A 72,089-nucleotide genomic window follows, 5' to 3' on the forward strand; every position below is an offset into this window, starting at 1 on the left:
CTAGCCTTAAGGAGATAGTAGCTAGGAGATAATTATAGTTCTACCTCGGTTGTATACAGTTCCTTGTTTTGATATCAATAATCTTTGTAGTCACTACCTCCTGTAATTAGAAAGGCATTTGTATCAAGTTCCTGGCCCTCACAGTAGGAAATTTCCTCCACTTCTGTATTTGAGACAAATGTCATGCCGTATTGATCTTTTACCCTGTAATTGTAATATTGGTTTCTAACCCTATATAAACCCTGGCCCTCTTGGAATAAAGTATGCATTGGTTCACTCGCCTTGCATCCCCCGTGTCCTGATTTCGACTGCAGTTACCCAGGTTCAACAACCACTCATGGTGAGATTTGGGAGCTAAGGCAGATCTGCTCTGATTATTACATAGATAACCCCTAAAATTTCAATGTCTTCCCATTTTACCTATCATTGGTTTTAAGTAGTTGTTATTATTTGATAGAGAAGCATTGCATTGATCTGGCTACCATGGAAATATATAGCAGAAGAAGTTGAAGCCTATAGGGACAGGTAATGTGGCTTAGCAGTAGAGTGCTTGCCTAGCATGCAGGAAACCCCGGGTTTAATTCCTCAGCATCACATAAACAGAAAAACTGAAGTGGCACTGTGAGCAAAAGGAATTCAGCAACAGAGGTCAGGCTCTCAGTTCAAGCCCTAGGACTGGCAAAAAAAAAAAAAAAAAAAAAAAGACCCTACAAAGACATGAAAAAAAATTTTTTTTGGTGAGTCCTGGGCCTTGAACTCAGGGTCTGGGCCCTGTCCCTGAGCTGCTTTTGTTCAAGGCTAGCACTCTTCCACTTGAGCCACAGCACCACTTCGGGCTTGTTCTGTTTATGTGGTACTGAGGAATCGAACCCAGGGCTTCATATATTTGGCAAGCACTCTACCAGTAAGCCACATTCCCAGCCAAGACATGAAAATCTTAAGGGGAACCGATGAGGAACAGTGAAGCACTGGAACTATCAACAGTTTCCACTTACAGACTTAACAAGGGTAAAGAGGGACATGACACTTGGAGCTGGGGGTCCTGTTCCTGTGGAGAGACCTCTCTGCTTTGAGCAGAAGATAGTCACTGTCACATCCCACTTCTGAAGTCAGGGACCAAATACTCTGATCACTTTGCGTGTTCACCCTGTGACCTCCTACTTGTGCCTCTCCTTGGCTAAACCCAGCAGGAAGATAGAGACACAGAAGGAATTGGTGTCATTCTCCTTGGCCTCAGAGTAGAGTAGAAAAGAGGAAGAGTGGACCTGGAAGGGAAAATGGATACTATTCATTTGTATGGTCCTGTTTTTCTCGGTCAATGACTTCAGAACCTGATAGGAGACAGGTACAGTCTAGATCCATGCTTTGATATCTATTTACCTTTCTGCTAGGATATGGGCTAGGGTCTGTGGTTGGATATGAGGTCCCCAAACACTACAACTTAACCTACATAAAGTCTTGTTTCTATCCAGACCCCTTTCTGCACAAGAGTCTAAGTCTGCTGCATTGACTTGATGTTGTTCAGTCCCTTGGTAGATGTATTTCAAATTCTCTTCCTTTGGAAATAAGATGGGCTTGTTCTCCTCTGCCCCCTTGGGGCTAGATGTGGTCATGCAACTTTCTTTTGACAAGTAGAATTGCATATGTCATAGAACTAACCAGCTGCCAGGGCAAGGCTCTCACTCTTTTCCCTTGTGTAAGTGGTGTGCTAAAACTTAACCACAGCTGCAGCAGTTTTACCTTTTTTAAAGCAAGATCTTGCTATGTATTCCAGTGTTGCCTCCAACTCTCAATCCTCCTTCCTCAGCCCTCTCAGTGTTGCCACACTTAGCCACCACTGTTTCCAAGGTTCAAGGAATGAAGGCTGTTTTTCAGTTCAGTAAATTAACCATACATCTCTAGGCACTTTCTGTGGTTATCCTCCAAGCCTAAGGCATGGCCGCCATTCATATGATCTCAGATGGTTGTATTCTAGCTCAAGATTCTAGCAAGAGATGGTGCTTACTCCTTTTAGGAGCCTGATCCAGAAGTGGCACATATTGCTTCCTTGGCTCCATTTACTGTTATGGCTATCTATTGCTGCTTAACACTCAATTCCAAAGCTGAGCAAATGAAATCAGCAAACATTCATTCAATGAAACAATTCCTGAAATAACCTAGGTAGGTGGTGTGGTTAAGGGACTGCCATTACCCTACTAGAGTAGGAGATAGGCCTCTAATCTCACTCACATGGCTGTTAGAAAATCTCAGGTCCTCCCTGGATCTTTCAAGGAGTCTCTTTCTTGCTATGTGGGTATTTCCACAGAACTGCTGAACATGACAGCTGTCTTCCCTCAGGACAAGAGCGAAAGAGGCAACGAAGCCATGGTGTCCCTTAGAAAGTGATCTGAGAAGCGACCCTCTCCATAATACCCACTGCTACTTATCACTCACACATGGCTTTGGTTTCAATATGATGTGCCTTTTCCACAGTTCAAATGCACTTTGATTGCTATTTGGAGTCATGAGGAGGTTGGGTCTTTACCAGAGGTTAATGCTTTTCCTATGGAGATGGCATTAATTCCAGATGTGCTGAATTAGTTCCTGGGAGACTGGCCTGTTACCAAGTGAGGCCACTGCTCATGTTTTGCATCTGCATGTGTCCCATCCTTTCTACTTCTGTCCCACCATGAACTAGCAGGATGCCTCACCAGATATGGCTGACCAGCTCTGCAACCATGAGTCTAAGCAAACTTCTTTTCCTTAGAAATTGCTCACTTTGGGGCATTCTGTACAATGATGAAAAATAGACTAAGATACAAACCAAGCCTGGTACACTGTGGGAGGGGGGCTGTGGGGAGATTTGAGCACCAGGAGATGTTATTGTGGGAGGCTGGATTAAAAAAAACAAAACATATAACTACAAGAGAAAGAAGAAAACTTAGTTTTCAGCTGAGCGACCATTTCTCAGATAGGACTCAGGAAGAAGGGAAGAAGAGCTAAGGAATAACCAGGATTTTTGCCTTAGTTCTCCCCTCTGACCATATATATACATCCCACACAAATATACACCTGTATCCTGAACATACTCAATGCTTCTGAATTGTTCCTATGTCCCTTACAGTCATGACCTCCAGAACTTTGCCTTCTTTGTTCGCAGTGTCAGGTCCCTGTCCACAAAGCTGTTCATGGAGGAGTGGGAAGGGGTAGCCTCCACCTGGAAGAAGAAAGAAGAAAGCCCTTCTTCATTGCTAATCTGGAATTCTACGGATGAATCACATAAACTCTGAGTTGGGCCATGGCTGCATTTCAGTAGTTGGATGAGTCATACAAGTTAAGATGTCAGTCAGTGTTTCCTGGGTTTTCTAAGTCTAAATAGCCAAGTCTTAGCAGAAGACGCACAAAAAGATGGGCACTGGTGGCTCATGCCTGTAATCCTAGCTACTCAAAAGGCTCAGATATGAGGATAGTGATTCGAAGCCAGACCTGGCAGAAAAGGCCATGAGACTCTTATTTCCAAGTAACCACTAGAACACTGGAAGTGGCACTGTGACTCAAAGTGGTAGAGCACTAGCTTTGAGCAAGAATTGCTTAGGGACAGCACCCAGGCTATGAGTTGAAGCTCTATGACTGACAAAAAAAAAAAAAAAAAAAGACACACAGAAGTACATTTCCTCAGGGACACATGCTCTAGCAGCAGCATTCAAATTATGCTCCTATGATAGAGGGGGAAGCAAGAATGTCTTCAGAAAGTGTAGCTTCTTTGTCCCTATGATTATTTACAATATGCACAATGTCTTAGTGTCATAAAAGCAAGCAGCATCATTCTCTTGCTTGGTCAGTATCAGCAATGGCTGCTGTCCTTTGTTCCTGCCTCACTTGTGCCTGGGATGCCACTGTCAGCACTTCCATATTGGGAAGAGAATGCAAACCTTCAAATTATTTTTATTACTAATCATCATTGCTAGTCACTTTGGCATTGAGCTTAGGCAGGGATACATCTGAATGAGACTGTGTGTGTGTGTGTGTGTGTGTGTGTGTGTGTTGAAATCAAGGTCTGGAAACTGTTCTTAGCTTTTTCAGTCAAGGCTAGCACTCTATCATGTGAACCACAGTTCCACTTCTGGCATTTTGGTGGTTAATTGGAGATAAATGTTTTACAGACCTTCTTGCCTGGGCTGGTTTTGAACTGTGATCTTCAGATCTCAGAGTCTTAAGTAGCTAGGATTACACAAGTTAACTACTGGCATCTGGCAGGAATGAGGTTTTTAAATACCCCTATAGGTGGCAATAAAATGTGTACAAGATTTGTAAGTGGAAATGTTCAAGGGTTATCTGTTTGCTGATGACCTCTTTGTCTAATGTACAGAAGTAATTGTATTTTCGCAAGTCCTCATTGACTAAGAAAATTCTGCTTTAGTCTGGGGCACCAGTGGCTCATGCCTATAATCCTAGCCCCTTAGGAGGTTGAGATCTGAGGATTGTGGTTCGAAACCAGCCCAAGCAGGCAGGTTCATGCGATTCTTATCTTCAGTTAACCACCTAAGAGCAAGAAGTAGAGCTGTGGCTCTTGTGGTACATTGCTAGTCTTGAGCAAAAGAACTCCAGAACAGTGCTCAGGCCCTGAATTCAAGCCCCAGGATTACCCACAACACCAATTTTCCTGGTGCTCTGCCTTAATTATTTTCAAAGTTTGCTGGCTGCTTCTCCTGGATCTTGATTATCCTAGTGGCTGATATTCTTCCACAAGCTTCTTTCTTCCTTTCTTCATCATGCCACCCCTCAGGGCTCTTTTTATTTTTATTTTTTAATTTTATTTTTTTCAGGACTCTTTTTATAAGGAGGGAAAATACACACTACGAAGAGAAGTCACCAGTTTCCAGAGCCAGTGGTACAGTAAGAACCAAGGCCACAAGACTCCCTACTCCTTCTCTGCCTGGCTTCATCCTCTCCCATTACAGAGTATCTAGGAGATGGCTCCCAACAACCCCTAGCCCCCATCCTCACCAATCTCCAAGTGCAGGAAAAATAAAGAGCTATCTTTCTAGGTCAGCTGGAAAATTCTGGAAAAGGTCAATCACTGGACCAGTTTAGGTCAGGGATTGGCATTAGTTCAGGCCCTAGCATTGCAATTGGCCAACATGTGCCTTGGGAGTGGGGAGGAGGGTCATGGATCTAGGCCACTGGCTCTAACTACCAGACCTAGACCACACGAAGTGAGAGAAACTCCCTAAATGAAAAGGATGCTTGCACCAAAGAGGGCAGGGAGAAACAGTATGAAGTTCCTGGGCCAAGATCACCAACCTCTCACTGGCTCTCTACTGGGTTAGCTGACCTACTTCTGGTGTATGTGTGTGTGTGTGTGTGTGTGTGTGTGTGTGTGTGTGTGTGTGTGTGTGAAATTCCCTTCTATATCCTCCTCTATCTCTCCTCAACTGAGATCCCAAATATCCTCTTGCCTAAGTTTCCATGTGACAAGCATTAAACTTGGGTTACCTTATTGGGCTTAGCCACTGAGTTCTGCTTTCCTTCTCCTTCTAGACCTGTATTTCACATCTTCCCAGATACATCAAAGTATTTCTTTTTCTCTGAATAATTATTTATTTATTGTCAAAGTGATGTACAGAGGTGTTACTGTTTCATACATAAGGTAGTGTACAATTTGTACAATTTGACCATCATCAAAGTATTTCTTAAACAAAGAGTCCATTTTTCCTTAGGAAGAGGTTATTTGTTTGTTGTTGGTCATGGGGCTTGAACTCAGGGCTTGATTGCTGTTCCTGAGTCCTTTCACTCAAGGCTAGCACTCTACTACTTGAGCCACACTCCACTTCTGGTTTTCTTGTGGTTAATTGGAGATAAGAGTCTCACAGACTTTCTTGCCTTGTTGACCTCAGATTTCAGCCTCTTGAGTAACTGGGATTATAGGCGTGAGCCACTAGCACTCAGCAGAAAGACTTTTTAAAAAATTCTCTCAGGGCAATGATTCAAAGCAAGTCTCTCCTCCTTGCTGTAGATATATTGTGCATAGAAACTATACTTCCCACCCCCATTGGGTGCTTGGGTAATACTAAGATTACCTCTGGGCGGTGGAATCCTAGGTAATTTTTATGGGTTTTGTGGTGGAATTTTATTGTATTCTTTCTTGTGCATCTTTACTTCTACATTTTTAATCTCATTTAGCAAATGAAACAGACTTAATACAAAAGAAAAACAAAAGGCAGGGAATATGGCTTAGCAGTAGAGTGCTTACCTTACATGCATGAAACCCTGGGTTCAATTCCTCAGCACCATATAAACAGAAAAAGCAGGAAGTGGCACTGTGGCTCAAGTGGTAGAGTGTTAGCCTTGATCAAAAAGAAGCCAGGGACAATGCTCAGGCCCTGAGTCCAAGCCCCAGAACTGGCAAAAGGAAAGGAAAGGAAAGAAAAGGAAAGGAAAGGAGAAGAAAGGAAAGGAAAGGAGGAGGAAGGAAAGGAAAGGCAAAGGAAAAGAAAAGAAAAAGGATAAGATTTGCCTCTTGTGTTCCTTTTATATAAAACTGTTCCCTCAGGCCCTTCCTTTGCACCGCCCCTCCCCTCTCCCCAAACTTTAACCTAAGGCTCATTGGCTAGACAGTATTAAGTGACTACAGCTGCCTCAAAGGAGGGTAGAAATGGAGCTTTTCTTTTTTCTAGTCGTGGAGCTTGAACTCAGGGTCTGGGGACTGTCCCCTAGCTTCTTTTGTTCAAGACTAGCACTCTACCACTTGAGCCACAGTGCTACTTCTGGCTTTTTCTGCTTAGGTGGTACTAAGGAATCAAACCCAGGGCTTCGTGCATGCTAGGCAAGCACTCTACCACTAGGCCATACTCCCAGTTCTGGAGTTTTTCTTTTTTGCCAGTGTCTACATCTGGATGGAGAAAGCAGCAAAAGGAAAGTGGCTCCAGGAATAATTCTTGAACTAGCTATCTGTAGCAACAGTGTCTGCAATGCTGAATAGCAACACCAGTCCAGTGAAGAGAAAGATGACTGTGTTCTTCCTAGCCTAGAGAGAACATGGTCTCTTTGTTCTATGACCCTGAGTCTCCAGAAGAGACTATACAAGGTACTGAGACACTGGCATCAACATAAGCCTTGGCCTGTCTTATTACTTTGTAGCAATGGCGCTGGCTGCTTATGAACATGCTTCTTTCTTAGTAGAGTATCATTATCTTCCTTTTACAATTTAAGAGCAAACTTGAGATTAGGACTGGTAACAAACTGCCATCTGAAAGATCACAAAATCCTCCTCCCCTCCCAGCAGGTGCCGTCCAAGGACTCTAGCACTTGGGCATAGGAAATTCTACCCTGTCCTGCAAGGCACACTCTGCCCACTGGTTAGCTCTTCTGGTCTTGAATCTTTACTGAATCATGGTTCAGGTGTGTTCCAAAGGCTTAGAATTGAGGACTTAGATAGGGTTTAGCGTCACCATCTCTCATGACCATGTGGTAAATCTATTCCTGCACCCTCTGCTTTGTCCATGGCCCCCTTCCTTCCAGTAAGCCAACATCTATGCCCAAATTCTGAAACTTAAAAATCCAATCTCTTATATGCAATTATTACTCATGTATCCACCTTCCTGCCTCTTCCATTGGCCCCTTCCTTATTTCCAAGAAGAAGTTAGGGTCCAGCCTGGGTGCTGGCAGAAGCTCAGACCATCAGCTTGGTTGCTGCTGTCCAGACCCTGCTTCACTATGTTTTTGTTTATAGAAAAAAATGTTTGAAGGTAAGAGAGAGGAAGCTTGAGAAGGATGTTTACAAGATTGTGTAAACAGTTGTATTTATTGTGATCTATCTATGGGATCTCCATTTTGCTTTTGTTCTTTGTGCCAGTCCTGGGGCTTGAACTCAGGGCCTGGGTGCTGTCCCCCTGAGCTTTTTTGCTTGAGGCAAGAGCTCTACCACTTGAGCCACAGCTACACTTGTGGTGTTTTGGTAGTTAATTAGAGATGAGGATCTTACCAGCTTTCCTGCTGGAGCTCTCTTTGAATGCCAACCCTCAGTTCTCAACTTCCTGGGAAGCTAGGATTACAGGTGTGAGCCACCAGCCCCAGCTGGGCTCTCCATTTTGAAGAACTGTAAAGGTTGAACCAGCAACATTGCAGGTAAGAGGTCAGAAGTATTTCCAGGCATCATTCCTGCCTGATGGACAGACACTGCTAATTGACTTCTCTAACAGCCATCCTCTCCTTTCCTACCTAGAGAACCCTAATTTTGTTCAAGGCAGCATCCTACCCGATTACAGTGCTCTCCTTCCCTGATTCCCTTACAGGTAGGGATGGCCATGTGGTCCCCTCTGCCCAATGAGATGTAGGTATAAGTTGCTAGGTGGGGGGTCCCCAGAACAAGGCAGGAAACCTTTCTAAGGGCAAAGCCTTAGGTGGTTTTTCCACCCCCTCCCTTACTAGCACATTCACTGTGGCTTCCCGATTTCAAATGCAGTTGCAGTATCTCAGCAGCCATCTTCTGTCCATGAACACAAGAGCAATGTGCTAAAGATAACAAAGTGGAAAGAACATAGTAGTACATACCTGCAATCCCAGCAACTGGGAGGGGAAAAGCAGGAGGATCATGACATGATGGTACGTACCTATTTAATCCCAGTACTTAGGAAATGAAGATCTGGAGGACTGCAGTGGAAAAAAGAGCTAACGAGGCCCTCATCTTAACGAGTAAGTCAGGTGGGATGGCTTGTGCCTGTGGTCTCGGCTAGGGACAAGGCATAAGTAGGAGGATTGAGGCTCAAGGCTGACCTGGGAAAAATTTTAGTGCAAGAACCTATTTGAAAAATAAATAACTAAAGCAAAAAGGGTGGGAGGTGTAGCTCAAGAGGGTAGAGCACTTGCCTAGTAAGAATGAGACCCTGGGTTGAAACCTCAGTATCTTCCCAAAAAAGACACTCAATGTGCTGTGTAAGTGAGTGGACACAAATGATGTGTGGGGACTTTTGGAACAATACCTTTCCCTTTCCTAAGCTTACTAACCCTGCCAAGACCTTGGTGAAAACAGACTCCATTCTAGGGTCTGAGACTCTGCACTGCTCACAAGCCCACATTGAGGCTGGTGGCTGACCCTGGGCTCTGCTTTGCACAGCCAGGGTTTAGAACAGCACAGTTGTTGCTACTCAGCTTCTAGGACAAGCTCTTCTATTCCCCTTTCACGGCTCCTTATTCAGCCACAGAGCTGCAGGAGTTTTAGTACATTTCTACCAAAGAGCAAAGGTTGGCTTAGAAGTTTAGAGACAAAATTTTATTTAACAAAATAAATTTAACAAATGCATTTTAAAAATCCCACAATTGTTTTCTAAATGACTTACTCTTCAGCCCTTGGAGTTTCTATCTTCTAGCCTAACAGGGCTATTTCCAGACTGCGACTCTCCAGCCAAGAGACTGTTTTATACAACATGAATGATTCAAGTGCACTTCCACCTTTCTACCCAGGCATCTCTGTTAAATAAAGCGTGGTAAATGTGACTCAGGGAAGTGGATAAATGTGACTCAGGGAAGCGGATTCTCCAGGAAATATCTTTGACGCTCCACCTACCAATCTTGTCAGCAGAGGCCCTGCTTGGTCTGAAATGTAGGCGCAAAAGCAAACTTACATAGTTGGTTTTCACATATCTGTCATTGACACAAGGGGAGGTAAATGTACACTGCACTCCTTTCCCGGCTAAGCCATTGTGTTAACACAGAAGTTCTGTGTGAGTTTCCTGTTAGCATGTCCTTTTCTAGTTACATACATTGAAAAAATACAACATTGTGTTAAATAGAAGGATAGCAAACAATGGAGCATACACAGTGCTGCCCTGACAAATCAAGATGGGCTGGTTAAGCTGAGGCAAGAAACAGCAGATGGTCAGCAGATGGTCTTCCTGGAGCAAGGCTACCTGAGTCCACCATCTCCCTAGTCGGTGACAGATCTACACTCCGAGGGCAGGCCTTCTGACTGCCGCCACTGGGCCAGGCGCTGCTTAAACCATTTCTGGAAGAGAAGAAAGTGTAAAATGTTCTGTCACATACTGAAACACAAAAATGCCTGTTCCATTTCTAAAGAATAGCCTTCTATGTCTCAACTGAAAAGGAGGAAAGTGAGAGGTGTAGCCTTGGGGGCCATTTTCATTGTGACCCTGAACTTTGCTGCCTCAGGACCTTCACACATGCTATTTTCTATGCTCAGAATACTCCATAAACTCTTTCCTTTTTAGGTCTTAACTTTAACAAATCCTTCTCAGTGAAGGCTTTCCTGACCACTCTATCAAAAAGAGGTTCTTCTTTGTCTATATTTTAGTATTTCATTACCCTCACAGAACTTTCAATATCTGTCATTACTTTAGTTTCTCTTTTGAATCAGCACACTACCATAGAATGTAAGATCCATGAGAGGAGATCATGTGCTCACCTTCTCACATTGTGTGTTAGCTCCTAAAATAAAGTCTCAAGAGTTAAGCTATCAGGCCAGGTGTGGTGGCACTTGGTTAAAATTCCAGTACCCTGGAGCCTGAAGCATGTGAATTGTAAGTTCAAGGTCATAGTGAGACCTTGTCTCAAAAATAAATAAGAAAGCTGTGGGCTGGGGATATGGCCTAGTGGCAAGAGAGCTTGCCTCGTATACATGAGGCCCTGGGTTCGATTCCCCAGCACCACATATACAGAAAATGGCCAGAAGTGGCCCTGTGGCTCAAGTGGCAGAGTGCTAGCCTTGAGCAAAAGGAAGCCAGGGACAGTGCTCAGGCCCTGAGTCCAAGGCCCAGGACTGGCCAAAAAAAAAAAGAAAGCTGGGCACTGGTGGGGATATAATTCTAGCTATATAGGAGGCTAAGGATTATAGTTGAAGCCAACCCAAGCAGGAACATCCATGAGACTCTTTATCTAAAATTAATCACCAAAAAGCCAGAAGTGGAGCTGTGGTTCAAGTGGTAGAAGGCCAGTCTTGAACAAAACTTAAAAAGCTAAAGGGGAGGACCCAGGTCCTGAGTTCAAGCCCAAGTACTGGCATTAAAAAAAAGTGGGCATGTTTGCCCCAGGGGCCAGGGGTTCTGCTTGGAGAACAATGTGGTGCAGGTTTCCTTAATGAGCTCTTTGGGGGTTTCAGGGTTGCCAGCACTTGATTAAATAGGATTTCCACTGGTTAGAGCTGAATAAATGCCTATATTTTAAAGATTAATTAAAATCTAAAGAAGGAAATTTTTTTTTTCCACTTTGTATCAGGACTCATTCAAGACAAAATGGTCTCATTCTTCTTCTTCTTCTTTTTTCTTTTTCCAGTCCTGGGGCTTGGACTCAGGGCCTGGACACTGTCCCTGGCTTCTCTGCCACTTGAGCCACAGGTGCCACTTCTGGCAATTTTCTATATATGTGGTGCTGGGGAACTGAACCTAGGGCTTCATGTATGGGAGGCAAGCACTCTTGCCACTAGGCCATATTCCCAGCCCAAGTCAGTCATTCAAAAGAGCCACCCACATCTTCACAGGCAGATGGACCATTCTGGAAAATAGCTCCAGCTGGGACCATATTTGTGGATCTGCAATTTGGCAGCAAAATGCTTAACAAATTGAGCTTTGGCATGGGGGATGGGAGGAGGTGCAAGAAAAGATCAACTGTTTTTGAGCTTTCAATGAAGAATATAGTATATTTTACTTATGAAGTATATCCATAGTATACTTACATAGTTTAAATGAAGTATCTACATGATAATTTAGCAGACCACTTACAATCTGACAAATACAAAAAACAAAAACAAAAATACAGCAGCATTAAATACCTCACTGACTTCTATCTCCCCTCAGCCTAATCTCAGAGCATCTCACATCAATACCAATTTTCCACCTGGCTCAATCCTTCTGTCTTTTGTGGGAGCCTTTGTTTCTCCTGGGAAAGACATTCATACTGGCTTGCTTGTAAATGAATGCCCTCATTACCCTCACCCAATGGTGGAGATTTATTTACTCTGAGAAACAGATGATAATGAGCCTCTGGGATAGGGGAGGGACTGGGGCAAAGTAACATTGTTCCAGTCCTTTTCTCTGGTGACTAACATGGCATTCTTTTCTGGGAGAGGCCTTTAGAGGTCTTTATTCCCATGATAAAGTGTCCAACTGGGTTATGGGAACCACCTCAGAATATGAAGCGGAGATTAAAAAAAATACTAGCAACTTCTCCAAGAATCAGTGCCAACTACATTGTGCTTGAAGTGTGTGTTGTGTGTGTGTGTGTGTGAGAGAGAGAGAGATAGAGAGAGAAAGAGTGAGAGAGAGAGAGAATACACACACTGGATCATTCTATCCCTCCAGAGAACTACTGAAAGCACTTTCCCAGCCCCTTTACTTTGTGTGTGTGTGTGTGTGTGTGTGTGTGTGTGTGTGTGTGTGTGTGTGCCAGTATTGGGGCTTGAACTTAGGGCCTTGCACTCTTGCTTATTTTTTGTTGTTGTTGTTGTTTGTTTTTTGTTCAAGATTGGTGCTCTACTACTTGAACCACAGTTCCATTTCCGAATTTTTGCTGGCTAATTGGAGACAAGAGTCTCACAGACTTTCCTGCCTGGGCTGGCTTCTAACTGCAGTCCTTAGATCTCAGCCTTCTGAGTAGCTAGGACTACAGCCCCTTCTAACACTGTCTTCCAAACAATGAAAGACACAGGAATCAGGATGTATCAGCTTTCATCTACCGTAAGTATAGGAGATGTTTAGATTACTGGTCATGAGAAAATCCTACTCTAGAGCCCCAGAAATGGGGTCCATTAGCTCTCCCTTCACTCACTCTGTTTCTGTTTTTCTCATAGCTGAGAACTACAGAGGACAGTTACAGAGTCTGCAGATCCTGTAGTGACTCAGAACATGATGGCTGAGTGGTCTTGATGTTGCTTGAATTGTGTACTATCCCTTTGATTGGGTTTGGGGATAAAAAGAAAGAGGCCCAGAGAGCTCCTGAGTCAGTGTTTCCCACCTATTTATCCCTCTTGCCCCTTGCCAAAGTATCAGCCATGTGAGTCTGCTGTTCCAACTTTCTCACAAGAGTACTTTGTGCTTCTTTTCTTTCTTTCTTTTTTTTTTTTTGGCCAGTCCTAGGCCGTGAACTCAGGGCCTGAGCACTGTCCCTGGCTTCTTTTTGCTTAAGGCTAGCACTCTGCAACTTGAGCCACAGCGCCACTTCTGGCCATTTTCTGTATATGTGGTGCTGAGGAATCGAACCCAGGGCCTCATGTATACGAGGCAAGCACTCTTGCCACTAGGCCACATCCCCAGCCCCTTTGTGCTTCTTTTCTTTCACTAGAGTATGACATGCTCTAAGAAAAAAAAAATTAAGAGTATGAGGCTGAGTATAGCAGTGCACAACTGCAATCCCAGCACTTGGGAGGCTGAGGCAGGAAGAGAGTTCCTGGGCAGGCTGGGCTGCATAGCAGTGGTTCTCACCGAGCAAGGCATATGGAAGTGGCAGGTGGGGGCTAGAAGGATGAGAAGATGAGTCCCAGAACAGGCAGCCTGAGGTAGCCAAAAACTGTCCTGAAACTTGGGCTACCTAGGAACGCTGGCTTCCAGATGCTTCCCTGCAGGTCTAGGCAGGAAGACACAAGGGCAAACTGAGCTGCAGCTGTTGGGAGGAAGCAGGTGCTGGCCTATGGCAGGAAAAGGAAGCCCCCCTCCCCCCTCAGGCTGACTCACTCACCCCAGCTCCTGGGCAGATGTCAGCTGGAGGGAAGGCTGAAGTGGTTCTTCCTTAATGCATGTTTTGTTTTTGTTTTTTGCAACTGAGTTTTCTGTCCTTCCCTCCCCATGCCATGCAGTGCCTACCAGCCTTCCTCTGTGGAGACAGCTTAGCCTGTTGGTAGAGTCTGAGGTTGCAGAACCAGACTGCTGGGATTCAAATCTTGGCTTGACTGCTCACTAATTGTGGTCTTAGATAACTTCCTTAACCTATCTGTGCCCAAGTTTCCATATCTCTACACTTAGACTAACAGTGCCTTCCCTCACCGAATCGTGGCAGATCCATGACTTAACACTTAGAGAGTTAAGACAATATATGGCAACAATTGGCCATTCCACAAGGTCAATGCAAAGCTGGGGATGCAGCTCAGTGATAGGGTGTGTGTATAGCATGCTCAAGCCCCCCCCCCCCCCCCACTGAATGACAAGAATCAGCACACTTACTCTGCTCTACAGATAAAATGATTGATGGTAATTTAATTGACTATGGGACAATCAGAAGCTGAGAAAGGGTTAGACCCCTCGTTTATGCCATGTCCATACTATCCCACAATCTTGTTTTTAAAGAGATACTTCTGGTCAGGCAAAGTGGTGGATGCCTGCAATCCCAGTAACTTTGGAGATGAGGAGGATGGGGGGAATGCTGACAAGACCCTATCTTAATCCACCCAGGTGTGGTGGTATAGACCTGTTATCTCAGCTACTCAGGAGGATCATGGTCCAGGCCACTATGGGCATAAATGAAAGACCCTTTCCAAATGAATGAATAAATACATACAAAAATGACTGGGGGTGTGCCTCAAGTGGTAGAATGCCCATTTAGCAATCCAGACCTTGAGTTCAAATCCTAATATTGACACACACACACACACACACACACACACACACACACACAACAGAAAGAGAGAGAGAGAAGAAGAGGAGAGGAGAGGCATCTCTGTGATCTTTCCACTTTTCTAAATATAGCATGGGATTTTATATAAAACTTCAGCAGCCTCTGGGGGGGGGGGAGTGTTCCAAGAAACATGAGCTGTTAAGACTTAGGTTACAGTAAATCACCTTCCATTAGGTTCTGGTTCTGGTTAATCTGTTCCCTTTGCCAGAAACAGATCTGTTTGCTTTTCTATATGATCTGTGAACGAGAGGAATTATGTACAGGAAATGCTCTTGGCTCAAGTAGGAAAAACCCTGTTGGACTTGAGGTCCTGGGCTTTGGTCTGGATATCTGGCCAGACACCATTACCAGGTATTAAGCTCTGACCCTGACCCAGCAAGATGAGGAAAGGATGTTCTAGTTGGCCTACAGAGTCTCTGCTTTAGAGTTGAGAGAAGCCCCTGTAGGTTTGGAGTTTCCTGGGGAGACACTAGGTCCTACTAAGTCATTTCCATGACTGAAGGGAAAAGAGAAGTCAGAGTTGAGGTGGGGTTTAACAAAAAAGAAAGAAAACTGAAGCTGGGAGCCAGGTGACTCACACCTGTCATCCTAGCTACTCAGGAGGCTGAGATCTGAGGATTGTGGTTCAAAGCCAGTCTGGACAGAAAAGTCTAAGAGACTCTTATCTCCAATTAACCCCAGAAAACCGGAAGTGGTGCTGTGGCTCAAGTGGTAGAGCTCTAGCCTTGAGCTGAAAAAGCTCAGAGAGAGCGTTCAGGCCCAGAGTTCAAGCCCCATGACAGACGACCCCCCTCCCCCCCCCCCCAAAAAAAAAATCAACTGAAGGTTCCAACACTGGAGGTGAGCAGGTTCTGCGCAGCCTTCGCTACCTCAGTTTCCATGATGATACAGGTGCTTTTCAAAGAAGACAAGTCCATACACTCAAGAGGACATCTGCTACCCCTCTCTTCTAGTTCAATATCAGATGCCTATATTTTTGGGACATTCCAGAAAAATACTCTAAACCTTACAGCCAGGAAAAAAAATTTTTTTTTAAAAAAATCTGAACCTGGCTCTGCACATCGCGATGCAGAGAGCTTGCCCAACGACACTGCACACCCTGGCCCCTGCCTTTTTCAGGGCCTCAGTTTTCCTGTTTACCAACCTCGAGGAATGAATGTACCGCTGACCGGTAAGACACTCCCGCCACTGTAACACTGCCCCGCATGTCAGCGTGGCCAGCGGGGCAGGGCTGGAGAGGGAGCAGGGGACGCGCCACCGTGAGGGGTCAGCGCAGCGCGGCGCTCCCCAGGGCTTGGGCTTCCCCAGCACCGCTGAAGGCGGGATCGCTGGCTCTCGGGGCGTGCGCGGGGCTCACCTGGGTCTCCTCCTCGGACAGGCCGGCCTCGGCCGCGATGAGGCACAGCGTGGTGGGGTCCGGGTGCTTGTTGACCTTGTTGAAGTTGTACTCCAGTATCTCCACCTGGTCCTCCGTGGGGCCGCTCCGGCTCTCCTCAGACATGGTCCGGGCGCGGCTGGCTGCTGCGGGGGGGGGGGGGGGGGGGAGGAGGGAGGAGCGAGGCGGTGAGCCGGGCCTTGGGAGTGGGGAGCGCCCCCATCCCCCCCCCCCCCGCAGCGTCCTCCCGCGGTCCCCGGAACCGGGATGTGGCGAGAGCCGGCGGCGAAGGCCCACACTCCCTCCCCGGCCGCGCCGCCGTCCCACCGCGGAGCCCAGCAGCGTGGAGCGGCCTCCGGCCTCCCAGGACTCTCGCAGCCCGGTCGCCGCACCCCTGGTTCCGAGGCGATGGGTCGATCGAAAGGCGGACGGTGACTCGGCGCCCTCCCCAGCGTGGAGGAGTGACTGCCTGGGGGGGAGGGGGAGGGAGGAGGAGGGGAAGGTCCTCTGGGGACAGGCCACAGACAAAACTGGGTTCGCGGGCCCGGACCGACTCTGCAGTGGGGGAGCCCTCAGGAGACCCCTCACGGGGCAGGGACAGGCACCCCTCGCCTCCTCAAAAGATCCTACCTACCCCACAGAAGTTGTCTCTTCAAGTCGGGGGCGTGGAAATGGCCCTTGTATCATCTTTCCATTTTACAGAGATGGAGAAATGGGTCCACAGAGGAAGCATGATTAAGAGGGCCAAACCACAGGGGGAAAAGTCACCTGCCACCCCATCCCAACTTTCTAAGGAAGAGCTGTGAGTCACCTGTCACCAGACCAGTATTCCACAGTAAATGGGCTCCAGTCCACTTCACCATATCCCACCAGGTGTGGGAGCCGTTGCTAGGAAGGAGCAGGCTCAACTACCGGATTAAGTACTATCAAAGCCCTCACCAACAACCTTGAACTAAGCTTCGATGTCTCTTGTTTGTCCTCAGCTTGGAGCCAGACATTGCCAGCACGTTCTCGGCAAAGTGCCTACTGGCTGTGTTCTCTCCTACCTACACAGGCCCCCAGTGGGGCAAAGAGCTAGGAGTGGTGCACCTCCTCCTTTCCCCACATGGGAGAGGCATAGGGCAGCTGTGGAAAGTTAGGCCATGGATATTCTTGGCTGTGGATTTGGTTCAGACTTGTCAAGACTGTTGCTGTCTGTAAAAGACAAGTAGAGAAGTGTGGGGATCACACTGGTTTGTTGTTTAAAAAATAGTTGCAAAATCAAGGCAGCCCAGTCCTGAGCAGGGTTTGATGTGGTTTGTGCGTGCAGATCAGCCACACTCTTCTAAGCTGCCAGGGGAATGCACCCTGTGCTATTATGACCTTTCCTACTGCCACTTGCACCTTCTGCTCCCTGTGCCGAGAGGACGGATCCACTGCGAGATCCCTTATAGAGACTTCAGACAGGACCAGAAGCTCTTCTGCAACTGTGTGTAAATCAGGCTCATATTCTTTTTTTTTTTTTTCTTTTTCTTTGCCAGTCCTGAAGCTTCTGGGCCTGAGCATTGTCCCTGGCTCCCTTTTGCTCAAGGCTAGCACTCTACCACTTGAGCCATGGTGCCACTTTCAGCTTTTTCTGTGTATGTGGTGCTGAAGAATCGAACCCAGGGCTTCCTGCGTGCCTGGCAAGCACTCTGCTGCTAAGCCACATTCCCAGTCCCCAGGCTCAAATTCTTGACACTCTGATATCATGTGCTATTAGGGAATACTGTGCTCTCCCACCAAAAAATCCACAGCAGCAATTCCTGTCACAGTGCTCAGCCAAAAGAGGCAGCCAAGCCAGGTCAGAAATACCTTCTCTCAGCATCCATCCGAATTTCATAGATACTTTCAGGAAGAGCTCTGGAAATCTCTCTTGATTGACTGACACCCCACCACTTACTGCCCAATGGGTGAGCAGAACCCCCAAAATGGAAACTCTTGCCCTCTATTTCAGGCCTGTGATTGGCTAGCCTGTTCTCAGTTCAGTAGAAAAAACAAAAACAAAAACAAAACACCAGAGGTTAACTGAAACCATGTAACTGTAGACTGGAGCTGTGGCTAAGTTTAAATGAGTATGGACTGTTCCAGAAGGACACCTGTCCTGTTGAAACTGCCTACTGACACCATCTACTTCTGTTCACTTTGCCTAAAAAAATAAAAAATCAGGAGGAAAGTCTGCTGCCTTTGGTTCCATTTCACCTCCTTTCTTAGAAAGCTTCTGTTAGATTCCATTTCCCATCATGAGGATGGCCCTTCCCAGAGGCTCTTTGCTGCTGCTTCCTAGAATTCTCAGTGCTTCTGAAACATTCTATTTCAAAATGGAATTTAAATTGAAGAGTTCTGTGCAGCATGCTCCCTGGGTGTAATTACAGTCATCTATAGCTCAGGGGCTGTCCATGTTCTTACGTGGAGTCCAGCACACTTTATTTGACCAGCTTTCTGTGACTTCCTGTCACAGGACTTTGTGTGAGGTTTTATGGCAAGGTCCTGGTTGACTTTAAAGGACTGGTTGGGTTATTTGGCAGAGGACCATTGGCTTTGGTTGCCTTCTAAGGAGATCTGTAGGAGGGCCCTTTGACAACACATACATCTCTAAGGAAAGCCAAACCTATACGGCTTCTAAAAAGGAAGGTGAAAGATCTCCACCATCAGATGGGTTTGTTAATCACTTTACAAAGTGCAGTTTCAAATTTCAGTTCCCTTTGGTTGACATATGTTTGTGCACTCTTTCTCCTCCCCTACTGTATAAAGCAAACTGCCCTGGTAGCCTTGGTCTTGTAAAGTTTCTCCACTGTTTCTAGTAAGGAATGTAAAGAAACAGTTGAAAAGTTTCTCTGAAGGTAGCCTAAATAATTCCAGATAAAAAGATCTAAAAATACTTTAAAGCTATTAAACATTAATCTTAATATGTTTTATTGTGGTTATGATATCTTACGAAACATTCAAAGAGCAAAGTGTCCTGTCACTGTGTTTTTCTTTTGCAGCTGGTGTGTGGAAACAGTTCCCCTTTAAAAAAAAAATGAACTCCAAAGCCTCAGTTGAGCCTGCTGTCAATCCAACAGCTTTATTCCATTTATTTACTTCTCATTTATCTTGAAATCATCTATCTAGATAAACAAACTCACAGAAAGTACTGTAAACTGGTAAGATTGTGATTTTTTTTTATTCTTTCACAGCATTTTTTGTGTGTGTGTGTGCTGGTTCTGAGGCTCAAGCTCAGGGCATAGGTGCTGTCCCTGAGCTTTTTTACCTAAAGCTGTACCATAGCCACAGCTCCACTTCCCTGACCTCTTCTTAATGCCATTAATATCAAACCAAGAAAAAAAAACACTACTCATAAACATAGGTAGGCCTGCAGTGAGCTACTCAGTGAGGGGGAAAAAGCAGGTAGATCATACTTTCGTATCTTTTCATTTTTTTTAGCCTATGCTTCACTTTGAACTTGATCACTGTGAACTTCTAGCTAGCAACGGACTCTTGAAATACTTTGTACTTTCCTGAGTGAGAAAAAAAAATGACGTGTGGCCACTTCCCTAAGAGATGGGTCTTCCCACTCATCACTTAATGAATGATTACAGAAGAAGAGACATCACTGGCGCTGACCATATCTATCAGAAACACAGAAAGGAGGACTGGAGGGCAATTAAACTGAAAAGTGCTGGCCTAGCAGGAGCAAGGCCTTGGGCTTCACTCTCTTGTATGGAAATAAAAGTGGATAGAAGAGGGGGAGGTGAGGCATCGATCTGCTTTTCCAGGCTTGCACAAAGAAAGTGCTGGTATGACTGGGGAGGAGTGATTCTCTTGAATATACTCCTGGTGTTAGTGTTTTTCTGCTGAGCACAGTGGTTATGGGGCCTAGACATCTACAGAATCACCTGTGGACATGCCTAAGCCCACCACAGACTGCCGGAGTCAGAACCACATTTTAACTGAGCCTTGCTATTTAATCCTTAAAATCAACTATGAATGTTCCCAAATTTTGTTATGGGGGAAGGAGGTGAGGGGAGTCCCAGAATTTGAACTCAGAGCCTAGGCACTGTATTGTTCAAAGCTAGTACTCTACCACTTGAGCCACAAGCTCTACTTCCAGCTTCTTGATAGTTTATTGAAGATAAGAGTCTTATAGACTAATAGACTTTCCTGCCTAGCCTGGCTTCAAACCAGGATTCTCAGATTTTAGTCTCCTGAGTAGCTAATATTATAGGCATGAACTTCCAGAGCGTGGTCATTCTTTTGCTTTTCAAATACTTCTACCACACACATACAAATCCATTAAAAACAAAACAAAATGAAAAAACGCCAGGTACCAGTGGTTCAGGCCTCTAATCCTAGCTACTCAGAAGGCTGAGATTTGAGGATGGTGGTTTGAAGCCAGCCTGGACAGGAAAGTCCAGGAGACACTTATCTTCAAAAAACTACTCAGAAGAAAGCTGGAAGTGGTGCTGTGGCTCAAATGGTAAGAGTGCTAGCCTTGAGCTAAAGAAGCTCAGGGACAGCGCCCAGGCCCAGAGTTCAAACCTCAGGACTGGCAAAACAAACAAACAAAACCCACCAAGAAGGTATTTGGATATTTTTGCTTGTTATTGACATGTATAAAAATGGCATGGTATGATACATAATTCCACAGGAAAATTGCTCCTTCCACATGGCATTTTTTTTTCTAAGATCCATCCATATTTCTGCATGTAGAAAATTAATGGTCATTGCTCAATCCCTTTTATGGATATTCCACCATGGATTGACATCTTTTCATACTAATGGATACTTGGGTTTTTGCCAGTGTTTTGCTGTTGTTTACATTGCTTGAACATTCTTGTCTATGTCCCCTTATACTCACAACTAAAGATTGAAGTCAGAATTTGGGGCTTGTTTGTCAAAGGCTCTACCAGTCCCCAGTCCTTGCCCAATCTTCTGAAAGGAGCTCTCTAGTCCATTTACTAGCACAAGTAAACCTGGTTTACAGGCAGTGGTGCTGTTTGGCTTTTACACAGATCAGCTCACTTCCTAAAGCATTTCCTTTCCCCCATATCCATATCAGCACCAGTACTGTCAATCTTCTTAAGCTTTTACCAAAGTTGTTATGCCTTCTTTTTATCCAAGAATAATAACTAAATCTTTTCTAAGCTATTTATAATTTCCAGTTTGCAAAGACCTCTTGAGATGAAAAGATTTACTTGTTTGCTATTTACTGTGTACAAGTATTTCCTGCTCTAGCCCAAACTGGGATTTGAGGTATTGGGGAGTAGCAAAGAAGCTCTCCAGGCAAGCTCAGTTATTTTTCTGGTCACCAGTAACACCACCATAGAATGTGTGGGAAAATAATCACTAGGACCTGTTGTCTGAATTGTGCTACACATTTTAGTTACCTTGCTTCTACAGTGTTTGTGGGAGTCAAAAGTTAATCTCTTAATCCTTCCCCTAAAGTAAATACTAAATCTCAGAGTGAAAACCTCAGACATGGGTTTTAAATGGCTGATGAAGAATAAAGGTGGACAGAAAGTATAAAAGAAAGCTACTAGTAGGCCATGGCTTTAACACAGAATAGACAAGTAGATGACAAATGTGCGGAAATGTTTGACTTTCAGAACTATGATCATGGTGTGCTGAGCTCCAGTTCAAAAGCAGGTTGATATTAGTCATTTGTTTTTCTCACAAGCCATTCTTAGAAATCAGAATAGGATTAATCTTGTTTTTTTTTTTGTTTGTTTGTTTGTTTTGTTTTGGCCAGTCCTGGGGCTTGGACTCAGGGCCTGAGCACTGTCCCTGGCTTCTTTTTGCTCAAGGCTAACACTATGCCACTTAAGCCACAGTGTCACTTCTGGCCATTTTCTGTATATGTGGTGCTGGGGAATCGAACCCAGGGCCTCATGTATATGAGGCAGGCACTCTTGCCACTAGGCCATATCCCCAACCCCTAATCTTGTTTTTTAATCAAGAAGGATTAACTAACTGGTCAGAGAAGGACTGAAAGTTCTACTTTTTGTTCTAGCTACAGCTTGAAAGGCAGCTCATAATTCTGTAAGCCTCAAGATTGATTTATGCCTCTGACCAAACACAGTCTCCTTTTGCCTGATGAATGGCATTAATTCCAAGCTATTGCTGAGTCACAAGCTCATTTGGATCTGTGAAGTCTAAGTTAATCATCATTTGCCACCTGTGTGAAGAACTGGGGTGGGGAGGGAGATGGGCAGCAAGCCTTTATATGGTAGGCAGAGCCATCACTTCTATGGTCTCAGCTTCCCACAATGGCACCCATACAGACTTGCATGTATGTCCAGCCTTTAGTGCTTCCTTAATATTAGAAAACAGAGATAGTGGAATCTCTCCTTTCAAACTTTGTCTGCCCCCACTTTTCAGATGAATAGCTGAAGTGAAGATTGCTTGGGGAAATGGTTCAAGTTTGACCATTATGTTCTGAGCTCTTAACCTTTAACCACTGTAGCAGATTGGAGAACAGGCAGAACCACTGGCTAATTGACAATGACAAGCAAGCAAGCATGCTGTTCTAGAACACGGCACACTGGACTTTTGAGACTGGAAGACCGCAAAGCCTATCTACTACCATCCTTGAATTTATACCACTCCAACTAAGTGCCAGTGACTAGACCATCCCAAGTGCCTCATTTGGACAAGTCTGTAAGTTAGAAGGGTCATCAGGTTTTGTTTCTGTGGGATGTCTCTCAACTTTGGTGACCACACACCTCTCGGATCCAGCCCAATAGATCATCTATACCACCAGCCAGGCTAGCACTGCTTTTTTTTTTTTTTTTTGTCAGTCCTGGGGCTTGAGCTCTGGGCTTCAGTACCATCCTTTAGCTCCCTTTAGCTCAAGGCTAACACTCTACCATTTAAGCCACAGCACAGCTTCTGGCTTTTTCTGTGATTAGTTGGAGATAGGAGTCTCAGGAACTCTCCTGCCAGGGATGGGTTTAAATCACAATCATCAGATCTCAGCTTCCTGAGTAGTTAGGATTACAGGTGTGAGCCACCAACACCCAGTTTAGCTCTCCTTCTTCGTGTGCTCTTCTTTCATTGGTGCTGAAAGTGCATGAATATTATAGTATGCAACTGAAAAAAAACCACAGCATCCAATAGATGGAATAGAGGAGACAAAAGCTGCCATCTCATCCCCAGATGTGCAGTTTTATTAAATTGATTTATGAACTTCCTCAAACAGTTGTCAGAACAAGCTTGTTAGTGATATAGACTTGTATATCCCTCCAGATAACTGGAAGATACTGTGGAAGAGAACTGTGTCTGAAAATAACTTCCAAAAGTAAGTTAGTCGATCATGAATTTTTTTTTGGCCCCTGAACATAAAACTCCTTGCATCCACACTAAGTTGTTTTCACTGCTGTCTCAACTCCTATTTTAATCTTGTGTGCATAAACACAAGGAAATGACAAAAGGCAATAAAATATTAGGCTGCTTCTTTGAGCATCTAGGAAATAAGTGGGCAAATGCAAGAAGGCAATCCATTTACTTCATCTTCTAGGATATATACATTTGAAAACCTGCCGCTTTTCCAAAGGTCCCTTTCTGTGATGATCATCAGGAAACTGGAAAATGGTTTCTATAAAAAGAATATTATAAACTATAGATAGAATCCCAGGTTAACTTCTGAAAGGTCATTACTAAAATGTTATTTGTAACTATGAAAGAAAATAATCCTATTGAAGTAATGTAATGAAATTTAATAAGTCATTTGTTTATTGGAAAGCAAATACTTAAGAAAAAAGCCACTTTAATTAAAACCTGGGTTAGGATCCAGGTGTGGGAACATACACCTGTTTTGTTTTGTTTTTGCCAGTCCTGGGGCTTGAACTTAGGGCCTGAGCACTGTCCCTGGCTTCTTTTTGCTCTTTAGCACTCTGCCACTTGAGCCACAGCACCACTTCCAGCTTTTCCTATGTATGTGGTGCTAGGGAATCGAACCCTGAGCTTCATGTATACGAGGCAAGCACTTTACCAGTAGGCCATATTCCCAGCCCAACGTATACCTGTAATTCCAGTATTTGGGGAGCTGAGGCAGGAGGATTTTGAGTTTAAGACCAATAAGATTTTGTTCCCCTACCCTCACCGCAAAAAAAAAAAAAAAAAAAAAAAATCCCTAAGCAAACTAACAAATCTGGTTTAAGGAAATAAAGTCTCAGTGTGCATATAGCTATGGGACTTTCAGGGAACTGGTTAGGATTTTAAGGGTTTACAGCACAACTCAGAAGTACGCCAAGTATCTAGAATAGTCCCTGGATCATTGAAGGTACTAGCAAACATTGAACTTTATCTTCTCTCCAAGAAGTACACATGACTTTCCTTCCTTTCAATATGGAAGCATAACAATTCTCCATAGGCAGAAAAAGGAGAGGGAAATGGGGAGAAAAGCAGGAATGTGGTCTGAGATATGATGCCAATGTGGACCAAGAAGGAAAAGCCATAGTTACTTTGCATTTTCCCCTTCTACCCAAGGTTCTTGAATGAAGAGATACTAGGTGATACATCTTGAACAAGCCACCAAGTGGCTCAAGTGCCACAAAGTCAGTATAGTGGCAGGCCAGTGCTCCTGGAAGCTGGGAAGAGAGCAACAAAAAACCTCAGGGCTTCTGAGCATGCTGCAGTGGGAATGTCAGCAGGTGTGATGGATGGGATGCATTTGAAATCCCCACCCATGAGAGAAAGCATTAGACTGGATGAATAGAAGAGCACCAGGCAGAGAGTCACAGCTGAGTTTTCATTTCTTCCCCTCCATTTAGTCCTCTATGACCTTGGCATTTAACTTATTTGAAACTTAGTTCTCTTCTCAGTAAGATGTGGCTATGGACTTCCTTCCTGCCTATTTGCTTCCAGTTGTGTGAGGTAGTGGCATTCATGAAACCACTTAGAACAGCATTAAGAAAACACTCATTTCTAGTGTCTCATTTCTTATTCTCTCCCTTCTTTCCTTCCATATTCAATCCTTCCTTTCTTCCTCCTTCCCTCCTTCCTTCCCTTTCTCCCTTTACTTCTTTTTCTTTCTCCCTTTCTTTTCTTCCTCCCTCCCTCCTCTTTCTTTCTATTCTTCCTTTCTTTCTTTCTCTTTCTTGTGCTGGTACTGTAGCTTGAACACCAGACCTGGGTGCTAGTCTTTAGCTTTTGTGCTCCAGGCTAGCACTACCATCTGAGACATATCTCCATTTCTGGCTCTTTGGTGGTTAATTGAAGATAACAGTTTCATGGACTTTTCTGCCCCAGCTGGCTTTGAACCGTGATCCTCAGATCTCAGTCTCCTAAGTAGCTAGGATTACAGGTGTGAGCCACCAGTGCCTGCCCAGCATTTTTTCTGAATCCAGACTAGCAAAGGTGCTAGGCCAAGTGACCCTGCAATAAATCTTCTTCTAAAATGATGCTCACAGAAACCTGGGTTTTGATGATCCCTTCTTCCTTTTCCACAGCCTGCTGATGTCATAGATCCAAGAAAGGGGAGGACAGAGGCCTGTCTGAGCTCTGTCCTTTCTATGCTGACTCCTGTGTGTCCAAAGGAAAACTGAGGAGCCAGTGCTTTTGGGTATTCAGTGCTTTTTAGTGTTCAAAGAAGGTAATCATGGAAAGTATACTTAAGAGTAAAATGTATGCTCTTAATGGTTTCACCATTAAGCAGGCAACCCTGTAAACCAGTAAAATTCTTTCAGAAAGTGAGTGCCTGTCAGTACACTCCTGTTGACCTAACTCATTTCTGCTGCTGTTGGGGTTAGCAAAATGCAAGTCCTGTTAAGCTCTGAGAGGACAGAATAACATATATTTAGCTGCAGTCATGAGGAGGCCGGTTTTTATTCTTATGAAAGCTTACATTGCATCTCTGTGGTTGAAGTTAAGAGGATATATCTGAGCTTCAGATTTCCTGACCTTTCAGCTTTATTGCAGTTTGGAAATGTAGGGTATCAATTTGTCTAGTAGGATAAGCAATGCTTAGGCCTGTTGTAAGACTATTAGTATGGTCATTCATATGCTTAGTAAGTGTGAATGTCCATGATATCTCATAACTGGGATCCTATTAGCAAATACAAATTGAGGATCCAGAAGTGTCCCAGATTTCTATAGAGCCCAGATACATGCTCAAGGCTTTGCAAGCCAGTTAAATAGGAGTGAACTTGGTAAACGGAATGCTCAAATCTCATTTTTGAAGATGTCTCATGACCTAACATGAGAAAATAGACAAACAGGGAATAATCTCAATATATTTCCTAAAGAAAACCACTAGAGCTGGAGAGAAATTCATATGACTAAGCTTGAAAGAAAATAAGAACAAGATAGATTTTGGTAGGATAAAGTGTGGTATGAAATTCCTGTAATCCCAGCTACATAGGAGGTGGAGGTAGGAGAATCATAGTCTGACCACTGGCTAGACAAAAACAGGAGACCCTAGCTAGAAACAAACTTGAGCAAAAAGTACCAGGCGTGTGGCTCAAGTGGTAGCACACTTTTAGCATACGCATATGCAAACATATACCTCTCTCCCTCTCTCTTCTTCCAGCTTCTCCTAGGTTGGTTTAAGATAAGAGTCTCACTGACTTGTCTGCCTAGGCTGCCTGTGAACTTGGACCCTCATATCTCAGCCTCCTGAGTAGCTAGGATTATAGGCTTGTGCCACCAGCTCAGCTTCATCCCTCTTTTTGTATGCAATCCCTACTCTACAGTCTAGATAGGTCTGGTAAATCTAATCAAAACTCTTCTAAACAAAACCTAACTAGGAAGTTAGAGGACCAAAAATTAATAACATACTCCAAAATATAAAAATATTGATTAGCTGTTCTTTTCTTTTTTTTTTTTCTTTTTACTTTCTTGGCCTATTTTTCCTCTCTACAAATAATTTAGAAAGATGGTTAAAAATTAAACTATTATTTTATTTTTATATATAGGAATTTTTCTTTTGTTTTTATTTTTGATGATATTGGAGTTGGAACTCAGGGCTTAATACTTTCTAGATATGAACTCTTGTGTGTGTGTTTTTTGGCTTGGACTCAGGGCCTGAGTACTGTCCCTGGCTTCTTTTTGCTCAAGGCTAGCACTCTGCCACTTGAGCCACAGCGCCACTTCTGGCCGTTTTCTATATATGTGGTGCTGGGGAATCAAACTCAGGCTTCATGTATGCAAGGCAAGCACTCTTGCCAATAGGCCATATTCCCAGCCCTCTTCTGTGGTTTTTAAATAAGGTCTTTTACTTTTTGCTTGGGCCTGGCTTTGGACTGGGATCATGCTTTCTGCTTAGTTGTAATGTCAGGTGCACACCACCAAGCCTGGGTTCTTTGTTGAGATGAGCCTCCCTCTCTCTCTCTTTCCCCCCCCCCCCAGGCTGGCCTCAAACTATGATCCTCTAAATCTCTGCCTCTGTAATAGATGGAATGACAGATATGACCCATCATGCGCAGCTAGCTACCTAGTCAAATCCAGATGTTAAAGCTTTGGGCTTCTTTCTGAAGCCGGTGTCACCAATGCCCAGCTAGCTGTACAACACTGTTTGTCCAAGCTCAGACTGCATGGTAAGAACCAGTGGTTCAGGACCTGTGTGACCCTGTTCCTGCCTAATCAGTAAGTGAGGCTGCCTGGTAGTGTCGTCCCTGAGGCCATTTTATCCTAATGCAAGCAGGCAGAGCTTCTGTGGTGGTTAGTACATTTCAGAAAGTCAAGAAAACAGGCTCTTGGAGAAAGAATGAGACCAACACTTTGAACACTTATAGTTCATCCAGTTTACTCAATCATTATATGACCTAACTACCCTTCTTTTTTTCCAAGTAATAATTTGTACCCATTAGTACTTTCTGTTTTCTTTTGTTGATTGTTATTAACAAGGAGTTGCACAGAGAGTTCCCAATTCTGTAAGTCAGGCAATGAGTATAGTTCTTGGACAATGTCATCCCTTCCTTTGCTTTCCTCAATTCCGCCCCCCGCCCCTACCCCTATTCATTTTTATTGAGATAGGCTCTTGCTATATGTCATAGCCCAAGCTGGCCTCAAACTCAGATGATCCTCCTGCCTCAGCTTCTTGAGTGTTGAGACTACAGGTGCAAACTACCATGTCCAATTAATCCAACTACCATTCTTATTTTATGACTATAAATTAGAGCTCCAAATTATGTCAAAGCCCAACTTCCCAAACTGCCATGATACTCCTGGGCTTATGTTTTCTCCACCTGAGCTTTTTTTAGGAAGTCATTCAGGCTACATAAACAAAAGACAGATGAGAAGCTTTACCCTACTCATGAACATCACAGAACGTTGTCAGCACAAAAACATGAAGGGAAACATGTCCTTGAGTTCTGGCTCAGGCATAACTCAGAACTTACAGTACACAATTTGTTGCAGAAATCCTGAACCCTCCTTCTAGATCTGTGCTTTCCTCTTCGCATGACTTTGAATAATACTCAACCACTTTAAGCTGCATCTTTATTCAGCCATCTTACTCCCTGGCCAACTTCTGGCCCTTCTATATTACAGCATTGTTGTTGGATTCAATGAGATGGATTGTGTTAATGAACAGTGCTATGAGCTGCAGTATGAATACTGTATGCACACTGTATCAATATGAGTCAGCTATCCCAATGACTGAAGATGTAATGCTGGGCAAAGGAGAGGTACGCCATGTTGTAATCAGTCATGAAGTGGTAAAATATTGTAGAAAGTTTACTCAACTCTAAGAGTAATATGATTTCTTAGAACTGTTCATTGGTTTTTTTCCCCCCAGATAATTATTGACCAGTATGGAAACATGAGATGCTTCTAGAATTGGCTAGCTCAAGTTTAAGAAAATGACTTTGAAAAGGAGGTATCACTCAAGAGCTCACTCTATGTTCCAGAAGACTCAGTCACTCGGTTTCTTATTCATGTAAATACTTTGGAAGACAGAGAAACTTCCAATTTTTTTTTGCTGTTGTTCTAGTCCTGGTGCTTGAATGCTGGGCCTGGGCACTGTGCCGGAGTTATGCTGCTGAAGACTAGCACTCTACCACTTGAGCCACAGCTCCACTTCTAGCTTTTTGGTAGTTAATTGGAGCTAAAAAGAGCCTCATGGACTTTCCTCCCTGGGATGGCTTTGAACCACAATTTTCAGATCTCAGCCTCCTGAATAGCTAGGATTACGGGTGTGAGCTACTGATGCCTGGACCAAATGTTTGGGATGTTAGAGCAGAACTGTGATATGATAGTGAGTTCTGGATTCCACACGGATTAAAGGAAATACATGCCATGACAGCTGGCCTTTCCCTACCCCAGTTCCCCAACATTGAGGTTAAAGGTGGTGATGCATATGGTAAGACTGATGGACTGCCTATCCTTCCCCTTCCTTCCTTCCTTCCTTCCTTCCTTCCTTCCTTCCTTCCTTCCCTCCCTCCCTCCCTCCCTCCCTCCCTCCTTCCTTCCTTCCTTCTTTCCTTCCTTCTTTCCTTCCTTCCTTCCTTCCTTCCTTCCTTCCTTCCTTCCTTCCTTCCTTCCTTCCTTCCTTCCTTCCTTCCTTCCTTCCTTCCTTCCTTCCTTCCTTCCTTCTTTTCCAGTCCTGGGGTTTGACTCAGGGCCTAGGCTCTGTCCCTGAGCCTCTCTGTGCTCAGGGCTAGCACTTTATCACTTGAGCCACAACACCACTTACCACCTTTTCTGTGTATGTGGTACTGAGGAATTGAACCCAGGGCTTCATGTATGCTAGGCAAGCACTCTACCACTAAGCTACATTCCTAGCCCATGGGTTGCCCATCTTTCTGTGCCTGTCTTATTCTGTCTGATGTAGTTCTTACATCCAAATGTGCAGCCCCTACCCTGGGCTCAGTTTCTCTCTTAAAAGAGAAGGTTAGGGCTGGGAGTATGGCCTAGTGGCAAGAGTGCTTGCCTCCTACACATGAAGCTCTTGGTTCGATTCCCCAGCACCATATATATGGAAAATGGCCAGAGGGGGTGCTGTGGCTCAAGTGGCAGAGTGCTAGCCTTGAGCAAGAAATGGCCAGGGACAGTGCTCAGGCCCTGAGTCCAAGGCCCAGGACTGGCCAAAAAAAAAAAGAGAAGGTTAGCAACTGGCCACTGGTCTGCATGTTTATCAGCAACATCATTAAATGACTTCTTAGCCTTCTCTTGTCCACGGTCAATATAGTACCAGGTACTCTAGCTGCTCCTTGTATATGCTGCTTCCTCTGACTGTACTGTTGAGTCATATAGAAACTCTTCTGAGCTAGTTTCCAGGGACTCTCCTTCCTTTGTAACTGTGGAGCCTGAACCAGGTCCAGCAAGCTAATGAAAGTGGGGAATGGCTTCCTGCCATATTCATTCTGTCCCGTGAACCCCTGTTGTAGCCACCCCTACAGGATGACAAATGAGGAATACTTAACTAAGAAGTAGGTAGTTCAATATCAAAGATTTAAAATTAAGATTTTATAAAAACAGACTAGGTGCTATGGCTCATGCCTGTAATCCTAGCTACTCAAGAGGCTAAGATCTGAGGATCACAATTCAAAGCTAGTCTAACCAGGAAAGTCCATGAGACTCTTATCTCCAATAAAATACTCAGAAAAAGCTGGAAGTGTCACTATGGCTCAAGAGGTAGAGCACTAGCTTTGAGCAAAAAGAAGCTCAAGTACAGTGAAAAACACTTTAAAAAAAAACAAACCGATTTCATTCTTGGGTACCCATTGCCTAGAAACTTGGGCAAGTCTGAGGAAGGTTGTTTATGTAAATTTCCCTAGGGAGAAGCCACACAGGAAGGAACTGGAAACACAGCAACAATGAGGGCATCTGTAAGCAGATCTGTCCTGACTTACAGAAATCCAGGAACTTTCCAATTGGACGGTCCAGTCCCAGTGGCTAGAAGACTGTCATGAGCTTCCTGGTCTATATACACACAAGATTAAGATATTGGACCAGTGTCCACTTTAGGCCTTTTGTTTGTTTGTTTTTTAACATAGAAAGGCAGAGAAGCTGATTTGTAAGGCATCTGGCAGTGGTTCCAAGCTTGGTCCTATTTTAATCAAAGTCTCCAGGAACAAATGATAAAAAGCTACAGTGGGGATAGATAAAAATCAATTCACTACTTTAGATAAGAGCTTTGATTGCCATCCAAACACAGCCTTGAGCTAAGAAGAACATGAAGCAAATATGAGAGTAACTCAACCTTGTGAGGAATAATTCCTCCAATCCCCTCTGAATTTTTTATGTGGGTCCACATAATCAACCCTGCAAAATTGTGTTGGAACTGCATGACAGGAAGCAGTTCGGGCTTAGGCCCAGCAGCACCCACCAGTGTGGACTGCTACCTAATGCCCACAGCCCAGCCCTGTCCTAGGCCTGGATCTCTGGCGCCAAGACTCAGGATAGAACTCCTCTCGCTGATTCCCTCCACCCACCCTCCCGCCCCCACACACATAGCTTTCCCAGAGAGAGGTTAAACACACAGCTACCACACACACACTCCTTCTTGGGCAGAATGAACCAAAATACTAACATCTGAGACAATCTGGCTTTCTGATGCGAGGAACATGGAATAGGTGAGGGTGGTGCTAGGACCACAGAACTGGGTCCTCAAGGAAGGAAACTCTTTGTCACTGAGATCAGGCAAGGGACTCTGCTGGGCCAGCCTTCTGCCACAGCTCCATTTCCAGCTTGTTTTGGGGTGATTAATTGGACATAGGAGTCTTCATATTTTTCTGCCCGGATTGGCTTCAAATCACAATCGTCAGATCTTAGCCCCCTGAGTAGCAAGGATTACTGGCATGAGCCACCAATGCCTGCCTTTTTTTTTTTTTCTTTAAAGACCTATGAGTAGAATTTCTTGATCTTTTGTCACCTGAAGGTGGCTCTATTTTTCAGAATGATAAATGGAAGGCAGCCTCCTCCACTGATTCTTTACCCTGTTTAAAAATTCAAATGAAAACTTCAAAGAACTCCCAGACAGTGTTACCTTGCTGGAACCCATTTAATATCCTAGCACGGGACATAATTCAATAAACATTTATTATATATTAAGACCATAACTTAATTAGCTTTCCTAAGATGGATAAGCAAAGCCAGAGAGAATGAAGCTGTCAGTGACAGGCTGGAATTGGGGACATTTAAACCAGAGCTAGGCCAGGCCTGACCTGTCGGGTAAGGTACTATGGTCCCACATCCACTGCTATACCCAGACAGTCACCCACATAGGTGCTGAGGGGGTGAGGGACATGCTTTTGTGTGGGGCTGAACTGAAAACCAAAATGAAGTGCTCTGATTTGTAGTGCCAAATCAACTCATCCCAAGCTGAGAACTCCTGTCATTTCCTGAAGAGACAACGTGGTTGTGCCCCCAGCGGAGTACCCAATGCTTTGCAACCATCACAATCCTACTTACACCACACATTAGGTAGGGCACAAAAGAAAAGTTATCTTTGTGAAACATACCATCAAGGGACACCTTCTTCACCATTCACACAGCCCTTCATAAGGCAGCTCTGCCAGAGATGCTGAGGATGTCATCTCTGCAGCTTACTGTCCTGGAGCACCTTTGGTTTCCCTCTCTAAGCCAGAGATGGCATGTGCTTTTGAGGAGCCAGGGTAGCCTCTTTCTCTGCTTCTGAGCCAGGCTGCTGTGCTCTGCCTCCCTCAGCCACACCCTGCCCTGGATTGGTGGCTGGACAGGTGCCATTCCCACCCTCTGGACCTGACATGAGTAAAGGGTTTGGATTTTGATGGTTCTTGTCAATCCAAGCATGCTAGAGTTGCCTGGAGAGCTTAAAAAACCAAGGCAAGTGCTCCCAGCCCTGCCCAGGGATTCTGATTCAATCTGTGGGGTGGAACCCAGCACAGAGGTTTTTAAAAACTGTTCTCCATTCCAGCCACCCTGGGGTAGAGATTTCCCTAAAGCCTACATAGTCTAGGAGTCCCTGTCTCATCCCTGCTCTTTATTTCTTAAACTGAATTTTTTTGTCCAAAATCACTCCTTTTATTGTCATGTTGCATAGGCTGACTTAATTATAAAAAGCATTATATTAGCCAGGCGTGGGTGGCTCCTGCCTATAATCAAGGTTATTCAGGAAGCTGAGATCTGAGGATCATGGTTCAAAGCCAGCCCAGGCAGGAAAATCTGCGAGGCTCTTATACCCAATTAATGAGAGAGAGAGAGAGAGAGAGAGAGAGAGAGAGAGAGAGAGAGAGAGACAGAGAGAGAGAGAGAGAGAGAGACAGAGACAGAGACAGAGAGACAGAGAGACAGAGACAGAGAGAAAGCTGGGAGACAGTACCAAGGCCTTGATTTTAAGATTTAAAAAAAGACTATTATTAAAGTGTTGTGTGTTGAAGTATAATTGATATTACTGCACAGGTACTAAGTATGGAATTTGCTACATTTTCACATATGATTACCAGAGATACAGGAAAAATTATGCCCACCACTCCCCAAATGTTCTTCTGCCCCCAGAAACTTCCATAAGTCTCCTCAACTATCTTCTTTCCCATGCCATTCTCTAGCAAAACTGAGGTACCTTTTTCTTCTTGATTTTATTATTTTTTATTATTATTATTATTATTATTATTGTCTTTTTCTATTCTGGTACTGGGCACCGAACCTAGTCGCTTTGCCACTGAGCTACATCCCAGCCCAGAATTATTATTATTATTTTGTCTTTTTCTATTTTGGTACTGGACACTGAACCCAGGATTCTTCTTCATTTTAAATGTGTGTGTGTGTGAGTGTGTGTGCACACACACAAACAAGCACATGCCTGTTTCCTTACCAGAGCTTGAACTGTTCCTGAGCTTTTTTGCTCAAGGCTAGCACTCCACCACTAGAGCCACAGCTCCACTTCTGGCTTTTTTGGTAGTTAATTGGAGATAAAAAGTCTCACTTTTGTGCCCAGGTGGCCTAGGAACCATCCTTAGATCTCAGCCTCCTGAGCAGCTAAGATTGCAGGCATGAACACCAGGGCCCAGCCTTCCTCCTTCACTATGCATGGATTGCAGCTTCTATAGGTGGAATTATGTAATACAGACTATTTCTTGCCTGGCTTCTTATCAATCCTTGGACTTTAGATTTCAATCTCTTTGAGACCCACTATCTGAACGCCCACTATCTATTTATTTTTAAACCTCCAGACCTCTGTCTTCATTTTGTTTTGGAGATAAGGTCTTGTTACCTTTGCTGGGACCAGTCTTAAATTTAAGATCCCTCCATCTTTGCTTCTTGATTAGCTGAGATCACAAGCATTTACCACTGTGCTCTGCTCATGTTAAGGGTTTTAACTTTTCACTATTTCTCCAGTCTTCTCAGAGGCTTTAGGGTAGTTAAAAAATTAGACATAATCTTAAAAACAGGAATGTTAGGCCGGGCACGGGCACCATGGCTCACACCTGGAATCCTAGCTACTCAGGAGACTGAGATCTGAGGATCACAGTTCCAAGCCAGCCTGGGTAGGAAAGTCTGAGAGACTCTTATCTTCAGTTAACCACCAGAAAACTGGAAGTAGTGCTGTGGCTCAAGTGGAAGCATGCTAGTCTTGAGCTGCAGAGCTCAGGGAGTGGGCTCAGGCCCAGAGTTCAAGCCCAATGACCGCCCACAAAACAAACCCCACAAAACAGAAGTGTTAACTTAGCATCTCTGGATTTCCAGAGGTCCAGAAAATGAGTCTCAGTCTGTGGTCAGGGAGAGAGAGGCTAGGGCAAATACCTAGAAAGGTCTTGGGTTTTCATCAGATTCTTAATCACTAGATTTTTGACCCATTCAGATGGATTAATGGCATGCTCTCAACTTTTAGTGCCCTATCTGCATTTTTTGAGGGGGCCAGTCTTGGGGCTTGAACTCGGGGCCTGGGTAATGTCCCTGAGCTGCTTTTGCTCAAGGCTAGCACTCTACCACTTGAGCCACACAGGCTACTTCTGGCCTTTTCTGGTTATGTGGTGCTGAGGAATCAAACTCAGGGCTTCATGCGTGCTAGGCAAGCACTCTACAGCTAAGTCACATTCCCAGTCCCCCATCTGCATTTTATGAATGTGATGTCTAGCTACAAATCGGTGCTTTATCTGCTTTTTCTTCCCTCCCATCTGCACAGGACCCTGTTTTGTTCTCTGCTTGCCCTGGTTTTACTAAAATCAGGAACCTGAATACATTATGGGGCACTGTCTACTTCATAGTAATGCATGGCCTTCCTCTTCAATTCCTTTGTATTCAATGTCTTCTCTTCTACTTGCCAGTCTACCCTGCAGTACCCATGCAGTTCAAAATTTCCAAACCTCCCCTTCTTCAAAACCCCAGAGCAAAGAATTTCTTTTTATCTCAAAACCTCATCAATTTTTTCCTTGTTATAAATACAAGAGAACAAGAAGTAACCAGAAATAATCATGCAAATTCAGAATCCAGCCACTGTTGTTTAATCCAAATACTTTGTATCTCTCCACCAAAACACATCAATTTTTAGACAATATTCTGTCTGATTTGAGCTTAAAAAGCTGAGCTGTAGAGTGGGGCTTTTAAATCAATGATAGTTACCTAAGTGCCAGTTACAATTCATCTTTTCAGAAATAATGAGAGAGCAAAAACAGACAACAAAAATCTCACCTGCTGGCCAATAGGCCAACATGGCCTGAGCCTCAAGTTTACCTGAACCCCACCTCATGCAGGCTTTTTTTTGAGGGGGAGGAAGGGGGGTCTGATACCTTATACCCAGCAGCATTTTGTGGCTCCCTGCTTGGGAGTAAGCTTTGCATTGTTATCCCTCCTTTTCCCTACCCTGTATTCCAACAGAATTCAAATACAATAACTACTGTAGCAGTTGGGACAAGTCTGCTCTGTGCATTCAAGAGTTACTTACGTGGAAGCAGCAGAAGCAAGCGCTGTGGTTGGGAATCTGGAAATGTTGATGCCAGCTTGCTTAAATAGCTGGGCTGGGCTGACGCTGCTGTTTACGCCTGGGAGGGTGGATCAAGCAAGGACCTGAAAAACCTGCAGCGTGGGCAGGACGCAGGAACGACTCAAAGTCTGCAGAGGCTCCCTCCCTCCCTGCCTCCCTCCTCCCTCCCGCCCTACCCATAGGCAGGTCAGATATTCAGGTGAATCTCATGAAACTTTCTCATCATCATCCTCCCATCCCTGTCTTCCCTCCTTAGCCACGCCAGACTCTTCCCCAAGACTGGATAGAAGACACAACTGAGAAAAAAGGGGAAGAGAGATGAGCCCTGGTCCCTCCTTGGCCTCCTGCCCTGCGAGCAGGCTGCAGGCTGCAGGCAGATGTTGCTGGATTTTCAAAACTAGATTTCCACGCGGTTGCTTTTGGTTGATTTGCCAGTTCTGCAGGTGCTATGCCAAGTGCAGTGCCTAGACTACATCCTGATTCATGAAAAGCTCCTTTCCTTCAGACACAGGATGTACAAATAAGGAAGAATTGAAGCAGAAAAAGGCCAGAGCAATTTTAGGTCCCTTTGCAAACAATATTTTCATTCCCATCTCCTCATCTGTACTTTCCCCTCCTCCTCTTCCTTTGCTAATGAAATTCTTCTGGAAGACTCAAAAGATCCCTCACATAGGGACTCCAATAAAAAGGCTATGTGTGAGCAGCTGGTGTAAGAGTGTTCAGGTGCTTGTGTGAGCACAGTGGAGGTGTTTCTGAAGATGAGAGTGTGGGTGTGAGGACCCAGAGGTTGGATGCTTATCTTGGTTTTATTAGCTAGATAGGGCAGCTTCCTCATCAGCCGCAGCGCTCTGGACAGAGTGAGTGTGACCTGGAGGGGGTTGGGGGAGGCAGGGGTATGTGAGATCATTTGTGGCAGTATCTGTGTACATTTGTCTCTATGTAGCACAACCTGTAAGCACCACACCAGCATGCATACCCCACAGGTTTTACTTCACAGGAGAAGGGCATAAGTGTAATTCTCTTGGAACAGGACTGGTAAGGGATGTAAGAGTCATAACTATTCAGAGGGTTTGTTCCATTTTGAAGGCAGGCAGGAGTGGTGAGTAATAAAACATATATATATATATATATGCGATGACACCTGGTGACAGGGATTCCTTTGATGTCCACCTAGTCCTCCTGGTCTCACTTCCATTGCCACATCTGGATTTACTGACTTCAGGATCTATGTCATAGTCTTTTTCCCCCTTTGGTGCCAGTATAGGAGCTTGAACTAAGGACCTTGTGCTCTTGCTCTGCTTTTTCACTCCAGGTTGAGCCATGCCTCCAGTTCTTACCTTTTGCCAACAAATTAGAGGAGTCTCTCAGATGTGTTTACCTGAGCTGGTTTTGAATTGTGATGCTCAGATCTCAGCCTCCTGAGTAGTTAGGGTTACAGGTGTGAGCCACCAGCACTTGAGTCACATTCACCTTTTGATACCCACAGTGCCTGGGAAGAATTGTGATGATGATGAAGATGATGATCTAGAATTTAGAGAGACTGTGTGGCAGGCTTTGTGCAGAGCACTTTCTCACTTGTTAATACTTCACAGCAACACCATAAATTAGATTCCTTTAAAAGAGTTTAAAGAGAGACCCAGAGGAAGTAGAGCTTGAGTGGTAGGATGCCAGCCTTAAGCCAAAGAGCCAAGCAAGAGTGTGAGGTTGTGAGTTCATCACCCAATACCAGCATACATGCACACACACGTGTGTGTACACACACACACACACGAGATAACTAGAAAGAAGAATAACTGTCTGAAGGCCACTATGAGTGGGGAAGACAGGATTTGAATCCAGAGATGCTTGATTTCGGAGTCTAGGACTATCTTAAACTAATACTTTAGAAAGTTGGCTAAGAATATTCTCCTGGAGGCAGAAGAAAGATGGATCTTGTTTTTTGATCCAACTTGTCAATCTATGTCATTTAATTGGAAAATTAAACCCATTAATATTGAGAGTTAGGATTGAGAGGTGATTGCTTGTTCCTTTCATTGTATCTATCTTTGTAGGGGCTGTGTCTTCCCTTTTTGCTCTACTAATCTGGAGTTTTATTTAGGGATGCTTTCCCTGTCTGGATCGTGGTCTTGGTGGTTTTTAATGTGGAGGACATCTTTGAGGATATTCTATAATGCTGGCTTGGTGGAGATATATTGGTTCAATTTGTCCTTGCTTTGGAAGATATAGATGCCCCTCAGTAGATGAGTGGATCAGGAAAATGTGATACAAATACACAATGGTACATATACACTATGCCTCCATCAGAAGAAATGACACTGCCCATTCATAAGGAAATGGAAGGATTTGGAAAAAAAATCATACTAAGTTAAGTGACCCAGACCCAAAGAAACATAAACCCTATGGTGTCCCTCTTAGGGAATAGCTAGTACATGATTAGGCTAGTCATGGTAGAAGATCAAAATAAATAGCTACATCCATATGATTACACAAGATAATGCCAAGTGAAACAAACTCCACATCATGGAAACAAGAGCTATACCACTGTTGTAATTATTTTCAACATGCCATGTGAAACCGTACCTTTTTTTTGTCTGTTTGTTTTGTTTAGTTTACCTTTTTTTTGTCTGTTTTGTTTAGTTTTGTTTCTCTTGTATTCCCTTCCTGTGGTTGTATCCCCGGTACCACTGTATCTCATCTGAGTACCCTGGATACTGTTTATATGGGTATTAAAACTGGGGAAGGGAAAGGGAATATCAAAATCGAGAGACAAAGGACAAAAAGACAAAAGCAATACTTATAAAACCATTTGGTATAAACCAACTGCACAACTCTTGGGGGGAGAGGGAAAGCGGGGGGATGAGTGAGGAGGTAACAAGTTGAACAAGAAATGTACTCACTGCCTTACATATGAATCTCTAACCCCTCTGTACCACACTTTGACAATAAACAAAAAAGTTAAAAAAAAAAAAAAAGAATATTCTCCTTATCATTGTTTACTATTTGCTTTCCAGAATGTGATTCCCATGATCACAGTGACAGTGTCTCTTTCATCCACTCTCTGTGACCCCAGCACAGAACCTGGCACATGATAGGTGCTCAGTTTCTAAATTCCTTTGGAGACCATGCAATCCAGAGGATTTGGCAACAACGGAGCCTCCTCATGGTTCAGGCACATTTCTTTTGCCCTGGTGTAATGTACTGGCTTCAAGGTATTTCTCTTTAATCAGGAGGTGAAACTAAAAGTGGATGGAACAAGAAGATGAACTGGAAAGGTATGTGATTTCTGGTCCTTCAGGGTACAATGCTGTCATCACAACCCTGAATTTTTCCTTTTCACTTTGTAGCTCACAGATCGCCAGCCTCCCCTCCCCTCACAGCTCCGTAAAACATGTCCTTAGACAAAAGTAACCAAACACAGGTGGGAAACGGGCTATGCTTTTACTTATGCAAAGTATCTCTCTTTGTGAAAACTTTTCCAGAAGCCTCATGCAGACTCCCACTTATGTCTCCTCTCTGGAAGCTGGGACAGATGGCCACATAAAACTAAATCCATGGTTTGCAAGGAGGACAAGGATCAGCTGGATCACTGTTCACATCCTGTGACCAGTGAAGGGACTAGCATTTCCCAGACAAATCAGAGTTCCTTTTAACATGGAAGGTGGACAAAGTAGCAACTAGTTCTGCCAGTCTAGGAAATTGTTGAAGTGACAGCTTCAATTACTGTAGCATTTGGACACTAGTGGGTGTTGTATTCCAAGAGCGAGAATAATCCACTGAGGCACAATTTAAGGTGGGAAGGGGTTTTATTTACAAGGGGATTTTATTTACAATCTGAAACCCAGAACCAGAGCTACCCTCCACCTCCTAATGCTTGCCTGTGACTACCTTGTCCTGGGTTAGTTACCCAGAACCCAGACCTGAGACCTATCTTGACCTGAACTCCGGAATCTCCACCTTAATTTCTAACCACCTCAGCTTCCCAGTCTCCAAATCTCCAAGCCTCCAGAGGAGCAAGCTTCCTTCCTGTAGGCCTCGCCTCTTCTCAAGTTTTAAACCTACACAAAGGCTTTAGGCCTCTCTGCCGGCCTCAGGCCTAAGACGCCTCCTCAGGCCTAAGGCTTCGGGCCCTTCCTCAGGCATCAGGCCTCAGACCTTGAACTCTCCCTCTTGCCACAGGCTCTGGTTCGGCTCTGCATGGCTCCTCCAGCCGGCCCGGTTCACCTCTCCACAACGCTCCTCAGGCCAGTTCGGTTCTCCTCTCCGCCCTGCTCCTCCGGCCGGCCTGCTTCTGCTCTCCACTCGGCTCCTCCTGCGGTCTGGCTCAGCTCCACTCCACTTTACTACCTTCCTCTCTCCTCTTGCTCTTCTCTTCCTCCAGCTCTCCACCTCTCCTTCTCTGGCAGTCTTCCCCTTTTTATCCTCGCCTCCCCCCCCCCCCCCCTGACTGTCGTGTGTGTGTGTGTGTGTGTGTGTGTGTGTGTGTGTGTGTGTGCAGGATCTCCTCTTTCTTCCGCAGTGGGGCGTGGCAATCACGCCAACGTGGGGAGGGGCTCCTGCCCCTCAGGTTATTACAGTGGGCATTGGGAACTCTTTTTCTCTGTGGTCACAGACAAAGAAAAGTCAGGTGTGGCGTTTTTGTCTATAATCCCAGCACTTAGGAGGCTGAGGCAGGAGGATCATCAAGACATTGAAGCCAACCTAACATACACTGTGAGACTGTCAAAAGAAACCCCAAACCAAACCTAAAACCAAACAAACAAAACTAGATCAAGAGAACTAAGGGAACGGACAGAATGGACTATATGTTAGGCTCCACACAAGGGAAGGATGCCAGGGAAATGGCAGACTTGCTACCTGTGTGCTGTGGACTGGTATGGCCTTTTGAATCATCATATGGGTTCAAGTCCTACCACTTTCTGCTTATCACCGATATAAAATGTAGTATTTGTCTCATGGTTTGTTATAAGGACTGAATATATTATGCATATGTATGCATTCTAAAGATTACATATATCTGTACATTTTTTTCTTCTTTCTCTGAACAGGGTCTTGCTATGTAACCAGGCTGCCTAAAGATAATCCTGACTCTGCTTCTTGAGTGCCGGGTTTACAGGTGTGTACCACCGTGCCTGATTAATATTTAAAGCACTTACCAATAAATGGTAGCTACTGCTGTTACAACTTAAAACCTATCCTTAATCATCCTTTTAAGCAGTAGAACTAGAAACCTTTGGAGCAAACTCCTAGGTAATGCATTTTCAAAATGTCCTGTCCTCAATTTTCAGGGAAATCCCAGTGCACAAGTTGACCATACTGAGAGACTTCCTGTTCACAGTTTTAAGCTTCTGAACATGGCCTTGGACTGATGTGAGAAAAGTATCTTTTCTATCTAAGGAGTTTGCTTCCTTTCTGTTACTCTTGAGAGAATTGCTTTTGCTGAAGGATTCATGCTTTAGCCAAGTGGCTTGGCCCTTGTTAATTTTAGTTACATACATCCATTTCCTGAGCACTTTAAGATATCCTGTTAGAAGCTCCTTGCAGTTTAATTACACCTGTTAATTAAGCCACATCCTTTGCAGTTCAGTTCCTGTGAGCAGAGGGGGCTGCATTAGGGATAACAAGGGAACAGCCTGCCTACTCTGTGAGCTTGCTTGCCAGATTTTTGGCTGGTGTTGCACCCTTCTGCAGAAGTGAACTTTGTCTTGCTGAGTTCCTTTTGAGTTGGTGTCTTTATTCCTACATGACACCCCAACATCACAAGCTATTTCTAGCAGTTAAATATGCTTCAAAACATTCTTGCTATCTTTTGTCCTTCAGTTGTGACCTTAAGCATGTACTCCTTAACTGAGCATGCCCAGGAATGTGCCTTCCCCTAAAGTATTTTCCTAGATGAATATGCATAGGTCCCTGAGTAAAATCCTGGTGCCTTCTTATTTTAGAAGGAGATTAAGACTTGGACATAACTCCTAGGCTCCTCTAACCTGCTGCAGATAACAAATCTTTCTCCGCTGTTTTATTCCTTAGCCCAGCTTATCTTGACTTGGTGTTCACCAAGATGTGAAATGATTGTGTTTGTTTATGATCCTTGTGGAGTCCTTGCAACAAAGCTCAACCTCAAAGCCCTCACTGCTGCTGTAGACATGGGTGTTGGGGAGCCACTGTGAAGCCAGTGATGGCTGCATATGGGGAGCAGGTATTTATTCTCTTCCTACCCAAAGCTACAGGTCATTCAAACTCACAAAGCCAGTCTAGGAGTAGGGAATGTGTGGAGTGGAACAATGGGGCAGAGGAAGAGAAGCCATTCCTGCCGGACATAAAAGCAAATTTCCAGTGAAGTACTTAACCCTCTCAAAGGGCCCCAGTGTGACTGGCATTGAAGCAAACAAGAAAGAGATAAAGCCATTAACAGAATCATTCTCCTGGGTAATGCCCCCACGTGAGGAACTTGCAGGGGGGAGACATGGGAGCTGTGTGATGATATGGAGGCTTTGGCTCACCAGGCCCTTCCTGCCTAAACTGGTTGGGATTAGAAAGCTGAAGAGAGAAGCAAATGCCAGAGGGAGGATAGCAGCTGGCTGAGGATGGAGATGTGTTCCTTGGTTCCTTCTGGAAATGAAGTTCTCAGTTCCTTGGTAAGGTAGAAACAGAAGTTCTCAGAGAATGATACTTTGTGATCTGGGAGATTGTTGTAGACATAGCAAGGACATGGTCATACTTATAATTGGCTAGCTAAGCTTCACTCCAAGAGTGGATTCCGTCATATATTTATTTTTTCCACTTGTAACTGGCTGGTTGTCTTGTGAAGTCCTAAGTCAGCTGAGGGCATATTACAGAAGCTGAGGCCATTACAGAAGGTACCTGGGTAAGAAGTGAAGGTTACTCTATCTGGGATGTTCCATAGTGATTTTGCTCTTAAAAATAAGGTAATCCATAGCTGGGCACTGGTGGCTCATGTCTGTAACCCAATCTACTCAGGAGGCTGAGACCTGAGGATCACAGTTAGGGTAGAGAAATCTATGAGACATTTATCTCCAATTACCCAGCAAAAAGCCAGAAGTGGTGGAATGGCTCCAGTGATAGAGGACCAGCTTTGTGCAAAAAAGCTAAGAAAGAGCTGAAGGCACTGGAACCAAGCCCCGATATGCCCGCACGTGCGCTTGTGCACACACACATCCTAAGCCTTGCTTTCCTTGATCATCTCATCCATGTGTTTGATTGAAGGAGGGGAATTCTTGGTAAGGGAGCAATCATCTTATATAGGAAAGAAGAGAAGAAGGGAGTCCTCTTTCTTTACCAAGAGGGCCTCTTTCCCCTCCTCAGTGCTAGAATCTCTTGGCTGCTGGCAGGAGCTGCTTGAGAAGTAGTAGCATGGTGACATTCTCAAGAGGGGTGGGGTTTGTGCCTCCATGAGTGATGATGGGTGGGTGCTGCAGGTGGGGACTGACAAGCTTGACTGCACCTTAACACACCTGCCATTGAAGTTTCTGGGCTGGGTCCTGTACCTTCAGAAAGCAACAGCTAGAGAGCTGGGGAGAAGGAAAGCAAAACCGTGTGGAGAAATGCTTGCTGGGCAGACAACCTGGGCACACTGCTTCCAGTCTGTAACCCTCACTACTGCTCTGTAGTGGCCTACAGAGCCACTTCTCACTGTGTCTCAGGGAGTCCAGAAGGGAGATGTGAAACTCTCCTCACAAGGGGTACCCCAGGCTCAGGTTTCGTCTGTTTAAGACATTTGGTGTAGGGAAATTTAGCTTAATTTTACTGGGCAACACGGAGGAAAAATAAAGGTGGATCAAGTTAGTTAAAATAGAAAGTTGGAAGACAAAACCAAAACAAAAGTGTGTTTGATAGAATGGAGAAAGAAAGGATTAAAGATTATTGGACCCAGGCCCCTGTGGTTTCACACCTTTAATCCTTCCTACTCAGGAGGATGAGGATCAAGGATTGAGGTTCAAAGCCACCCTGGCCAGGAAAGTCTGCAAAAATGTTATCTCCAGTCAACCCCTTTTTGCCAGATGTGGAACTGTGATTCAAGTCTTGAGCAAAAAGGTAATGGCAGGACCCAGGCCCTTAGTTCAAGTCCTAGTGCTGGCAAACAGAGAGAGAAAAGAGAAAAAAATTATTTGAGCTAAAATTGTGAACCAGCTGGGGGGAGAGGGGAATTCTCATTAGAAGCTACACATCACTTTTATTCTCCTTCCTTTTCTACACACTAGATAAACTGAGGTGGATGCCCATTATGATAAGAGAAACTCATTTCTGCTGCCCATATCCAGCCTTCCTCTGTATAAGGGGGAATTCATGCTAGATCATCTCTGAGGTCCTTCATTTTGATCTACTGTCCTCCAAGGGGCAGGTGAATGAGAAGAAGGTCCCAGAGCACCACAGCGGAACAACAGCTCCCTCCTTACCACCTACTTGCCTTCTTCTTTGAGACCTCTGAGAAGGAGCCATTCTCCAGCCTTCCAGTTTTCTCCCCAGTAGCCTAGCCTTCCCCCTGACACCCCATAATTCCTAGGATCCAGTCACAGAAAGTAACACCTAGTATGGGGTGTGTGTGTGTGTGTGTGTGTGGGGATAGTCAACAAGATTGACCCAGCTATGTCCTAAAACCTACTCAACCCTGGAGTTGCTCAGTGGCTGGCTTTCTCCATGTCCAGGGAGATGCTCTGAAAGAAAACCCTGTGAACAACAGAGGGAGGAAAGGAGGGAAAGAAGGAAGGAAGGAAGGAAGGAAGGAAGGAAGGAAGGAAGGAAGGAAGGAAGGAAGGACTCTTCTTGGAAAGTTTCTATTTTGACTTTAAAGACAGTTATAGGTAGATGTTGTTAATCATTTCAGTGCAGTTCTGTGTGCATTTAGATAAAATTCTGCTCCCAATGTCATCTCTGAAGTTTCTACAACCAGGTGCTGGCAGCACTATGCATGAGGATTTCTGGTTTCTTCTGTAATGTGCATGTACATTCAGTGTTCACATCTTTGGAGAGTCGGCTCCTGGACTTGTCTTTCCAGTGGGTTCTACAAAAGGGCCTGGTGTCCTGGGTTGATCTTGGGAAGCTGACACACCTGGTTCTGTCCTCTGACTCAAGAGTGGACTGAGATGCTCTATCTGTCCCCAAGATAAATCTTGGGAACAATCTAGGGTGGGATCAGGTTCTGAAAAGCTTAAGAATCAATGTAAACCTGGCTCAACCTCTAGGGTGACCCACCTTCCCCATTTTCCCTAATCCAGCTTGATTTCTACATCGTAGAAAACTCCTGGCCCTGGTAAAACCTGGGGTGATTGGTCACTGTCTTTTAGCTCCTTCTTAGTGAATAATGTAGTCACTTAATCTATTTGTGAAATGAGGGCAATCATGACAACCTTAGTGTTTGAGGAAGAAGGAAGCTATATGATTCCAAAGATAGTCCAGAAAGTAGAGAATGATTGGGTCCCAAGAATCAGGTCTTTCTGTCTTTTTTCAAAGATGCAGCTGTCTCCTCGATGTGTTTTAACTTTTCCAAATGTAGGTATGAGGACAGCCCTTGAGAATTCTGGAAGACGCTTCAGAAAGGCCAACAGAAGGGGGAATTAGGGACTCTCCCAGACCAATGATTATCTGATTAAGTATAAATGGCAGAAGGGGCTGCTCTGGCCAAAGCCACTTTTTTTTTTTTTTTTTTTGGCCAGTCCTGGGCCTTGAACTCAGGGCCTGAGCACTGTCCCTGGCTTCCTTTTGCTCAAGGCTAGCACTCTACCACTTGAGCCACAGTGCCACTTCTGGCCATTTTCTATATATGTGGTGCTGGGGAATTGAACCCAGGGCTTCATGTATACCAGGCAAGCACTCTTGCCACTAGGCCATATTCCTAGTCCCGAAGCCACTTTTTGCAGCACTTGGGAGTCACAAATAAGAGATTATGAAGCCTTTTCTGTGTCTTTGTTCCAAGGGACTGTTTTCCAATAACTACTGTTTTGTGGCTCAAAAAAGGAAGAGAAGTCAATGTTTTCTAAGGACTCCTTTGCAAGGCACTGGGAACACAAGGGCAGATTTCACAGGCGTCTTAATTCTTCCTCTATAAAACTGAGGGCTGTCTAGGAGACCAAAAGCAGCAGGCAAGAACTCCATTAACAAAAGAGAGGCCAGTGGATTATTTATTCAAATGTCCTAAGAGAAGGAAGCCTAACCAAACACAGCATAGAAAACAAGCAGCAGGCAGACAGAGTATCTGGAACAAGAGTGTGTCAGAGCCATCCAGGCTTTTTTTTTTTTTTTTTCAGAGAAGGAAACAGCTGGGGACTAGTCTTTCATAATTGAGTAGAGCTAGACGAGAGTTGTATGCCAAAGGTTGAAGGCTTATTCAAAATGCCAACATCTTTACCTTTCTGGTTCTCTCACCCCATCACAAATGAAGTAATAATTAGAATTATGGCCAGATTCTAATAGAAAACAGGAGCTTCCAAACGTGGGAGAGCTTAACGTGCGTGACTGGAATCAGTGATAATGAATGTGTTTATAGCCACAGAAGTTGATGATACATTATGCTTAGAATATCCTTGGAAATGGTGGGGGGAAAGGTACTCTCTAGTCTCTGTAAATGTACTGACATGCATAAACATTAATGTCATTAGGGTTTCCATCCTGGAGGTATCCCCCTTGATATTTACATTCCAAATGAACTGCTGGAGCAGAAAGCCAAGTTTGGGGGTGGGGGGCAAGCAACACTGACTGCTTTTAGTGGCTCACCAAATTGTCTATCAGACTTGGGAACTCAATCTACACAGTAGATGTTTCTAAGTTACCAAATCAACTTTTCTCCTTTGTTTCTTTTCACCCTTTCTGAAAGAAAATTAAATTCTATTTAAAGACATTTGATTATCAGAGCAATGCATTTAGGTATGTCCATTGATAATGTACAATGAATCATCCCAGAACCTAGTGACTTAAATGAACATTTTGTTACCTCTCCTGGTTTTAGTACCTCAGACATTCAGAGAAAGTGCAATGGGAAAACTTTTGAATGGGGTCCTTCAAGCAATTGTGGGAAGACAATGGCTGCAGCCAGAGCAGAATAAGGACCTATGCAGCAGTTCTCTTGCTGGACTTCTCTGTCATCACATAAACTCAGGTCTTTCCATGGGCTACTCCAGAACAGGTAGTTGGCTTACTTATAGTATGGTGACCTCAAGGCAGTTAAATGTTCCGAGGAAAGTACTGAATTCCCAGCACAGCAGCTGCATTAACTTTTGTGACCTGACCTTAGAAAACATGTAGCATCGGGACTTCCGGGAAGATGGCGGAGGAGCAGCAGAGCCCTAGCTGAGCTCCCTACGACATCGCAGTTTTCTCACCCCATAGACACTTTTACTCCTAGAAAGACAGCCAGAGTAAGTTCTAACAGTATAGGGATTCTGGCCAGGAAGGAAAAATCGACTTTGCTCATCTGAAAACACAGATTTGAGCTCCGGGTGGTGTTCTGCTGCCGCGCCAGTGCTGGCGCCGGCACAGCACCCAGCACAGTGACCCACATTCCACGCGGCTAAAGCACACAGCGTAGACCAGGAGAAATCCTCCAGACGGCAGCTGAGCACGGATGACCTGAAATCGCAGAGAAAGCATGAGTACCCCACGAAAGATATTCTCACTCGCGCCCACAGAGCAGCTTCTGGAAGGCAGCCCTTCCCCCACCGCCAGAGCAAAGCACCATCTTTGCCACTGGCATAGGGTCAGACCAGATTGAAACTAGAGCAGGCCTGGGGAAAGCGAGGTCAAAGGAGCCATCTTTGAAAATGGCAAGAGGGACCAACTAGTGAGAGCCAGCACCGCCCAGGAGAACGCCCCCTGCCCAGGCGGGAGGCGTGTCCTGGGCCATGGCTTAGCCAGAGGTGCCCCGCCCTGCCCGCCGGAATTTCTAAACTTAAAGAGAAAGTGGCAAGCAGCTACCAGTGGCACTGAAACATCAGATGGGGGAACAAACAGTTCCTGAGACAAATAAACGGTCCCGTCACAGAGGAAGCCCAATTCCCAGCCCGAATCAGAGCTGAATTCCATAGCCAGCTCCACCAGGCGGCTGCCCTGCCCAGGAGGGAGGAACCTCACCAAGGCAAGCAACTCTCAGTCCGGTAAACCAGGCCAGAGGCGCCCCACCCTGCTGAGTCCACAGCCTATTCAAAGGCAGGCGATAAAGGCCGTGGCCCCACAGCAGATAGAAGAGCCACGGTTCCCAAGATTGCTCACATTTCCATCTACAGAGGATGCCCAAGGCCTACCTGCAAGCTGTGCGAACCACAGAGACCCAGGATTGCACCAACAGGGGAGAAGGGTCCGAACAGATCCAGCCTGCAAACTAAAATCAAGTCAAACCCAGCCAATCAGGAAAATAGACTGCAGACCATCGCAAGGAAACCAGAGACTGGGGAAAGACTACCCAAATAAGAAGTACTCCATTTTTTTTTTCTTTTCAAACATTTTTTAAACTTAAAAAAAATTTTTTTTTTAAATTTTCACTTCTGAAATGTCGTTGATTTTTTTGTTTTCCATTTTTACCTGTTTGTTTTATCAAGTTTTATTAGTTGTCGTTGTTTTGGTTGTTCGTTTTTCTGGTTTTTTTCTTTATTAAATAATTTCTCTCTGTTTTGTGCATCTGTCTCCCAGTATTTTTACTTTGTTTCTCTCTTTGCATTTTCTTTCTTTAAAAATTACTTTCCTATGAATAACACCTCCACTCTTTTCTGCTAACTCTCCATTGTCTATCATTTTAACCTTGTTCTTTCCACTGATTCTACTCTTCTCCACATTTCCACATCACTGAAACTAAACCAAAATCACCCCCCCCAATACATTTTACTCTATTCTCTTTACTACCTCTAACTTACCCTCTTGAATTACTTCCTGGACCTCCAGGTTCCATTGACTCCTGGTTATTGGATAGAGGGTATCCCTGCTTAATCCTAGTGAATCAAAGGGGTTCATAGAGAAAGCCAGTACTAAAAGAACTTAATATAAGAACAAGAATTGCTTATAGGGTTGTAACAGTAAATAAGTAACTACTGAATACAGGGCCAAGGATCGGTTGTTATATTGAAATTGTATTCTTTAGGAATACCAAATCTAATTTTATGGACAGGTATACAAGGTATCTGTATACAATTGTGAACTTATAAGATTTACACAAGAGTGCTTGGTAAGGGCTGCTTTGGGTCTTAAACGGTGCTCACAGGTGCTGGTAGACTGGCATTCCCAATCCAAATGGGCAGAAGGAACACAAGAAAGATGGCAAACAATGAAGTCTTATCCCCTACTCAAAACAAGCAGGAAGCAGAGCAGTCAATCAAAGACATAGAAGAGAACCCCCAAAATGCTCTACAAAGTCTACTGATAAACATGATAAAAGAAAAATTTGAATCTCTTCAGTCAATAATTCTAGAGGGTGAAGAGGCAAAGCAAAAATTAATGGAGAATTTCATGGCATCCACAAATAGAAAGATAAATGAGCTTCAAGAGTCAAATGAAAAGATAGCTACCCAGCTTAAAGATTTGAGAGACAACACTGAAAACCAAAGTAATGAAGTTAATGAAGCAAAGAAGTCCATACAGGACCTAAGAAATGACATGGAAATCATCAGGAAAGACCAGTCAGAAGGAAAAGAGATTCAAAATCAAGTAGCTAGCCTACAGTCCTGATTAACTGAAGCAGAGGATCGAATCTCAGGAGCTGAAGATTCCTTAGATTCTATGGAGAAAGATCAAAAATCAATACAAATACTGTCCATTCAACAAAACAGATCGCTACAGGAGATTCAAGACACGATCAGGAAGCCCAATTTAAGGATAATAGGTATTGAGGAAAACTTGGAGAAAGAGGTTAATGGGATTGGCAACCTATTTAACAGAATATTAGCTGAGAACTTCCCAAATATCCAGAAGGAAAGGCCTATACAGACACAAGAAGCATTTAGAACCCCAAACCAACCAGACCAGAATAGGACATTCCACCGACACATTGTGATCAAAACAGGATCAGTAGAGTACAAGGAAAGAATCCTTAAAGCTGTTAGGGAGAACAAAACAATCACATATAAGGGAAAAGCAATCAGAATTACCCCAGACTTCTCAGCCGAGACCATGAAAGCCAGGAGAGCCTGTAATGAAGTATACCAAACCCTAAATAAAAATAACTACCAACCAAGAATTCTGTACCCAGCCAAACTCTCATTCATAGCCGAAGGTCAAATAAAAGTCTTCCACAGTAAGGAAAAACTGAAACAATATATCTCCACCAAACCAGCTTTACAGAAAATCCTCAAAGATGTACTATACAGGGAAAATAATCAAGATCCCAATACAGACAGAGAAATGAACCCTAAATAGTAAACATCAGATCAAGAAATGGGAAGACACAGCTTTAAACAAGATAGTGATAATGAAAGGAACAAACGATCATCTCTCAATCCTCTCAACATTAATGGACTTAATTCTCCAATCAAACGACATAGGCTCATAAGTTGGATCAAAAATCAAGATCCATCTTTCTGCTGCCTCCAAGAGACACATCTATCCAGCAAAAGTAAACGTCTTCTAAAAGTGAAAGGCTGGAATCAAATCTATCAAGCAAATGGCCCCCATAAGCAGGCTGGAGTTGCAATCCTAGTATCAGAAAAAATCGACTTCAAATTAAAAAAGGTAAGAAGAGACAAAGAAGGTTACTACAACTAGTAAAGGGATCTCTCCTACAGGAAGATATAACCATTCTAAATATCTACACACCAAATCCAGGAGCATCCAACTTCATCAAGCAAACACTACTGACTCTAAAAACACTCATAGACACAAACACATTGATAGTTGGGGACTTTAACACTCCACTATCACCTCTGGACAGATCAACATGCCAAAAACTGAACAAAGAAACCACAGAACTAAATTAATGCATAGACCAACTAGACTTAACTGACATCTACAGAATATTCCACCCAGCAACAACAGAATACACATTCTTCTCCACAGCACATGGAACATTCTCCAAAATAGATCACATCTTAGGGCACAAAGAAAATCTGTACAAATTTAGAAGTATCAAAACCATTCCCTGCATTCTCAGACCACAATAGAATAAAATTAGAGCTCAACTCAAACAGCCACCACAGAAAATCCTACAATTCATGGCGACTAAACAACACACTGCTGAACCATAAGTGGGTCATTGAAGAAATTAAAACAGAAATTCAAATGTTTGTGGAATTCAAACAAGATGAGGACACAAAGTACTAGCTCCTTTGGGACACAGCAAAGGCAGTACTCAGAGGAAAATTTATATCTCTGAGTGCATACACCAACAAACTGGAGAAACAGCAACTCAATAATTTAAGGAAGCACCTTAATTTACTTGAAAGAGAACAACAAGCCAAACCCCAAGTCAATAGACAGAAGCAGATAATTAAAATCTAATCAGAATTAAATCAATTAGAGACAAAAAAAAAAAACCATGGAAAGAATCAACAAAACAAAGAGTTGGTTCTTTGAAAAAATCAACAAGATAGACAGACCCCTGGCAAACCTGACCAAAAAACGAAGGCAGCACACTCAAATAAACAAGATAAGAGATGAAACAGGCAACATCACCACAGAAATAACTGAAATTTAGAAAATAATAAGGGACTATTTTGCAAACCTTTATGCCAACAAATTCGAGAACTTGGAAGAAATGGATGATTTCCTAGAAAAAGTTCATATCCCCAAACTTAACCATGAAGATTTAAACATTCTAAACAGACCCATTTCCAGTATTGAAATAGAATCGGCAATAAATGATCTCCCATCCAAGAAAAGCCCAGGTCCAGACAGATTCACTGCAGAATTCTACAAGGCCTTCAAAACAGAACTCACACCAATATTCTCAACCTCTTCAATGAAATTGAAAGAGAACGTTCACTACCAGACACATTCCATGAAGCCAGTATAACCCTCATCCCAAAACCAGGCAAGGACTCATCACGGAAAGAGGACTATAGACCGATCTCCCTGATGAACATAGACACAAAAATTCTCAACAAAATTTTGGCCAGTTGACTTCAACAGGTCATCAAAAAAATCATACACCACGATCAAACTGGATTCATCCCAGGCATGCAAAATTGGTTTAATATACACAAGTCAATTAATGTAATCCACCACATCAACCAGAGCAAGGTAAAGAACCACATGGTTTTATCTCTGGATGCGGAAAAAGCGTTCGATAAAAACCAGCAGCCATCTATGCTAAAAGCCCTGGAAAAACTGGGATTCCAGGGAACATTCCTGAATATAATCAAGGCAGTTTATGACAAACCAACAGCAAGCATTACTCTAAATGGTGAAAAACTAAAGCCATTCCCTTTAAAATCAGGAATAAGGCAGGGATGTCCACTCTCTCCCCTGCTCTTCAACACAGTACTAGAATTCCTAGCCAGAGCAATTAGGCAAGAAGAAAACATAAAGGGGATCCAAATAGGAAAAGATGAAGTTAAACTTTCTCTCTTTGCAGATGACATGATCCTATACCTAAAGAATCCCATAGACTCTACCCCCAAGCTACTAGAGCTGATCCAAAACTTTGGCAAAGTTGCAGGATATAAAATAAACCCTCAAAAATCAACAGCCTTTCTCTATGCTAACGACCCGAAGACTGAGGCTGAAATCAGGAAGGGAACTCCTTTTGCAATAGCCCCTCAAAACATAAAATACCTAGGAATAACCTTAACCAAAGAAGTGAAAGACCTCTTTGATGGGAACTTTAAAAGCTTGAAAAACAAAATTAAGTCAGAACTAAGGAAATGGAAAAACCTCCCATGCTCCTGGATTGGGAGGATTAATATAATCAAAATGGCAATATTGCCAAAGGCTATCTACAAATTCAATGCAATTCCCATTAATAACCCAACACCATTTTTTAATGAAATAGAGGAAGCAATCCAGAAATTCATATGGAATAATAAAAGACCCAGAATATCAAAAACAATCCTAAGCAGAAAGAACAGTGCTGGAGGAATTACAATACCCAACTTCAAGCTGTATTATAAAGCTATAGTAATAAAAACAGCTTGGTACTGGCTCCAGAACAGGCCTGGAGACCAATGGAACAGAATTGAAGACCCAGAAATGAACCCAGATAACTACGCCTACTTAATCTTTTATAAAGGAGCTAAAACAATAGTTTGGAAGAAAGATAGCCTCTTTAACAAATGGTGCTGGCAAAACTGGCTCAATACATACAACAAACTAAAACTAGATCCTTATATATCATCCTGCACCAAAATCAATTCCAAATGGATTAAAGACCTCAAAATCAAAACAGACACCCTGAAAACACTAAAGGAAGGAGTAGGAGAAACACTTGAGCTCCTTGGCTCAGGACAGAACTTCCTTAACAAAGATCCAGAAAGGCTACAAATCAAAGAAAGGTTGGACAAATGGGACTGCATCAAACTGCAAAGCTTCTGCATGGCAAAGGACATAGCTCGCAAGATAAACAGAAAGCCCACAGACTGGGAGAAGATCTTTACCGGCCATTCAAGGACAAAGGTCTCATATCCAAAATATATGTAGAACTAAAAAAATTGCCTTCCTCCAAAACAAAACCGCAAAGAACCAATAGCCCCCTCACCAAGTGGGCTGCATCCAGTTGTCTCCTGGGGAGAAGCCACAGCTCTTTGGATTTCCTGCCTTGGCTCTGAGCTTGCACTGGATATTTTCAAAATACCAACTTATCAGTAAATAGCAAGCAATTCCCCTTTTATTTTTTTATTTGTGATATGTGAGAATTCTTGCCATTTTTAGTAAAGGAAATTGAAGCAAGAAGCACCAAGTTGACCTGTGCAAACCAGGTGGCTGTCCCTTCATGACATGACTGTCCTGTGCAAGCCCATGAACAGGCTTTTCAGAACAAACACATGGATACATTTTCTCACTTCCTCAGATCCCACACTTCTGAGGTCACTTCTCCCTTACACGTGTACACATGGGCGGGCAAGGCTCCTTTCTTCTGCATGCTCCTCTCCTCTCCTTGCTTTCTCCGTGGACTTGTGGGGTGTGCCTTCAAGGAGACCATCACCCCAAGTATGTGTCATGCCCGCACAGCCCTAGTGAACAGAAGCAGCCCACAAAACCTTGGACATCACTATTGTGTTTTGCTTTATTCTATCCTCTTCTCTGGAAGACCCTTTCCTATCACCCTATGTACTTGCCTTGTCCCGCCCCCACCACCATTGGTCCCCCAGAGACTACAGAGGCTGTTGCTGCTGCTACTGGTTTTTTTTTTTTTTTTTTTTTTGGTGGGGGGGAGAGGAGGAGCAGTATTTGGGATGGAACTCAGGGCCTTGTAATTGCTGGTTTCCTGCTCTGTCATTTGAACCATATCTCTAGCCCTGTTTTTTTTTTTGGTGATTTTCTTTGAGATAGGGTCTTCCTTTCTGCCCAGGCATGCATGTAATCTTCGGTCTGCCTACTTTATCCTTCTGGCTGTTGCTGGGATTGCAGGCATGAACAACCACATCCAGCTTCCCCTTCTGTTGATGTGGAGTCTCATGGACTTTTCTACAGTGGTCTGGAGCCACCATCCTCCCATTCTCAGCCTGTAGCATGAGATGTGTTAAGGAGTCTCCTGATTTTTTTTTCTCAAACTGGTCTTGAATCTCAAGCCTTCCTATCTTCGCCTTTCAAGAAACTAGTATTACAGGCATGAGCCACTGTCCCAAGCACATCGATGCTTCTTATACCAGCCACACACTTGTCAATTGAAGCTGGATTTCTGCCATGTTCTCTACCTCTCAGTTGCAGAAGCTTCTGGTTTCCAAACTACTTTGGCCCTGGTTATTTAACTCTCATACACAAAATCCTGTGTTTTGAATGTTTTTATTCCAAACCAGACTCCTTGGTGTTTTTCCCATTTCCTTTAGAGATCAAAAGCAGGGTGTGTGTGTGTGTGTGTGTGTGTGTGTGGTGTGTTCAAATCCTTGAGGTTGCCTAAAAGCCAAGGACTTGACTGGTGCAAGTAAACAGCCATGGAATTCCTTCCTAGATTGAAAAGCCTGGTTCTAGCTGCTAATCACTGGCGCAGTGTGAGAAGGTAGGAAGTCTCACGCGTGTCCTGTGGGAAAGGACGGCAGAGTCACATGTGTGCTATGGTGAAAGCCAGAAGTGTCAAATGCGTGTATGGAAAAATGTGATACTTAGCATCACATGCCATGTGAAACCGTAGCTTCTTTTGTTGATGATCTCTTGTATCCCCTTCCTGTGGTTGTACCTGCGCTATCACTGTATCTCATCTGAGTATACTGGTTACTGTATATACAGGTATTAGAACTAGGGAAGAGAAAGGGAATATCAAAATTGAGAGACAAAGCATAAAAAGACAAATGACTCCAAAAGCAATACTTGCAAAACCATTTGGTATAAACCAACTGAACACCTCATGGGGGGCGAGGGGAAGGGAGAGGGGGAGGGGGGATGAGGGAGGAAGTAACAAACAGTACAAGAAATGTACCCAAGGCCTAACGTATGAAACTTGAACCTCTCTGTACATCACTTTGACAATAAATTAGAAAAAAATGTGATACTATTACCTGAGTGATAAAGTGCCTGGAGACCAGAGGAGCACTGCAGTGGCACCTCCATCAGTCACTTCTGTGCTTCACATCCTGTGGCCTCCTTGCTAAAGTATTAGAAATGATACAGAACACATGGGCTGAAGAAAGCAGCCAAACTAGGAGAAGATGCATTCTGTTCATTTCTCTTTGATGTTGTCTTTTTTCTAAGCCCAGATGTGTCCCGAATTAAATTATACATATTTGTTTGTTGTTTCCAGTGTAAAGGAGACTCAATACTTTATCTTTCATTTTTCTGAGCATATTTATGTTTCTCAATAGTACTAACATATTGTATGCTGTAGGGTCTTATTACCTCCTGTGTAGTCCCCTTTCACCCTCGCGCGTAAGCCGCCTGTCCCTCAGGTGGCAAAGCTGGAGTGAGGTCCACGTGATAGCCTCAGGGTGTGCGTAGTCGCAAGATGCCCCTCCTCCCCTCAAACGCTTAAAGAACGACACAGGACACATGGGCGACTCAGGGAAGACTTCTCGGAATTCCACCGGTTTTACTCAGGGGAGGGGTTTATAAGACAGTAATGGCGGCAGGAAGGGGAGGGAGCTGGAGTCACTAGTGATAGGCTGATCTGGGCTGTCCATCACAGTGATGTCACAGAACTTCCCTCAGAGGCGGACATCACAGCCCCCCTGGGCTCCGCTCGGGGCCATTATGATATCCATGTGATCCGAGACGGGAGGCGGAGCTGGTTTGGGCCGCCTTTCCGGTTTGGGGCAAGCCTCTTGGGACTGCCCCTTAAAGGTATAGCCAGAGCCCAACAGTATGCATTATTTTATAGTTTGAATCTGGTACAATTTTGGAATTTCAGGAAACAGAGTGAGTGAATTTTTGCATAAAATACTCTGTAGGTGGCAAAAGTGATTGAGTCAGTATAAAAAATAGCTATGTACACATATTCTATACTGAACAGTAGACAAAATTATAAATTTTCTTTTCACTTTGACAGCTATTTCATACTATATATTGGAATATGCAAAAACATTCTTAACTAGAAAGTGCCATTGTCCAAGTACATGGATTTGTATATTAAAATTTCTAATAACAGGACTCATTAGTGATTTCATGAAATGCTTAGTTTATATATATTCCTTAGAGTTCCCTTCTTATGGTACCAATGCTTTACATACACATATATATTCTTTTAATTCTGAAAAGACTCAAGCAAGCAAATTATAAAGAAGTAAGCTTTTTTTTTTCTTCTCCCATGCATGGAATTCTATGCTTCCATCAGAAAGAATGACATTGCACCATTCATAAAGAAATGGAAAGACTTGGGCTGGTAATATGGACTAGTGGCAAAAGTGCTTGCCTCGTATACATGAAGCCTTGGGTTCGATTCCCAAGCACCACATATATAGAGAACAGCCAGAAGTGCCACTGTGGCTCAAGTGCTAGCACTGAGTCCAAGGCCCAGGACTGGCAAAAAAAAAAAAAAAAAGGAAAGACTTGGAAAAAAATCTTTTAAGTGAAGTAATCCAGAACCAAAGAAACACAGTCTCCATGGTTTCCTTCATTTGTAATAATTAGTATATACCTAGGATAGTCCTAGCAGAGGATCACAATAACTCAATAGCTATGTATGTATGACCATACAAAATGACGCTAATTGAAATGCGCTCCAAGATTAGAAACAAGGAGCTTTTATTGTAGTTGTATGATGCTAATTGAAATGAGCTCCAAGATTAGAAACACAGAGCTTTTTTTTTTTTTTTTTGTAGTTTGTGAAGTTATTTCTATTTCTTTCATTTTTCCTCATTTGGTTTATCACCAGTTTTCACTGTTTTTTATTTATTTTTGGTGCCTTCTGTTTAATATTTATTACAAAAATTAGATAATACTGACCAAACTATCATTAAATTTATGGCTTTTATGAGTCTACTATCATAAAAGAATTGAGGTTTTAAAATTAAAATTTCTATACCAAAATTACATCAGCTCTTACCAGAAATACTCATATAAATGAAATATATCCCATAGTAATTATTAAACTAACAAGTAGCAAAATAATATAAATTATACTGAAAAGGCACTGTTGGCTCAAACTAGCTGCTCAGAAGACTGGTATCTGTAGGATTATGGTTCAAATCCAACCCAGGCAGAATAGTCTTTTATACTCCATCTTCAAAATTACCAGCAAAAAGCTAGACTGAAGGTGTGGATTAAATGGTATAAATACCACTTGTATATTAAATACTACATGCATATTTAAAAATCAGCAGTATAATTTAACTTATCTACCCAAACAAATATTTGTTAAACACAAAGAGCTAATAAAGGGGAAACAAAAACTACACATTGACAAATAGAAAACTTCTGAAATGTTTAAAAAAACAAGACTTAGAACAACTGTAACAATGACTACATTAAATGTGAATTAGAATTTCAGAGTTGTCACAATTAATTAACATTGAAAATGAAAATAAACGAAGATTTCAGCTTATATTATTTACAAATTGAGAGACACCAATAAATTAAAGATAATAATATTGCAAAATATGACATAAACATTACATGACAAGAGATGCTGAATGGCTTATTATCAGATCAAATAGACTCTCAGCCAAGAAATATTACTGAAACAAAGAATATTTGATGGTGATGATGATGATGATGATGGTAGAATGACTCATTTGGAAGAATACAGGAAAGTATAATAATTACAAAGACATAATGGCTTAATAACTTTTACTATGTGAGATATTAATATATAAAGACATAATTAAAAGTAAAAATAAACAATGCATACTTTTTTCAGTACTGCACTTCCAATAACTTTTGAACAGCTAGTAAGAAACTCATCAGGTCTATGGAAGGCTTGAACGCCATTAGACAACTTAACTGACATTTATGGAGCCTCTATCCTATAACATCAAAATACGCATAAAATTCACTTTAAGCTCTTGTCAACATTTGTTAGGAAAGGGCATGCTACATCATAAACAAATATTACAAAATGTAAGAGATTAAAAGCCGCCATTCTGGGATCAAGAAAATGTGGTACATATACACAATGGAATTCTATGCCTCTATGAGAAAGAATGACATTGTCCCATTTGTAAGGAAATGGAAGGACTTGGGAAAAAAATCATACTAAGTGAAGTGAGCCAGACCCAAAGAAACATAGACTCTATGGTTTCCCTCATTAGTAATAATTAGTACATGTGTAGGATAGTCCTAACAGATGATCACAATAGCTCAATAGCTATATACATATAAACACATAAGATGATACTAAATGAAATGAACTCCAAGTTATGGAAATAGTGGTTTATCATTGTCGTATTTTCAATGTGCCATGTGAAATTATGTCATTTTCTTTTGTCTTTCTTCCCCATGGTTTTATCCCTGATGTCACTGTAACTGACTTTGTTACCTTGGGGATTGTATGTATGTTTATCAGAACTAGGGAAGGGAAGAGGAACATCAAAATGGAGAGATAAAGGGTAAAAAGTGAACCAGTGCAACAGCAATACTTACAAAACTACATGCTGAAAACCAACTCTACAACTTGGCGGGGGTGGGGGACTGGCAGTGGGTGGGGGGAGGCGGGGGAAAAATGAGTTTGGTAAGAAATCAGATATTTCCAATAAGGCCGACATAGAAGATGTGGCCTATAACCATCCCTCACAAGTGCAGTCTCCACTCCTGTACACTAGTTACCACTGTTTTCCATGCCTCTAATTTGTCCTGCCTCATCTTCCAAAAATTACTTTGGTCCCTTGATCTTAAAGGGAAACTGATGGGTGAAGAGCATCCATCTTCTGTAACCTCTTCAGGCTGACTCAGGAGCGCTGACCCTACCTAGCCAGAAACCTTTAACCTTAAATTACTTTACCAAGGGGCTGCCAGGATCAGATGTCCATTAGGAGCTTTACTCCAAACTGGAAATTACATACAACAGTTAACTTTTTACAACTGTACAGACCTTTTTAGCACTTGGTTGCAAAAGTATTTTCCTGACTGGCGGGGGAACTGATCTCTGATGACCTAACAATGCCTACATTACTTTTGCAGGCCTTAGACAGATCTCAATAAGGACACGATCTCAGGTCTCATCTCTAGCTTCCTTTCCTGAGCAGATGTGCCAGCTCAAAATTCACTGCCTTTTAGCAGATGCAGGGGGGTGGGATTTTAAACTATCCTCCCATTTGACAACCTTAGTTTTCTTGACTACCCACTATTACAGATGACTGACAAGTTCTTGCCCAATTACTTAGTAGACAGACATGGCCTTGAGAAAGGCATACTTACAGACTATTCTCCAATGACCTCCCGGCTCTGATTAACTTCCAAAGGGCCAAACACAAGTGATTCTAGGATCTGGCACCATATCTGCTGCTCAAGCAGTGGCTTACTGCCTCTGGATGCTCTATCACTTTTGTCCCAGGAGTGACTTTTCCGTGCTAGGATAAATGCACCTTTTGCATTTATCTCCCTTGGTCGGTCACTGGACTTGAGCTCAAGGTCTGAGTGCTGTCCCTCAACTCTCCAGCTCAAGGCTAGCACTCTGCCCCTTTGAGCCTCAAAGCAACTCTGATTCCCAGCCCACTGCTGGCTGATTAGAGATGAAGACTCTCACAGGGACCTTTCTCTGCCTGGGCTGGCTTCAAAATGATTTCAGATCATGAGTCCGTACATGAGGCCACATTACTCCAATTAAATGCAACAAGGTGGTCAACACAGAAGTCATTTTTTTAAGCATGATCTTAACTGGAACTTATTAAGGGCCAAAGTTACATCTGACAAACTTGTAATTATCATCTATCCTTCTCTGTGGGCCTGCTGGAATCTGTTACAAAAAAAGTATAGGCAAACTGGAATAGCAATGATTGTTTACAATCATTTTGGCAGCCCTAATTTTCCCTTTTTCCAATTTGAACAACTTTACCTCCAAATTCATTCTTGATTTTCAAAGCCTTTTTTTTTTTTTTTTTTTTTTTTTTACTAACTTCTGCTTTAACCTTACACTTTAGCTTTCAATTCCATTTGAAGAACTCTGAAACCTAGAAGCGCTAGGCACAACCTCTTGCCTCAAGGTGGCCCATTTTAAAAGGGCATTTTTTTTTTTTTGGCAGCCTGATTTACTGCCTGGAACACCACTGAACTCAAACGACAGTTTTTCCTTAAGAATTACAAGCACCAGAATTATGAACACAAGGATCCAGACTTAGCATCTTTGCTTTAAAAAAAAAAAAAAGACATCCAAATTGCAAAATAGCATACAAATCAAATTACATCACACAGATAAACTTTAACCCTCTTTTTAAGACTTTTCCAATTTTTTAATACATCCCAAGGGGAAGTTTTAAAAACACCAAACAAATTATCACATTGCCCATTTTACCATCAGGTTTCCAATGTCTATCTGCAAGGAAAAGACAAAGATAGGCCTCTGTTGGGAGCCGAGCTAGCAGCTAAGCTCATCCTGACCTCTGGCCGTGCGGATGTCGCCAAGACATCAGGAGCCAAACTTGCAGCTAGGTTCATTATCACCTCTGGCTGTGCTATTATCACCAGGACATGCTAAATGCAAAGATATTTGTCCACAGCCACTATCCGGAATTGCTTTGTTACCTTGTGTTTACTGTAATCAAATGTTGCAAACTTCTAAGCCTCTTTGTGTTCTGGAATTTTAACAACCCTATGCTGTTCCCTGGTTCCAAAACTGCATATAAACTGGGAGTTGAGAATAAACTGGGCTGCAGTCTTGAGTTACAATCTCGAGGTGCAGACCTCCCAAACCCCATCTTTTGTCTCTTGTCTTCTTTTTTCTCTCATCTATCTTTCTTTTTCTCTAGTCCTCGCCCCCTCAATCAGGACTCCCTCTTCGTTGCCGGCTGGGTCCGGCAGGCCTCCATTGGCCCATCCTACAGAATGGGCATACCCATCTGACTTCTTAGGGTTTGATGAACTGCCTTTGTGCCAACTTACTCTTTTTCCACCACGTGTGGCCTCCCCTCGGGCCTGTCTCACCATGCATGGACCAGTTTAGCTGCACCTTTGCCAATCCACCCCTCAACCCCGAAGATAGGCACACAGGCCCATCCGTTTTCCTGTCCTTTCCTCTAGATCTCTGAATGAGAAACCCAAAGAAGTTCTTTAACAGTGATAAACATTTATATCCAATTTTCTGACATTTAGTCCCCAATTGTTAAACAGTGGAGGAAATACATTACAAATTCCCAATGCTTTTTGCTAAGCCAGATAACTTGATTACAGTGCAAACAACCTAACGCATTAAGATACCAGTATTTAAAAAAAATTTATTATCAAACTGATGTACAGACAGGTTACAGTTTCATACGTTAGGCATTGAATACATTTCTTGTTCTGTTTGTTACCTCGTCCCTCATTCCCCCCTCCCCACTCCCGCTTTCCCTTTCCCCCTCATGAATTGTTCAGTTCATTAACACCAAACGGTTTTGCAAGTATTGCTTTTGGAGTTAAGTTTGTCTTTTTTTACCCTGTGTCTCTCGATATTGGAAGATACCAGTATTTTTCAACTGCAAATTAAATAAGTCTTTTGCTTAAACTATAATTCCTTTTTAAAGCAATGCAATAATCCTTTAAAACATTTGGTAATGCCCAAACTTGATGACCTTGTTGGAGTTTAAACTGAAACTCACCCATTTTTTATACCATACTGACAATTTTAATCTTGAACATGTTCACACTCACACACATACACTCACATACATTCACACAAAAGATCTTAAAGCATGCAAAGTAAATATGGGCTGTACGTTTTCCAGTGGCAAGAGGTATTTTGCCAATCTTACTCTTGCAGATGACCAAGATTTAAGACAAAACTTTTTTAACAAATGACTTTAGCATTCTATGGCCACATTTACCAGGACTTGCTTGTGTTAGCAAGGCATTTTAGCACACCAAATACTTTTAGGTTGAAGAAAGTTGGATGGGGGTCCCCTGTAGCTAAAATGGGCCCACCCGTACTTGACTCTAGTCTTTAGCCCAATTTTGACTAGAGCATTTAAAATTTTCACTTTACCTTCAGTTGGGGAAAGAAGGTGGTTATCTGAAGCTGATCTCTTAGCTCACCAGGTGGCTTGACTGTCTTTTGCCAATTTAAGCCAGGAGCATTTTACAATTTCAATTTACTCTGAGATTAGCCAACGGTTTGAACCAGGCCCTCAGCTGCCTGTACCCTTCCAAATGCCTCCTTACAGAAGGGTCTTCCTGGTCCATTGACATGAATAAAAACATCATTATCTACTTCAATTGGACTAATGAGGCTTCTCTATCTACTGTTCTTATATTATTTTAAAATAATGTATTTTCATTTAGCTTGTCAAATTTTGGAGATTAGAAGCCCACTTTGGAACAAGTGTACTTTGAGTTAAATTGAAAAAAAAAATCAGGTTCCAGAGAAGCTGTGTTGGTTGGGAGTGTAGATTAGTGGTAGAATTAGTGCCTGTTAATCCCAAAGCCCTGATTCTTCAACACTGAAGAAAGGGAACAGCTGGAGGAGAGGGAAAAGGGGAGGGGAAGGAAAATGGTGATGGTATAGAGAGAGAAGTAGGATCAGAGAGAGACAGGAAGTCAGGGCTAGGAGTGTAGTTTAGTGGTAAAGTGCTTGCCTAGTATTCCTGAAGCCCAGGGTTCGATTCCTCAGGTAGGGCTAGGCTAGAGCTAGGATAGGCTAAGGCTAGGACAGGGAGAAAGAAGAAAGGAGAACCAGAATCCCCAAACCCTCTTTGGGGGAGGGGGCTGGGGCAAGAGAGAATGAACAAATACAGAGAGATTCTCCTTGGCTGGGAGGGTGAAAGGAGAGTTGGTTGGGGGCACATAGCTAGGAGCCCTTGTCTCAGTCACATTGCAAGAGATGTGTGAAGGTGCTGAAGGTGCCTTGTTATTTCAGACAGAGCTGAGGGCCTAGTAGGGCAGGACAGCTATCTTCCCCCATCTAGCTCATCTGGATCAATAATGAATAAGGGGCAAGCCCAGAAGAAGCAGGGAGAATGAGAGATAACCCACAGCCTCAGGACCGACCTTCCAGCCTCTCATGGAGTATGTTTCCAGAACTACAGTGGACACTGATTCAGGAGAGAATGAGTAGCCACATTTTCTCTTCTGTCAAAGTAAATCTGAGGACTGACTTTTCAATCCTGTAGTAGCTACAGGCAAAGTCTCTCTTGGGCATCTCAAACATTCCTGCTGCCAGGGCACTCCCTCAGAAGTTCTGCCCCAACCACTTCACCTGTCTCTTAAGCTGACCCCCCCCACCCCCACTTCCTGTCTCTCCTCATCTCAGTCCATTTCACAATGCCTTGGCCAGTTTAATTTTCCTAAATACCAGTGTGATCATACCATTTCTTCACTCAAAATGTCTATGTGGTTCCTTTCCTTATAAATTCCTCAGTAGTCCTCAAAGTGCCCTCTCTGTGAGCATTGTGTGAAAATTCTCCCACTGGCAAGCACGCTCCACTTTTCTGCCTCCACAGCCCCTACTCCACACAGCTCCACCAACTGCAGCCCAGTGTAATTATATCCTTCCTCCTTCTTCCATGCTCCGTGGTATCCACTCAATCATCCTGGCATGGCCTTCTCATTACAGTTTTCTGTCCATACACCACCCACTTCTTAGGGTCTATTCTTTGAAAGAAAATGTGTCATGTTCCTCAACTTTGAATTTCCCACAGTGCCCAGCAAGGAGTCTTCAACTTACGCATACCAAACACTCAACAAATAGTGGTCAATTTGAAACAGTTTGTAGAGCTAGCATCTCTCTTGTCCTAACTTTCCATCTAATTTACCTTTTTAAGTATTTTCCCTTATTTTATCACTATGACATAATCATTAACTGGTGTGTGTGTGTGTGTGTGTGTGTGTGTGTGTGTGTGTGTGTGTGTGTATTGGTACTGGAGCTTGAACTCGAGGCTTGGACACTGTCCTATAGCTTTTGTGCTCAAGGCTGGTACTCTATCATTTGAGCCACAAGTCTACTCTTAACTTTTTGCTGATGAATTGGAGAAAAAAGGTTCATGGACTTTCCTGACTAGGATGGCTTTGACTTGTAATACTCTGATCTCGGCCTCTTGAGTATCTAGGATTACAGGTATGAGCCACCAGAGCCTGTTTTATTAAATTTCTAACTGCTACATAAAAACATAAAGGTTCTATATGCGAATGAGGTACCACATCATGTTTGGTGCATAACAGTGCATATATATATTGTATAATGTGTAAACCAGGTGGAACATATTCATTTTTTCAATTACCATCTCTTGGTGGTGAAAACTTTCAAAATCCTTTCTTTTTTTTTATTTTTAAGACTTGTATAGTACATGCTCACTGTAGGCAATAGAACCTGGAGCCCCTTGATGCTATCTAACCTTACCTTAGAACCATGGATCAGCCTCTTCCCACCCCTTCCCCTCATTTCACATCTTTCACTGGAATAGGTGGAGATGGTATGTCATACATTCCTTTGAAGAGAGAAGGCATGAGGAAAAACCTTAGAGAGGCCCTTGACCTGGGCAGTCATGGTCATGTACATTCCACAGCTTGAAGTTCATCAAGCCTAAGAGCATGTAGTCTCTGGGTGTTACCTCGAGCCTTGCTTCTAACCATCCTGACCTCATGCTTTGCAACTTTGTCACCTACCACCATCAGGAGTGTGGCACAAGTCATGTCAAACAGGAAAGACAGCTCAGAATGCCTGCATTCTTTATTAGTCAAATTGGCATGTAAAAATAGGCTTTCTCAAATTTTGTCAGAGATCTGAATAAAATGTGAAAAATAAAAAACAAGAAAGACAGTGACATCCATCTGCACCTATGATGAGGAATCAGACACTCGGCAGAGGAGGTGGGATAGAGGGATGGCCAAGGCAGATACTGATGTGGTATAGGCACCTCTGGAATACAATTTGAGGAAGAGTAGTTACTGCTACTAATGATGTACTCTACCCAGCCTAGACTAAGCATCTCAGATGCAATATCTCATTCCTTGCTCCTCCTCTTCCTCCTCTTCCCCCTTCCTCCTTCTTTTCCTCTTCTTTCTTCTTCTTCTTTTCTACTCCTTTTTCTTTTTTCTTCTTCTCCTCTTCCTTCTTTCTTCTTCTGTACTGGGATTTGGTTTGGGCATTCCACCATTTGACCCACACTACTAGCCATTTTTTAACTTTAGTTATCTTTCAGGTAGGCTTTCACTTTTCTTGTCCAAACAGTTTGGACTGAAATCCTAATTTAGGGTCCCATTGTAATGGGATCCCCCCAAGGGAGGGGACCACAGTGTAATGAGGTCCGGGAGGGGGGAATCCCCCATCCCTCCAAGAGTCCACCACTCAGAGACAGTCTCAAGTAAAAAGATGGATATATTGGGGAAGTAAAAAGTATACTGACCAGTCAGGGCCACAGCCCAGACTCGGGAGCTGGGACCGTGCACACCGGGCCACACTTGGGGTCAGGTTATAAAGGCAAATAGCACATGGTCAAGCTTGCCACACGCAGGTGGCCAATGATGTTACAACACTTATAGATCATGCCAGGTCACACACAGGTGGCCAATGGAGTTACAGTCTGTCTCATAGTACCTGTTTGAACCAACTATCATTTTAGTTAGACTTGGCGCACAGATTTGGCGGGCTCACATGATGCAGGCGGATACGCCTACTCCAGGGAGGGCACAGGTTTAACCTTGAGCTTTCCACTACTTGGGTGGTCAAGCAGTTTACACAATCTCATTGCAGCGAAGGGGAACTTCTCTGGATAGGGCAGGGAAGATCTTAGTGAAGATGGAGTTGGCTTCTGCTCTCTTTAACTAATCTGAGATGGAGTCAATCTGACACCCCTCAACAGCCAATGATGGAGCTGGCCAGATCTGAACTCCATATTACACCATCATGAAGCTGGGATGAAGATGTGCCCCATCATGCCCAGTTGTTTTATTTACTTAGGGTCTTCCCCCCCCCCCCAGGCTGGCTTTGAACTGTGAGCCTCACAATCTCCACCTCCCAAGCAGCTGAGTATAACCTCTGCTCCAGCCCTGCTTCTCACTACAATCATCATTGTCACCTTCTGTTTGTAGATGGGAAAACAGAGTTTTAAGATGTTAAGCCAAGCATCAGTGGCTCACCCCTGTAATCCTAGCTACTCAAGAGGCTGAGGTCTGAGAATAGCAGTTCGAAGCTAGTCTGGGCATAAAAGTCCCTGTGAACTGGGAATGTGGCTTCGCAGTAAAGTGCTTGCTTAGCATGCATGAAGCCCTGGGTTCGATTCCTTAACACCACATAAACAAAAAAAGCCAGAAGTGGCACTGTGGCTCAAGAGGTAGTTAATATTGAGCAAAAAGAAGCCAGGGACAGTGCCATGAGCAGTTTTTCCTCTATTACCTCTGGAGAGTTCACTGTGCAGGGTGGGACCCCCCCCTGGTCCCCCCACCTTGGCTGACATAGCTGACATCCCTCTACCTATAACACTCACAGACCAGAGGCTATGTGTTTGCCCCTGTATCTTAAAACCACTCCTCCCCATTCCTTAGCCTGATATCTGACAATATGCTTTATCTTTATCTGTTCCTGCTGTGTGAGTCTTTGAAGCCTCCTTAACTCTTCTGCATATCAGGTTGTGCCAGAAGCACATGCAGCATGACTTGAAGCTAGTGTGGGCTCACAGTCACACTTGAATATTGGCAACAGGAGCTTAATATGTGAAGGTATGCAGCTCTTGGCCCTCCCCTGCTATGTGAAGAACCTTCCACTCTGATAGCATTCCCAAATTCTGCTTTCTGAAATATTCCGAACAGACTCCCTGGCTGACAGAGCTGTTTCTTGTTGGAATCCTGTGCATTGCTAGAGGAATGTATAGTTGCATGATTCCAGTGCAAATGGCATGATGGTTTCTTGATATATTAAACATAGAGTGACCATAGGATCAAGCAACTCCGGTTCTGGGTATATTAAAATCAAGGACTAGCCAATATTATAGAGACACAAGGCAGGATAGTGGTTGCTGGGGGGCAGAGAAGTATGAGAAGTTATTATCTCATGGGAATGGAATTTCAATTCAGGAAGATGATGAAGGTTCTGGAAGGCTGGGATGTAGATCAGAGATCTACTATGCACCTGCATAGCATAGTACAAGGCCCTGGGTACAACCCCAATGCTAGAGGAGGAGGAGAAAGAGAAGGAGGAAGAAAAGGAGGAAGAGGAAGAGGAGGAGGAGAAGGAAAGAAGAAGGAAGAGGAAGATTCATAGAGTGTGGTGATGGTTGTAACTGGGCTTAATGTCACCACACTGTACATATAAATGACTAAAATAGTAAATTTTATGTTACAAATATTTACCACATTAAAACGTATTTAAATTGCCCATTCCGTGAGAGAATCATGGTAAATGGCTTGTCTAAGGCACTCAGCAAAGTGAGTGATACAGTTGGGACAAGAGTTGAGGGCTCTTGGCCCTCTGGCTGTCACTGTCCCACTGGGATGAGGGTTCAAAGGAGACCCAGGGGCCCATCAGATGCTCATTGTCCAGAGTCAGGGCCATCCACAGTAGCCTTTGCTCCTACTCTGATTCATGTTGTCTTCATTCCACTTTCCTTCCTTTTCCCTCCCTAACCTAATATTCTTTGGTTTCCTTCTTTTGTTTTGTTTCACACTGGGTTTTATTCTGTAGCCCAAGCTAGCTTTGAAGCTCAAGGATTCTCCTGTCTTAGCTTCCCAAATGTTAGGATTACAGGTGGTTTGTCACCACACCACCCCTGGCTGCCAGAATGGTAAGAGGCTCTAGGGAAGCAAACACAGGTGGAATGAACTCCAGGGAAAAATGCATTCCAACCCATGTGGTTGACCATCCTTCTGTTTGTTCCTGCTTAATAACTACTGTTAAGAGCTAATAGCTCCAGCTCTTAATGACAATTGGGATTTCATTCAAAGTGGTATTTCCATCACTATGTAAGCTCCCTGCACTAAGTATTACTATTCCACCTGTGTCTCTCCTGACCTGGCTGGTTGTGTCCCAGGAATGTTTCTGAACAGAGCTTCCATTATTGGAGAGGCATGCCTTGGCAAGCTGAAGGCGGGCACACCCTTGAGAAATAGGGCTTTGCCACTCTTGCTGTGGTCTTCCCTGCCTGATGGAGAAAGGACTAATGCTGGATAGGAAAACAAACACAGGAGTCTGAAAACCATGGTGATTGCTGAAATGAACATTCCATAGTTCTTTCAGGCAGTGCCTACAGGGAAACAATTTTGTTTTCCAATGGTTATTGAGTACCTGCTATGGGAAGATACTACTAGGAGTTGGAAATATACTGGAGGGATGAGGGAAACAAGTTCTGGGCCTTCATGGAGCTTACAATCTAGTAAATTTGAAAAGAAGTAACATACGTGGTGCTGGTGGCTCATGCCTGTAATTCTAGCTACCCTAGGAGGCTGAGATCTGAGGATCTCTGTTTAAAGCCAGCCAGTCCAGTCAGAAAAGTCCAGGAGAATCTTATCTCCAATTAAGCACCAGCAAACCAGAAGTGGTACTGTGGCTCAAAGTGGCAGAGCAAAAGAGCTCAGGGACAGTGCCCAGGTCATGAGTTCAAGCCCCACAACCAACAACAGAAGGGAGGAAGGGAAGGAGGAAGAGAAGGAAGGTGGGAGGGAGGGAAGGAGGACAGGCAGGTAAGGATACAATTCACCAGACAAGCATATTCCAGGCTGAAGTACTGCAGAAGAAACCTTGAGGTGACAGGTGAGAAAGGCTAGGAGCAGAAGGCTGCTACTTTAGATAAGATAGTAACCAAAGGCCAGCTTATTGCTGAGACCTGAAAGATTATAAGAAGGCAAATACACGAGCCATTTCATACGCAAAGGCTAAATAATATAGCAAGGAATTGGCTTGGTGTGAACTCCAGGTGTGGCCTGAGCACCAAAAATAGAGAGAGGTGGGGGAGTGGGGGTCCATACAAGACCTAATTAGCTTCAACAAAGGGGTCAGGCTTTTATTATAAGGGTAGCCAGGAAGGGTGAGCAGAAATGGAAATGATTCACATTTCACCTCTTTAACTGAGACCTCGTTACTCCTATTGCAACCAGTCAATTCTCTCTACTACTGGGCCTGCTTCCTTCCTTCCTTCCTTCCTTCCTTCCTTCCTTCCTTCCTTCCTTCCTTCCTTCCTTCCTTCCTTCCTTCCTCTTTCTTTGTTTCTTTCTTTGTTTCTTTCTTTGTTTCTTTCTTTGTTTCTTTCTTTGTTTCTTTCTTTGTTTCTTTCTTTCTTTCTTTCTTTCTTTCTTTCTTTCTTTCTTTCTTCTTTCATCTGAGGCTGGGACTAACACTCAGTACCTGCTGCCTTGGCACATTGGCAAGCACTCTACCAACCCCAAGGGCCTTGTTTTAAATAATCCCCTTTGCTCTCCTACAACAGGGTAGGCATTGGGTTGTCAGAGATGTCTGATTTCTTGACTTTCCAGCCCCTCATCTGCTCTCAGGGTTGGAGCGCAGCATGAAAAGCCCCTGTCTGAGGCCTGACAAGGTAGAAGAGCAGCCAGAGCATGCATTGCTAACCTCACTGCATCTGCAGGAGGCATCAGGCCAGGGAGTCTTTAAGACATAATTCAGACTTCCTGTGCTGCCTCCTCCAGCCAGAGGTAAACAATAGCCATTGTACTGGTGAACAGCACATTTATCAGAAATCTACCTAGGTTCATCTTCTTAATTGTGCCAAAGCCACAATTAACCACCATTAAGGTCCATCCATCCACTCTCCACCTACAGATGGAACCCCAATTTACTCTCTGATGGTAACCTAGAAAAATAGAAACTGTTTCTTAAGAGCAGCCAGGGCCAGAGCTCTTTCATGGGATGTGTGTTCTGTCTCCTTTTCCACTGGATTAGGTTCCTGAGCAAGAAAAACAGGTTGACATTTGGAAGACATGAAGGGACTGTGTCGGCCCAAGCAGGAAGGGCATGATTCTGGCCCCTTTTCCTTTTCTAGGAAGTATTGTCTTCCTTGGTCATTTAAAGGATTTCTAGCTCCTCTTCCATGTCGTTGCTTTCATTTGTTCCATAAGTACCAATTAAATAGTTAATACATGTGATGCAAAGATTTCTTTTATGATTCTTTTCTGGCATGGGAGAATGGAAACAGTATGAGTCGTGAAGTCAGAAAGCCTCTGTTTTAAGTCCAAGAATTCTCACTTGCCTGGAACAAATTATTTTACTTGCCCAAACTTTGGTATCTGCTTTGACAACCTACTGGTTGCTCTGAGGATCAAATATGATAATAACTATGAAAGTTCTGAGAGCTACATACAAAGTACTCCAAAGTGGTGGCTTATTTGAAAGGATGTTGCATCCATTTTTAGAAAGATCTGCAAGGGTCAGTCACAAATTATGGCAAGGGAAGCTAATGGATGTCAGGGTTGTCTGTACAGGCACTAGCCCAAACCCCTCTAAAAGCCCTAACAATGTTCCTACAGTCATTGGTTTCATTTGGAAAATAAAGATACTTTAGCAGTAACTAGTGGAGATCCTTGTCCTTCCTCTCTGACTTAACACTGAGCAGTGATGAATTGACAATAGGCATTTTTGGATATTGGCAAAGAGTTGAGTGGGGATCCACTCAGGTTGGATTGAAGCCAGATGCACATGACCCATGCCTGTGATCCTACCTAACAACTCAAGAGGCTGAGATCTGAGGGACAACTCCCAGGCCCTGAGTTGAAGCCTCAGTACCAGTACACACACACATACACACACACACACAGAGAGAGAGAGAGAGAGAGAGAGAGAGAGAGAGAGAGAGAGAGAGATGAAAACACTGAGCTAAGCCAGAAGTTCCCAGACTTCATCATGCATTGATCCTAGACAAAAAGAAGTGCCTGACAGTTCTATTTAGTAAGTAGTTTTGTGCAAACAAAAAAGAATTTAAGTCTTAATTAGTGTTGAGTACCACAAAGGATCTGGGAATTCAGCCTATTTATAAGCTGAGTTAGCCTGCCTCAGATTTATAGATGCTAGCAGAAGACACAAGACTCCTAGGCCAGAGATGAAGGAATTTATTACTCATGGCAGAAACAGTCACCACGAACTGATTCTTTGAGCCCTACTTCCTACAGGGCTGTGGGAAAAGGACTACATAATAGCTGTTCATGCAATAAGTTGTTCTACAAGAGTGGTGACTTGAATGGTGACTTTTATTATACTGGACAGGAAACTGATCTGCTCTTCCCTCCACAGGGAGTCACTGTCTCTGTGGCAATCAACTGGTAATGGGGTGTGTTTTTATTTTTTGCTGGTCCTGGGACTTGAACTCAGGGCCTGGGTGCGATCCCTGCGCCTCTTTGTGCTCATGGCTAGCACTCTACCATTTAGGGCTATAGTCACAGTACCACTTCTGGCTTTTTCTGAGTAGTTTATTGGAGATAAGAGTCTCATGGACTTTCCTGCCCTGTCTGGTTTTGAACCAGGATCCTCAGATCTCAACCTCCTTAATAGCTAGGATTACAGGCATGAGCCACCAACACCTGTCTTTGGGATGTGTTTTAACTGTTGGATATTGTTCAGTCCCTCAGCCCTGTAATCAGACTGGAAATTGCCCCCTTTCCTCCCCTCATTCCCTGTTCTATGTTTATGTTCTCATAGTATTTGCTGTTTTTAAAAAATAAGTACTGAGAACCTAGATTCACAGAGATTGATATCATCAAGAAAGT

General features: G+C 43.6%; 1 protein-coding gene across 3 annotated transcripts; it reads right to left on the reverse strand.

Moving 5' to 3' along the window:
* Positions 1 to 9,272: 9,272 nt before the first annotated feature.
* Positions 9,273 to 35,865, reverse strand: Hopx (HOP homeobox). Of its 3 annotated transcripts, none has more exons than XM_048364195.1 (3): positions 35,775 to 35,865; positions 15,953 to 16,116; positions 9,273 to 9,982 (listed from the first exon to the last, which is right to left on the reverse strand). In XM_048364195.1, the coding sequence occupies exons 2-3, from the start codon at positions 16,094 to 16,096 to the stop codon at positions 9,905 to 9,907; spliced, it is 222 nt and encodes a 73-aa protein (XP_048220152.1). In that variant the 5' UTR covers positions 16,097 to 16,116; positions 35,775 to 35,865; the 3' UTR covers positions 9,273 to 9,904. The 3 variants fall into 3 exon arrangements, with proteins under 3 accessions (XP_048220152.1, XP_048220151.1, XP_048220150.1); XM_048364194.1 differs by lacking the exon at positions 35,775 to 35,865 and adding an exon at positions 16,363 to 16,424; XM_048364193.1 differs by lacking the exon at positions 35,775 to 35,865 and adding an exon at positions 16,298 to 16,382.
* Between the last annotated feature and the right edge of the window lie 36,224 nt (positions 35,866 to 72,089).

This window comes from Perognathus longimembris, chromosome 16 (genome assembly GCF_023159225.1).
Source record: "Perognathus longimembris pacificus isolate PPM17 chromosome 16, ASM2315922v1, whole genome shotgun sequence".
Taxonomy (NCBI): domain Eukaryota; kingdom Metazoa; phylum Chordata; class Mammalia; order Rodentia; family Heteromyidae; genus Perognathus; species Perognathus longimembris.

Bases quoted from the DNA above. Each gene is read 5' to 3' on its own strand.
- Hopx (XM_048364195.1), bottom strand. From the start codon at position 16,096: ATGTCTGAGGAGAGCCGGAGCGGCCCCACGGAGGACCAGGTGGAGATA. The intron at 9,983-15,952 runs GTGAGCCCCGCG...CTTCTCTTCCAG, and splicing joins TGTCCGAGGAGGAGACCCAG to AAATGGTTTAAGCAGCGCCT.